Source organism: Rousettus aegyptiacus, unplaced genomic scaffold (genome assembly GCF_014176215.1).
Source record: "Rousettus aegyptiacus isolate mRouAeg1 unplaced genomic scaffold, mRouAeg1.p scaffold_m13_p_4, whole genome shotgun sequence".
Lineage (NCBI taxonomy): Eukaryota > Metazoa > Chordata > Mammalia > Chiroptera > Pteropodidae > Rousettus > Rousettus aegyptiacus.
This window is the reverse complement of record NW_023416307.1, coordinates 84699205-84771293: the sequence shown is the minus strand read 5'-3', so window position 1 is coordinate 84771293 and position 72089 is coordinate 84699205. Positions and strand designations below refer to the sequence as shown.

The following is a 72089-nucleotide window of genomic DNA, read 5'->3' as shown; positions in this document are numbered from 1 at the left end:
AATATCTCTTTGGAAATAGGTGCTAATGAACTCTGTGTATAGAAGGTAAGAAATCCAAAAGACTCCTAGGTGTTTGGCTTGAGCTACTGTGTGGATACTGCTATCATCTGCTGATAAATGGATTAGATGGATAAGGTAGTAAAATCAACAGCTCCATTGTGAACATTCTAAATTTGAAATATCAAACATTTATTGAAGACATCAAGTAACATGACATCTGTAGCTCTAAAGAGAGATAAGAGTGATAAAGATGGCTGAGAGTTTAAAGAGAAGTGACACTAACCATTCAACGTGTAAAGATAGAATATGAAATAAAGAGCCATGGGAATGAAGGTAGACATGAAGTAAACTAGGCAGAAAGTGGAGACCATGATGGCATAAAAAAAAATGAAGTTTGTTTTTGTTTTTGTTCCCTTCCCTCCCAGGAGAGGATGATCAATTGTATCAAACATTGCTGAGAGATTAATAATAATAAAGACAACACATGAAAATCACTGCTGACCTAGAAGGTTTAGTGGAGTTTTAGGAAGGTGAGTCAGATTTGAAGAATGCAAAAATAAATTATTGGTTATAAAGTGGGCAATAAAAGTAAAAAAAAAAAAAAAAGATTATTTAAGTTTTATTGTGAGAGTTGCAAAAAGTACAGCATTAATCAGAGGTGATACAAAACAAGTAATTTTTTTTTTTTAAGATCAGAGGTATTAAAGCATAATAATAGGCATGTAATGAAAATATGAGGGAAACCCTGATATCTTTCAGTTGTTTTATGATGTAAAATATAGCATCAGATAGTGTGAATTCAGCTGTAGCTAACAGAAAAAGAAATGGATGCCTCTTCCAACCTGAGCCTATCGGTGTCACTTCCAAAAGTTGGAAGTAGGAAACTAAAATACCTACACATGAAATCTCTGTGAGACATGAGTGTTAGAGTGATGGCAGTCTTGTTCCAAATGCCTCTTTTTTGTTTAAATAAATTTGAGTGGACTTCTCTATAACATTCAAAGGTCACTAGGAAAGAACACGAAGTTAATGTTAAACTCTCCTGAAATACTCCCAATCTGTAATATGCTTTTTTACATTGTGAATCTTCAATGAACAGACAAAACTACAGTGTTTCCCAATATTTTGACCATGAAATTATTTCTTAAGAATATTTCAGGGGACTGGTGATAATAACACAAACAAACAAACAAACAAAAACCTTTCAATATTACCTAGTTCTTGCTTTCATCTCAAATTACCTGTATGGTCATCTTCATATTTTACTTCTGGATTTACTTCATTCTGTCCTTACTTCGGCTCTCATCTCTTTACCTTCTACTTATTTCACTCAAATTTCATATATCAAACCTATACTCTCCACATTAATTTTACTCTGGAACCCTCTAAAAATTTAATAACTCCAAAATCATTGAGATTTGTCATTTGAGATGAGAATTTTATTGTTTCCCACAAGTCCTCTTATTTATGCTCTGGGAAGTATCTTCTCAAAATACTTATACTGATTTTTGAACGTAAGTAATTATAAAATTTATATTTTCTTTAATTTGAAAAACATAATAACAGTTAACGAAACTATATTAACCTTCCAAATTAATACTACCATTTTCAATTATCTTGAAAGAGAGACTGCACATTCCTTGTTATGGAAGTTCAAAATGCTCTATTTTCACACCTTCAAAAGCTTGGAATGCTCATAAATATAGTACATACAAAAACACAGATTGCTGTTAACTGTGAGATGGTGTTTAGCTTTGTACTGCTAGTTATGTTTCCATCTTAATGATGCTTGAATTTAGCATTGCAATTGAATTCTCTTTGATATCCACTACATTGAAATTCCACCTGCTTATCCACACCTCTTACTAAAAATTAAACTCTTAATGCTTACGGTGAGAGAAAAAAACAATTAAGAACTTCCTAAAATGTACTTTTCAGTACTTATATTTATATCAAACACGTGTTGCAATGACACATGTTTTGCATTTCAAACCATAAAACCTGGCTTATATACACTTCCATACATTTATAGCCTTAATCAGGATAGAAACCATTTGCTTTTCACATAGTAATAAAAGCACAGAAACAATTCAAGATCTTGCTAAATAGGCCCCTAAACTTCATTACAGTTTATTTTGTGTTTTCATGAGAAGGAACTATTATTTCTGATCCGAGCTCTTGATCTCTTCAGGGAGTGGAAATAAGCATCTATTGAGGAACAGAATGGAAAGTGAAGTTCGGGGGAGTGGGAATGTAGAGAGAAGGAAAATGGGAAACCCACTCTTGGCGCAGCAGAAAAGCTTTCATGCAGAAAGTCCTGCGCCCTAATCAACCCTAGCTATCATGAAAGGCTTCAAGAGCCAGTCAATTGATTAGAAGTTAGTACATTCAGTCTCTGCAGAAAAGGGAAAAAGGTGATGAGCAAGGCAAAGGAAATACAAAGAATTTAAGAGAATAAAGAGTGAAGCAGGAAATGGAGAGGGGAGACGAGAGTAAGAAAAGAGGAGAAAAAGAAGCAGAAAAAAAAAATGAATGAGAAAGAATCAAGAGATTTCACAGCTAAATATCAACATGGGACAACTAGGAAAAATATCTGATCACAGTCTTAATGGACTTTTCGTGGCCAGATGGGTTAACTGTCTGGACTAGACTGAGTCATTTTAGGAGTATCATATATTATTGATCCATCTAAGATTATGTTAAATTGATGATTTACTTACTTTAGGAATAATGGAAAATGTGTTCACTTGTTTTACAAAATTATAAGTGTATTAAGAGAAATAAAGATATGTTTTACAATTGCATATATACACATGCATATAGACTCACATGCATACACACAAGGGTCTCTGTAAGAGCAGTACCATATGCATATAACATTATTTCCCCTTCAATAAACAGTTAACTACATTAAAACAATATTGACAAGTATTCTGACACTTGGATTTTTATTCATGCAATTCTTATACAAATTCTTTGAAGTTAATATTTGGTCTCTTTTAATCTAAAACAGACTGTTTTTACGAAAGCTTTGTCTGCCTCCCTCCCTTAATATCTAATTCAGTAAGAAAAGAGCTGACTTTGATTTATAAAGACAATTTTGAAAGTATTTTAAGGTTTCAAAATTAAAATATTTTCTTAATTTTTAAATTATGCTTCATGGAGAAAATAAAGAATTAAAATCAAAAGATAAGACTACTTTGATCTTCAAAGCCAAGCTACATGCTTATTGCACAAAGCTTCCAGGAAAATATACACACCTCATATCCACATGGTATCCAAATAGCTCTTAATAGCCTTGCAGACTGCTGTTTGTAACACATATCAGGCTTTTGGATAAATTGATTGGTTGGAATTAAAATGCATAACTTATTAGTAAAGTTTCAGCTAGGTGAATAAATTGATATGACAAAATTTGTAAAATCTAAAGATTAAAATTGGAAGATAGGACACGGTTTTTGCAAGCTGTGTTTATACCTTTCATATTATCTACCCTCACATGCTCACATATACATATATATATACACACACACAATATAATCATAACATTTATGAATCATTTTCCTCTTTGAATATGAGATTCACTTAACATTTCCCAATATGTCTATTCATCTGACCTAATTCCTCACTGACATAGCCAGGACTTGTTTAATTTCAACAGTCAGAAACTCAATGCAAGCAGTTAGAGCAAAATAGGAAAATGTTTGTAGGTCATGTAATTAGAGAAGTCAAGAGTGAAGCTAGTATAAAAAAATATCTGGAATTATTGACTTGATAAATATGAAGAATGTCTTTTTCTCTCATATTCTCACACCTTTGATTTTCTCTACACTTAGCTAAATTCTTTCTTGTTGCTGATGGGATTTTTTTTTTTTTTTTAATGAAGTAGATAGTGGTTTCTAGCAGCTGATTATTTGCACATTATTACGTATATAGGTATATAGATTTTCTCTATACCTACCCCACTCCCCTAAATCCCTGGTTAGTCATTTGATTGGCCACCTGGTTCATGTGCATGTGCCTATTTCTGGACCAATCTCAGTAGTGATGATCTTGGGGTGCTGTGAGCCACGTCATGAGCCACGCTGAGGTAGATCCCTGTTCTTGTAGTCAGAGCATGATATTACCTGCAGAAAGGTGAGAAGCAAAGGTGATATAGGACAGACATACATTCATGGCCGAAGTTATCATTTCTCTTTTTATGAAATGATGTGTTTCTCCAATGACTCTTACATCTGTGTGATTAATTCAGAAACAAATTCTTATTGAATAATAACTATGAATCACCACAACCACCAGCATCACGCACACACAAAATAACATTTAATTCTTATTTCAGGGCAATCGTACAAGGTTTTTTTCACATTACCTCACAGGATTCTCCCCAAAATATTATGAAATAGACTATTTCTGTTTTACATATGAGAAAACTAAAATTGTATGTAAGCATCTCAAACAAGCTAACCAAAAAATATAAAGTGTATTCAATTTTAGAATCTGTGTAGCTCAATCGAATATCTCAAATATAATAGTAGGAGACATGTTAATAGTATAGCATAGATTTTAGGACTCTGAGGGATTCAATGGTGATGGCATGTATGACAAGACCAAAAAACTCAGTGATAATTATGATGCAGCTATCATTATGTATAAGATTAGGTACATTTGAATTTAATTGAATATGAAATAATAGTGATTTACCAAAACAGTCTTATATTTTTCTCCCATAAACAAAGTCTAGGGGAAAGGGCACAATCCATTGTTGGAACAATGACTTTACAATCATCAGAGATCCACCCATAATATTTTGCTTTATATTCCAACAGGACTATTCAGGAAGCAGATGTAACATGTCAGTCATCACATAGAGAGCATGAGAGGTATGTTTCTCTCCCTTTAAAAATATTTTCCAAAAGTTGCACACAGCACTTTTAGCTGGCACATTATCATATTGCCACACCTAGCTACAAGAGAGTCTTGTAAATTGTCTTTATTTCATTCAGTCGTGTGTGCCACTGAAAATCTGGGATTTTCTAACAGAAGAAGGGGAAAATGGATATTGGAGAAGGGAACTAGGAGTCTCTGCCAAGAACTCTTTTACTTTCTCCTGCAACATATCACTGACATCAGTTGCTTTTGGAGCACAACTTCTGTTGCTCTGGCCATGTTTCTTTATTTAGTCAAAGGGTAAAATCCTTACCTATTATATTAAACATAAGATGTTTCTTTGTGATTTACTTCAGTTATATTATGTTTCACAGTTCAGGGTGACTTATCTCGAAACAACTTTCTTAAGTCTAAACAATCATTTAGCATAGTGTTCGCAAAAGTCATTTCCAGATATTCTAACTCTTCTTATGTATAATGTTTTATCTTTATATATCTCAAATATAATTTAAAATTTTGTTACATCAGGTTTTTACTGCTAAATACAAACCATAGCTCAGTAATTATCAACACTGACTGATGATACAATCAGCTGTGACTCCCTGGAATCATAAAATTCTTTTGTATCACTACGGGCCTATTGAATAAAAATCTGGGTGCATGCTTGCTTATGTGGATGTAACTATATACCAATTCAACATGTAGTTCTAATTAACAGACACTGTTGAGATTTATTGATATGTATCATGTTCACTGGAGGAATGCTTCTTTATAACAGAACATTACAGGTAAAAAAATATCATATACATTCAACTCTGGATAAGTCCTCAGACTACATTGCTTTTATTTATATAAAACAACAAAATAATAAAAACAGTGGTTTGTATTGGATTAAAAAAAAAGAGTTGTTCTATCACATAATCACTTTCTATATTATATTTTCCTAAGATTCTTATATGACTTAGTCCTTGACTGGCCAGGAACTATGCTTAGCAATGAAATTTCAAAAATGAAAAAGACCTGTCAGTTTAATGAAAAAGAGTTTTCAGAAATTTGTCCATTTCAGGTTGCGATATAGCTATAGTAGTACATACAGGCTGCCACAGGATCACAGAACAAAGGCCCTTATTCCCACATAGAAGCACTCAGAAAATTCATAAAGGAGACATAAATGTTATCTAGACAAAGTTGGAGTTTTTATTTAAGAGGGAGAGAGTATAGCATATGGTCAAGGGCCATATCTACCCTACTACCTATTTTTGTGACTATAATTTATTTAAACATAATCATGCCACATTGTTACAGTAGAGTTTAATAATCACAGACTATTAAAACTAAAGATATTTACTCTCTGGGCCTTCATTAAAGTTTTCCTGACTTCTGTATAGAGTGGAGAATAGTACCTAAAGCAGCACAATGTATTCAAGAAATTACAAAAGTTTAATATATCAAAGAATAAAAATTAAAGCAGAGGAAAGGATTTTGAATTTGGAATTAGAAGTAGGAGACTTGACGAACTGTCTATGTTAGGTTAAGATACTTGTGTTTTATTCTTTGTGTCATGGAGAATAAATTATGAGTTTTAAGAAGCAAAGTTATATGGCCAGATTTTAAAAAGTTTGCTCTGGTTGCATTGTGGAGGTACTTAATAAATTCAAGATAGCAAGTAAAGGGCCAGTTAATAAATGAGATGTCTCAAGATTCTAAAATAGTGCCAAAAAAAAAAAAAAAGCGATGAATTGGAAAGAATCTACAGAGGCTCTTTCTAAAGTAAAATTAGTAAGTTTTACTGAACTCATCTGTCCTCATTTTTGAAATATGCCTGCAAATTTTTGACACTCCTCCTAATTACTCTTCTCTTGCATGTAGGCCAGTCCTAAGGACTCCTTTCTAACCAATATAATGTGACGGAAGTGATGGCATATAGCTGGCCAGGCAGGGTTATAAAGAATATAACTTCCTTATGATTCTCTTTGCTCTAGAGAAAGCAAGCCACCATGCCATTAGGATACTCAAGCTGCCCCAGGACAGTTTCACGGGAAGAGAAACTGACATCTCTCCCAAACCAATTTGCAAGAAATGTGAGCGAGCTACCTTGGAATTAAATTCATCAACACTACTGAAGGCTTTAATTGACTATAGCCCTGGTCAACATTTTGACTACAAACTAATGAGAGATCCTGAACCAGAATTCTTTTGCCAAGCTGCTTTCAGATTGAAGACCCCAAGAAACTGTGATAGAAATACACGTTTTTGTTGTTGTTGTTGTTGTTGTGCTATCAGCTATTGATTATGAGGATAATTTATTATGTAACAATAGATAGTTAATAGATCAGCACTGACAGAAATGGAAAACACAGAAAAAGAAAAAAAATTAGGGGAAAAGTGCTATGTTCAGTATGAGCCATGCTGAGTTCGAAGGTAATTGGGGAGAGCCAAATGAACTTGAAGAGTAGAATTGAAATACTCTCCCCTAGTCTGACACTTGGGGAGAGGCCAGAGATTAAACCAACATTTTTTGGTGTAACTATCTGTTCTAATATACAATTTCCAAACTCTACTCAATTCCATTTTTATTTTAGTGAGTATATCTTCATTTGCAGCAAGTTGTTTGTCTTTACTCTTTGCTTCTATGTCTGTTAGTATGTAACATTTCCTAGTTTAGCAAATAACAGTTACAAAACAAATTTTTTCTAAAAGAAGAGAACTTGCAAAGATAAGACTTACAGTTTTTTGGCTTATATTCAAACTCCCTGGTAGAGAAGCAAGGCTCTGAACCAACAACCAATGTACCTGGAAGCTAGAAAAGGTTTTGAGAGCCAAACTACAGACAGTATCAGTGATTCATGAATTCAAACCCCAGGGTTTGATAATATTTTTCTTAGATATTCTAAACATATTCAAATGCAATGTACTCAAGCTGAAATCTGCTTTGATATGTGCAAAAGATAAGAGCAGTGAGGTTTGTGAAATCTCCAAATGTTCGCATACCACATACAGGAAATGCCTGTATGCTGTTATATTCCTGAGCTCGCAGTCTAGCTTCCAGCATAAAAAGTCTCTAGCACCATACTTTGAAAATCAGCAGATTCACTCTCTGCCACGGCTGAGCGCATTGGGATAAGAAATACATAGTTAAATATTTATATATCAACAAGGAAAATCTAATGAAAATATATTCACTCTAGTTCATAGGAGATTGTATTTGGAACTCGAAAGCAAGAAAAACATGTTTCTAAAATGCCATCATAAATTCAAGAATATATAAATGTCAAATAATAGTTTTTAAATTAAGATTTACCTTTTTAAGTTTTTTTTTTTTCTAATGGACATTTGTAGCTCTTTGTGTTTAAATGTTCAATAAACATTTTATAAGTTCTCACTATTTGTGAAGTATTGTGTAGACATCGAGGACCTGAAGTTGATAACACAAAATACTTTAACTGACTAGCTGATGATCTCAACAAATTGAAATGTGTCACCTTTTTCTATTATGAAAACTAAACTTTTTATGTCCACAAAATTATACACACATACACACAAACACACAATTTCAAAGAAAAACTGAATCACTCCTGTCTATGTCAGAAATAGTGGGTTCTGGTGCTCCCTTTAACACCCACAAACTATTCTGCCAAGTTTAGAATAACCATATGCAGCTTCGCATGTCTTTAAACTTTCTTACATGAGATTCTCTCCTTGCACCGGTATAATTTCTCCTTTCTTCATTCTGATTTCTTCTTCTAAAAATTCAAAAAAATCATTAATGAACTTTTGAAAGACCCTTTCATCTTAGATACAAAGTTAAGCCTACTCTGTGATTTTGAAGGGCGTAGATGGTAAACAGGATTTCACTTAGTAGACCCAAAAGTCAGTATACTTTTTTAATATTGAATACAGAATGGAAACTAATTTCTCTTCATAATGGATGACCAATGTGGTCAATAAGGGGAACATTAGCCTGACTTCAATTAGTTGTGTCCAAAAAAAGAAAAAAATAGATCTTACTATTCAAAATTATATGATGCTAATAGAGCCCACTTTATCCTAAGAACTGAGAATTAATTAAAATATAATCATTCCATCTGACTTTAATTTTTCTATGAAAATAACAACAAAATGTCCCTGAGGTCCTTGTGAAGCTCTGAAAGACAGTACCCTAAGCAGCTAAGTGGGGGGGCTTACAGAATTGTCCAAGACGGGTAGAATTGATAGCTCATTAATTTGTTCAGACATAACTCCTATGAGAGTGAATTATTAAAAGGACATACACAATATCCACAGCACATAGTCACTAGAGCATCTCTCCCTTACAAGCCACCCTCTCTTCACCCAATACACAAGTATATGCACATAGAACTACATAGAATTTGGGCTAGATTGCAAAATAATTTAAACTCCAAAACCACAGATAGCAAAGAGTAAAGGTAATCATCCCTGATAGCTCTCAAATATGCCAAATGGAAAGTTCTTTCAGAGACATCCACACAAGAGTGATTTTTTTAAAATGTTATGTTCTGACAGAATTGTTTTTATGATTGTATACCCAATTTCCTCTAAAAGACTCTCCTGAGGTACTTTTGAAGAATGGAGGAAAATAAACAAAGGGTTCTTATGGTTGATTAGAGGAAACATTTACAGAATCTCAAAGGGAAGAGGAAGTTATTATGTTTGAAGGATAATAAAGATTTAAAAATAAAACCTCTATGATATTCATAAACTGTCCAAGGACTTTTTTTTGTTTTATTCCCAGGAAAAGATAAAATTTAAGATACACAATCAAGATGGGGGGGGGCATTATAAATAAAAAGTTTATTATATTCCTATTTTGTTTTTGCTTTCCAAATTTGTGTTATACATATGCACCTCATATCTATACATTATATAGATACATACATACATGCATACATTCATACACATTTTTTCAGAAAATAGAAGCTATCTTGAAACAGCTGGTTATTTTGAAAAGTACGTCATGTTCCAAAGAGGTGCTATGACTTGTCCTCAGTCCGTGTGAAGAAAAAATAAGTGCGTGAAAAAATATTTGCTCTCTGTTTTTTGAATAAGTTTTTAGGCACTACATGTTGAAACTTCTGACAGGGACAAAAGGCTGAAGAAGACTTGCAAGGACTTAGCTCATAATACAAGTAGGTGCCATTGCTTTATGACACCGTGAGACTGTAAGCTTATGGAAGAATCTCATGAGCAATTGTATTTGCTGTCATAAATGAATAAATAATGCTTTTATTAATTATTTGTTGAGTCTTGCTTTTGGTTTTGCACAGAACTTTATCTTTGAAATGATTTTGAGACAGAAATAGCACCACACCCTCATTATGTCATAACTGCTATCTCAATAGATCTCTGGAACATTATTTACATAAGTAGACTTTACTTGTTAGCCTCATTAGCAATGAAGTAATCATATTTGTTATCCAAAGTTAACATTATGTACTTTTGGCTTATTGTCAATTTTAGATGAGATAAAATTCTGGCATATATCTAAAAGATTTTACATGACATAAGATACTATAGTTTTCTTTCTGCTACACTGTTAGTGTCACATGCACAACAGATAAATGGATTCTTGTGGAATAAAATATATAAAAGTTGAATATAGGGTAGAGTAAGGGATTATCAAAGAGAATAGAACAAGATGGATTGAGTGGGTTGATATACCACTTTAATATTTTAATTTTATTTCTGAAAGTCTTAGGTGTGATAAGATTAATCGGCATGTTTAACAAAGCCTTGACAGGGAAAGTCTACTATGGAATGACCAGATAAATAAGACTTGGTTATTGAAGGAAGTGAAAAAAAACTGAATGGAAGAAGTAGCACTACACTATACTAGAAAGAGTTTCATTGATTTGATTAGTCAAGAACATTTGTGAAACACCAACCATTTGCAAAGCACTGTATTGTGTGCTTTATACCTTAGAGTATGGGATATCAGGAGGAATTTAAAAATGAGCAGATATTAAACACTTTTATTTACATATGTAGTTTTACAGCAACCATTTAAGGTAAATACGGTTATTCCCTTGTTCCATGGGTTCAGAGACATAGATAACCTGCTCTATGCTAAACTCTGACATAAAAACTAAATTTTAGAACTGTGAATTGAACACGTTCTTCTCCAAAAATCCACGGAGTTAATCAATGAGTTTATCAATGAGGAAAGTTCACAAATACTGTAGAAAGTAACTTTTATTTCCAAAATTATTTGATAGCACCTAGATTATTTTTCAAACATGATACATTTGTGTACCTAATAATGCAAAGATAAAAATTTTATGTAATGTTGAATATTTTCACTGTTTAGTATTTCAATTCCTTTTACAGAATATATAAAATTCATGGCAATAATAACAGATACGTGAATTTATGTTTTTTAAAAATTTATTCTAAGAAGAAATTTAATATCTAATTTAAGCCTAATTTTATCCAGGGACTACTAAGGAAATTAAGGAATTTTCAGATATCTAAGTTATCTTAGCTATAAAACCTGAACTTTCTCAAGACTTACTCTGGGGTTGATTTTAAATTGTTAAGTTTTGAGTAGGGGAGGTAGAAGGTATATGCAAATAGTACTGAGTCATCGGTAGAAGAGAGATATCTACCTCTCGGTCATGAACTAACTCTGGTTAATGAGCCTAATACTAGCCCTTCCTCTGGATATAACTCATCTCATTTGGTATTTGGTCATGTCCCAATCCTTGTTGACAATTAGTCGAGAGTGAACCAGTCCCTGGCCTGACTGTTGCACCTAGAAACATGAGCATAACTTCAAAGGACATGCTGGACAATGAGAAACTCTTTGGCCCTCTTGTGCCTAGATATGCCATGACACTTGTCTGTGTTCAGACTGCTATAACAAAATACTACAAACTGGGTGGCTTATAAATGACAGAAATTTATTTCTCACAGTTCTGGAGGCTAGAAATCCAAGGTCAGGGTGCCAACATGATTGCTTAAGGGCCCTCTTTCGGGTTTCAGACTGCTGACTTTTGGCTGTGTCTTCACATGGTGGAAGGGACTGGGAAGCTTTCTCAGGCTGCTTTTATAAGAGCACTAATTCCATTTATGAGGTCTCTGTCCTCATGACCAAATGCTCCAACTACTAATGCCATCACCTTGGGGGTTAGATGTCAACATGTAAATTGGGAATGGGGCACAAACATTCAGACCATAGCAACACCTTTTCTATTCTGTGGCTAATATATCATGACAAAATCTCAGACTTTCCTTTGTTATATCCTTAATTTCTATCTAGCAAAAAGGACACATATTCTCTTAGGTTTCTGATATCCAAATTTAAGGAGGGTACTATATAATTTTATCCTCCTCTTCAGATTTAATATGTGAGTGAATGTGGCTGTTGGGGAGAGGAGACGAGACATCTCTAATTCTTCTCTCTTTCCCAAAGCAAAAGTTCTTTTATATCATGTGAAGAGGGAGAAAGGCATGCTGATCCTTGCTGACCCAGGTCATTTGAGCTTAAAGAAAAGACGTTTGCCACTTTTGTATATTCTTTATCCCCTAGCCTCACAGTAATGGTGGCTCTAAGAGGAAAATCTGCAAGGGAAAAGCCACAAGGTAAAAGAGGATATATAAGAGAAAAATAAATACTTGGGATCAAATGGTGTTTCTACCATCATTTGTCTCTGGAAAAAACAATGCTTATCCTCAATTAGTAATAATGAATTTTAAATACAATCAAATTTAAACTGAAACTACTAAATATCCCAGGCATATATTTGGTTAGTCACTGGATGTTTTCAGATATTTACTATTGTATAGTCAATAAAAATGCTGAATCTGTTTCCATTCTGGGGACTATTTGAAAACTATGTATAACAATAATATAGAACAGATTATTTTTCATTTTAAAGCTAGTGTAAAAAATAAACATTATTGAAAGAAACTGGAAGAGTAGGAAAAAATAACATAATCTGTGTGATACACACACATACACACACTCACACACAGAGGCTTATTTTCCTCTTGCACTATTTATTTTACCTTAAGAGATGACTAGCTGTATTTTTAATTTTGCTGCGATATTTCATATACTATAATAATCTTATAGAGAAACAAATATGATGCTGGGGCTTTTCCTATGAATAAGAACTGTTTCTATTTGCCACATTCTTGTGATTATTTTAGATGGCAGAATCAGAAAATGTTCAAAAATATCCTTATTTTCTAATCACATGCTGCATTTTTATTAAATTGTATTCTTTAAAAAGACCAATTCTTCATGAGCCTCAAATAGGTCATGCATGAGAGAAAGTAAAAATGTCTTGATGATATATAATAATTTACATTCTACAATTCTGTAAACTTGCTTGATATTTGACACATTTTTGTTTTGTTTTATTTTATGAGAAATGCAATATTTTAAAGGGATATAGAATATGTTTTTAGGCAAAAAGTGGTTTATGCCATAATCAATTACTCAGCTACAGCTTTAAAATGGTTATTTATAAATTGCTTAATATGGTTGCCTTGTTTAATGCTTATTTTCATTATTTATTAGATTAATGGTGTAAACACAGTATTGATTCAAAGGGCAATACTTTTCATAAAATATACCTAACCATAAAATTGAGCAATAAAAGTTGAAATATAAAAAACTCCTAGATCGGTTTCATCATCCCTTTAGAAACACATGTGAACTTTTGTGCTTCTGATGTATAGACACGGGGGACAATATAAATATTAGATGCATTTATTGTTAAACATCATCATGATTAGGGGCAATTATCTTATTGATGTATTTTGATTCTGAACTTTTTAGAAAACTATTTTAATTTAGAATATTTTGCTTAATAAAAATCATTTCACATATGCAAAGCATAAATCGAATTACATTTGAAATTATTATGCCCAATGCTCTTAATTCTGAAACTCAGTGAGATTGAAAACTTGTCCAAGAAATCATAATGTATAATTAACCAATTTAATATTTTTTTCACTTTACACACATCCTGTTACCATTACCTATACAGTCGATTTCAGGCAGCTTTTTTAATTTTAAGTTTGTTCTGTGTATCAAATCACCATAAAAGTATTATAATAAACACATCTATTTGTTTGGCCTATGAGGTATTCTAAATACTTTTAGAATTCTAATCACCTTCAAAATGTCTCTTGTATAGATCTCCCTCTTTCTGTTAACTATTAACTTAGTTATCCTCTTAACTTCTTGTACATACTGCAATAGTCACCTAACTAGTCTCTGTTTCCAATCAATACTACACTCTATGGCCAGAGTTATTGCCATTCCCCTGTTGTAAAACATTGATGTCCTATTGCTTGGAATAAATAACCAATTACTTAGCCTTGCATTTAAAACTCCCCATTATATGACCCCAACCCATTTTTCAACCTTCTCCCTCCACCTCCATTCTCATGTGCAAGTGTTTATTTGCCATTACTCGTGTTTACCCGGAATGTTCTTGGTCAAGTTTTCTCCATGTGAAATGATCAAATAAGATTCATGATTCAGACTAAATCTCACTTTTCTACAAGCTAGTCACAGATGTCACTATTCAGAACTCATTGTCATCTCTTTCATATTGTCATAAGATTGTTTAAATGTTGATAATGACACACATTATAGTCTCCTTTTAAATTTGTTTATGTATAGCTGTCTTCCTCTCTAGAATAACAGTACATGTAAACAAGAGAAAATTTCCACTTTATTTCTCTTAGTATACAATGTCTTCAGCAACAAACATGTGATGATTGATCTGACTGGAAACTCGAGTGATCTTTAAATGTTACATTATGCATATCCTTGCCTCCTTAAAATGTTATATCATATAATTTATTATTTATTGATGATTCAGGGCAAAATTTACTAACATTTTGTACTGGGTTATAATGTCCTCAGGTACTACTACGGCATATTAATTTCTTTGTCTCTAGGGTAAATGGCTACAAATTGCAGAAATTTGATTCAAGAAGTTTTATATCCTCAGACTCTTTATGCCAGCAGCTTCATTTTAATCAGTTGCTTGGGGGTGGGTATGAAATCTTACTTCCTACAGAATGAACATCAACGCCTTGTAGCAGCAGTTTGCTTCTGAGACAGTTCTCAGTTGCTGAACATCCCTGAAATGCTACATAGTATTTACTCCAAAGAATGTTTTCTCCATGAAAAAATAAGAGATGGCTTCTTTAAAAATGGGCAAGAAAAGTTAGAATTTGACTTTTAATGGACCCACTTCTCGTTGGGATGGATGCTTTTTGTTTTCAGAGAACAAGGAAGACTTGGACTGAAGACTAGTGTTCTCAGATGTGAGGATTAATTATATCACAGTGCGGCCATTCCCTCGCCTTTCCTTTTTACTTACAAAAATAAAGTGAAACTTCTTTCTGGTCAGGGATACTCTTAGTCCAGTAGCCTATCTATTATTGCTGCCTTCTCAATAGAAAAAGAAATTGTTTCAGCACTGTCTGTTGGTTGGAAGGTCAAGGGGCACTAGGTCGCTGGAGCCCTTAAGGGAGGTAAAATATAGCAAGGACAAAAATCCAATGCTAGTTGAGGGAATAGAGATTTGATTTCCTTCCTCTCCCTGCCCTCCCCAAAGTTATAACTTTCTGGTTTCAATAATAGCCATTGTAGTTTTCCAAGAAGCTTCTGTTTTTCCAAGTGTCTTTTTCTCTCTCGAAAATTAATATATGTATTGATTTAATCTGATCAATCAGAGTAGTAAAATCATATTTTTGCTTTAATTTTTTAAAACAAATTTGTATTTAAAACCTTTATTTCACAGTTTTTCTCAAAAGCAAAAATTATTTCATGAGGCATTTGAGAGTACATGAAGCATATTCACAGAGAGAAAGAGGGGAGTTGATTTGTCTTTATACATTTTCTCCCAGATCTCGGTTTATGTTTGGCTTCCAGAGGAACAAAGCAACCTTAAATAAGTTGTTGCATGAAGCGACACCTGACGGAGGAAATTGGACACTCAGACAACTTTGTTAGAGGAAGGAGAATTTAATGCCGGCGGAGAGCATGGGGCATTCAACAGACCCAAAGCATGATCTCCCCCCACCCTTGGTTAGATTTCTTACAGCTTATATACCCTTGCAGTGTCCATGCAAGGGGTGCATGATTCCGTTGTCTGGGGTTTTACACATTCCTCCTTACTCAGAGTGGGGAGGGGCAGCTTCGGGTGGAAGGATGCAAGGGGGGAGGAATTTCCAGACCATTGGTCTTATAGGCTGTTTTGTAGAACCGGCAACCTTGGCATTATCAGCACCATTATAAGATTCTTGAACAGAAAGAGACAGGACATTGAGGCTAGCAGGAAGCAACACTTATTAATGCCAGCACCTGCTCAGCAGATTCCTTTTTAAAGGCTGAGCTCTAATTGTAACATAACAAGTAGTTTTTACACAGTCTTATTATTCCTACACAGCTATGGAGGTAAGAACATTAGTTAGAACCCAAGCTCTGAATCAACATATGTGAGCTGGAGAGTCTCTGAGGTGGGGGAGGTAACTATGGGAAAACATGTTAGCTGGAGAGTCCTAGACAGGGAAAGAGGGTAGTCAGGAATGGCCTTAAATGGCTGAGTCAATTGTTTCTGCAGGCCCTTTCCTTTGCATTTTTTTTAGATGCCTCCTCTCCTCTCTCAAAGTCACTAATGTTTGAGCTTCTATTTTCTTCTTTGTCAAATGAAGATAATAATCTCTGCCCTCATACCTCATGGCATTGATGTAAATATCAAGTAAAATTGTTTTAAAAAACGTAAAAATATCTAAAACATAAAATGTAATAATGAGATCATTTATATGACTGTACTTTGTAAATTCTAAAGAGATATATAAGAGCAATTATGCTTTTTGATTATAATTGCTCTCTAAGTACACTGACAACATTGGCTAATCTGCAAGGGCAGGCAGAGCAATACTGAACACTTAGTTGCTACTTTTTTGTCCTTGCTATATTATGCTTACCTCCAGCATGCCCTTTCAGAAGGCTTTCTACTCACGATGACTCAGCCAGTTTCTTGTCTGCAGCTATAAAATAAAGCCATTTATACCTCAAAAAGTAAACTGTGTTTATTACTTAATCATGGTGATGGTTAGATAGGTGTATGCAATGCCTAAACTCACCAAATAGTATATATTAAGTATCTGCCGTTTTTGTATATCAACTATATCTCATTAAAATGATTTTAAAAAGAACATTAGTATGTTCCAGACCCTATGATAAAGTAAAAAGAAAAGTGGATGAAATATAACCCAAGTTTTGTGAAATTCCAATGTCTAGTGAAAGAGGCACACTTATAAGCTCAACTGTAAACTCTCCAACTTTAGAGACTAGGTCTGCTTTTGCACACCATTGATACTCAATGCTGATCATAGTGATTGAAACGTAATTGCTAGTAGAAAAAAGCAAGAAAGAATGGGAAGAAAGAAGGGGAAGTTAGAAGAGAAAAAAAAGAGGGGAAGGGATTATAATCCCAAATATGGTATACAGATTGATTGGTAGGGCAGGTAACGGAATGATCCTTTTGACTCCTTGCCTTAGAAAGACAAATTTATCTTGACATCAATGAAGCTTAAACTTGAGTTTCCCATCTCTTACAAGGCCCTGTACTTCATTTTTTATTAACAATTTGTGTTCTTTTCCTTTAGGAGGTCCTCCTGGGTTATCTCAAAAAAAGAAAAAAAAAAAAAAAGGCCTGACTCTACCACCCCTTATCAAGGTGTATATGGTTTGTACTTAAAATAAGAATGGAGTGCATGTACTAAAAAAGGCTGTTGCTTCTTGGTATTATGTAGGCCCACTGAGAAACTGCTGTAAGGAGTGGCAGTGTGAACTGTAGTAATATTTTTTGCTTAGAATATGAAACAAAAAAAAATTTTTAAAAATTAAGTTAACAGGAAAAGGAGATAGTCCTAAAATATTTCTAATGTAATAATATTTGCTGTTTCTTTTAAAATAGAAATCCAGGATATACGATGTTTTTTATTTAATATACTACATCAGCTCCACATAGCATTGCTCATTTTTTTCTTATAAAATCCACTCTTACTCAGAATCACCTTCAGCTGACACCTAAGCATCTGCAACCTTAAAACATTTTTATGAAGACCTATTTAAAAATTTTATTTACCATTAAGTGAACCTTAGCATGCATATCTGAGAAACTATAAATAAATATAAAGCTTTTCATAATTAACAATAAAATAGGTTGTAAGTTGTAGCCATCTTCACTGAAAATAAAGCTTTAAATCTGTATCTATTCAATTAGATGTTTCTCTATTAATATCTCTTTATATATTTATTTGGTTGTACAGTATAAATTCAGTTCTCTCTCAAACCACCAAGCTTTGAATTTAAAAAAAAAAAAAATGAATGTCTGACACTCAAGTCAATAATCATAGTCATTTCTTTCTTCAGTTCCATTAAGAAGAAAAAAAAGAAAAAGAAATGTTATCAAGCAGAATATACATGCCCTACACATTGCTTGCTATTTCTAGACTAATTTACTTTTTAATTATAAATTTTATCAGTTAATCATATTGAAATAATTTTTAGCCCAAGTTAAATACTTATCATTAATTCTGATAAATCAAATAAGTAACTTTGGAAACATTATTATGTTTATTTACTCGATTTTATTCTAAAATATTCCTAAATACATATTAGTCAAGACAGAAAACACACTCAAGGTAATTAAAAAATATATAATTATACCAACTTTTGCAAATTTAACTTAAATGTTTTTATGTAGTCTCTTAAAGTATAAGGAACATTTTCACCTAAAAAAAATTGTTTACACCCAGATCTTTGTTTCTAATATCTTTCTCTAGTTAAAGAAGAAATGACTGATTCTAGGATGGGACTGGAAATATACGGATGAGCCTGGAACATTTTATAAGGTCAGAAAGCAAGAAAGTGCTGAAAACACAGACACACACACACACACACACAATGGTATTATGTCAAAGGAAAAGAGGAACAACTGAAAAGATCTCCCAAGGACCAAAGCAGAAATAATTTCAGCAATATACAAGTAGTATTAGATTATAACTTAAAGCCTTAAATGTTCCATATTGATATAAATACATGATTAAATGAATATATAAGTAAATGGGAAAGAATAGACAAATGTCTCATATAGGACAACCTCAAATTATTTATGTAAGTACTCTACCCTAAAAGAGGTAGACTAACACTCCACTCCTGTAGAGTGGGCTGCACACGGTGACTTCTTGTTAAACAGAATAGCATAAAAAAGGAAGGAGGGAAAAGTAACTTTACAGTGGATAATAACCCTGATAAAGAATACCTCAGCCAATTGATCAAAGTTAACATTAACAGTGATAATTTGTGTTGATAGCATGTACCTTTGATATGCTGCAATGAGATTGGCACTTTACCTTTGTGGTATTTCTCCCAGAGGTAGCTCTTTAATAAATAGTTCATGGAATTCTATTTTAAATAAAACTGTTGCTTTTTATTTCTCTTCTTTGCATTTCCTTATTATTATGTACTTTGCAGTTTACTTCACTGCAACGTATGTTTAAGTCACAAAAAAGATAATTTATATAAACTAACAAGGTAAATAGAAAAAGAGATTAGAATAATTGTGGGTGGGAAAATATAGCTTCTGAAAAAAATAAATATTGGATAAAAGAAATCTTAAAGGGATGAAAGATAAAGCAAGTTAAAGACAAAATGACTTGTACATTGTTACCTATGACTTGTACATTTGTTATCCTATGTTCATTATAAGGTATTACAATTCATGATCAATATATAGTGGTCAAATGGCCAATAAATGAATACAAAATTATTCGGTTCCACTAAATACCATGTAATTGCCAACAACAACAAAAAAAGTGATAACAATATTCGCCCAATCAAACAGCAAAATAAGTCAGACAAAATCAACTCAGTAAGGTCGTGAAACAACTGAGACTCTCCTACACAGCTATTGGGGTGGGGTGTAATAAATGGCTACAATCATTTGCAAAACTCTTTGCCAATGTCTACTAAAGGAGGGTATGTGCATACCCTCTGACTGAGTTATTTCACTCCTAGGAAAACACTCATCAGAAATGTGCACACGGACTCACTAAAATACATGTTCTAAAGTGTTCATAGCTGTACTATTTGCAATAAACAAAATCTGGAAACTACCCAAGTAAAGAATAACTAAATATATTGTGGTATATTCACACAATGGAATATTGTGCAGCAATGATAATAGCTATCAGTACACAAAATACAGGTGTACTTCACAGACACATTGAACAAAAGAGACACACAAGATTATATAGCATCTGATTCCTTTTACAGAAAGTGCAAAAACAATGAAACTAATTTATACTGTTAAAGTCAGGAGTGTAGTTAGAATCTACAATCTTTTTTTTTTATTTTTGGTAGATTAAGAGAATAAGGTTTACAAAGATAAAGTTACTGATTTGATGTTTAAACATATATTTGCTCATAAAACCTGGGTCCTTAATCATCAAATTAGTAAGAGATAGGATGAGGAGCAGTTTCTGAGAACAGGTTACAAGAATATATTCATATGTAAACATTCATGATGTATCTACCTTTCTTTCAATGTGTTACTTTTCTTTTAATGTGTCTATAATTTAACAACTACCACATAAGCTGTTATCAAGCCATCTGGCTTGAGGTAATATTCTTCTGTCTCACAATATGACTACATTTACACTTAGATTGTCTTCCCAACTTTCATTTATTTTTACTCCTCTTCATAAATTTGTTAAGTTAATCTATAAGAAACTATGTGTGAAGAGAACTATTTTATAATAATAAATAATAAAGGTAATAATGATGATAATGAAAATCTGTATATTTACTCTTTTCCAAATCTCTCATTCCATAACTTGTTCTCCAACATTTCTACCATTTACCCACTTAGAATGATATTTTAAGAGGACATAAACTCAAAAATAAGATATTTTTCAGATCTTTTTTTTTTAGATCTTTAAAACATAAGATAGGTTCTTATCTGAAAGTCAAAGATCTATCTTACAAGCCTGTAACCAAGTCCTTTCTAATAATAACCCTAGAGAAACAACATTATAAGAAATTGAATATAGTGGTAGCACTGAAGAAGATGATGAGCAATACTTAAAAACACTTGTATATTTCAGCTAAAGGTTACAGAACAACTTGAATTCTATTTTCTAGACTCAACAATTATGGGCATTTGATAGCAATAAAGCTTGCCAAATACCAAAATTAATAAGCACTAAAATTAGAAACACCATAAGACTTCTTTGGTATACATAGCAATTAAAAACTTATTAATGAATCTTAAGTAACTGAACATTAATAATAATTTATTTCATGCTTAGGTAACAGATACTGTGCTAAATATGCTTTATCTTCTTTAAATCTTACAAATCCTTTGTGATAATATATTACCACTTTTTTTTTTGGTTTGTTTTTTAGATGAAGACAATGTCTTACAAAATAAGGTGGCTGACCTCTGACCTCATATTTAAACATTTATTTGCTTTAAAACCTAAATCCTAAACACCAACATATTTATTAATAATATTCATTTTTTAAAAAACTAGTGATCAATAGAAAGAAAATAGAAATGTTTCATGTCTTCAGGAAACTTAAATTATAATAGGATTATTTGTTTTGGATACCTAGTAAGTTTATAATAAACTCCATATAGACAGTGTTCATTAGTTTAATTTCTTGATACAAGCAAATTAATATTATTAACCTAAAAATATTCTTGTCTTATACTTGTTCTGATTAAATATACTAAAATTAGACTGATAATAAAAAAAAAGTGATATATTTCATGTTGTTGTTCATTAAAAGTAAACAAGCCACTCCAAAGCTCACCTTCAGTTATACCTATTGTGAATATTTGGTAGACTTCCTTCCAGACACATCCCAAGGAATCTAACACACTGTTCTATGTTTGCACTGGCTGGTGAATGGTCTATTAGACTGACATCAAAATTTATTCAACTAGCTCCCTAGTGACAGACATTAGGTCATTCTTTTTTATTTTTTATTTTTGGGGAGGGGAGGGCTTCTAAAAACCATTCTGCAATGCAAATATCTCTTGTGAGGTTTTATACAATCATCTCTTTAGTGTCACATTTTATTATGTTTGGCACAGTACCTAGAAAACAGTAGGATCTGTAGCTCCAATGAAAATGCAGTAACCACTTCTCACCTCTCCAAGCTGACTATAGACCTCTTAGGGGTGTTGTTCTGGCAGCCTGTGGGGCCCTGCAAAACTGGTCTTGATAGCTCTAGTCAGGAATTCCACAGACAGGTCTCAGTAAGTGCAACCACATAGGTTGGCCTAGGTTTTGAAACATGCTTGGGGTTAAAAAAAAAAAAAAAAAAAAAAAAAAAAAAAAGCTCTTTTCAAGAATACTCATGAGCGATTCTTTTAAACTGTATATTTAAAAAAAAAAAAAGAAAAGAAATGAAAAAACACCACACTTTTATATTCCAAACATAGTGGCCTAGGGTCATCTGTTGTTTTATAGTTAAGTTGAACGGCTGGTTTTTAATGTAAACTTATAGAATTTATGTAACTTATGGGACAGTGTAGTGACAAAGGGAAAAAGTCTAACAGAGTTGCTCATGAAAGAGGATCTCAGAATCCCCAAAAAACACATTTTCCCAGAATCTCTACCAAAACATCTACTGTGTAGGTTGCTGTGATGATGAAATGTTATAAAAGTCTTAGTTCTATGTCAATTATACTAAGAGACCAATAAATGTTAGCTGTTATTATTACATTTCCTCCACATCTTTTCTATATATTTTCTTTGCCAATTTTCTCCAACTGAAAACTGTGTTCTCAGGAATTTTCTTGGCTGTGTGTGTGTGTGTGTGTGTGTGTGTGTGTGTGTGTTTCTTCCCATAAAGTCTTATCGGTTCTACTGCCAGAAAAATATTGTGAGTTTATCTACTTCTTACCAAATTCCTCCCAACATCAGTTCAAACATCTAACATCTCACCTGTGAATTACTCTAAGTACTCCTCGATGATCTCCCTACATCTGCTCAAACTCCTTTCTTTCTCCTTCTCTGTAGAGATAAAGAATGATGTTTTCAAATGCAAATGTGATCATATATTTTACTTACTTAATATTGTTCAGTGACTTCTTTATGCTATGGGATGACTTGACCCCACTCTTGTAATCTCTACTCCAGCCACACTGGACTTCTGGTAGGTCCCCTTCCTTAATGCACCAGGGAGCTCCTCTCGATAGCCTAGAAAATGTTGTTCTTTCTGAAAGCCTCATCTCTTGATTCAATATCTGTCTGCATAGTGCCTTTTATGTTTCAAATTCAAGTTTAAAAGGTCTTTTTGGTCTCCTTTCCAACCTTCTAGTTAGGGCAAAATTCTCTTAACAATTATCATCACTACATTTCTTATATATTTGTTTCGCCTTTTACCAACTTTCCATTCTCCTGAGTTCTATCAGTTTCAGACCCATATGTCCCTTCTCACTGTGTCTCCTTACCTAATACAGTTCAGGGCAAATGGCAAATGCTCAAAACTACCTGATGAATGAGTGAACGTTGAAAAAGTTAGTTTAAAAGTCAAAGGAGCTTATTTATATATTGGTATGACATCAGTTCATTCAGAATGGTCTATGATGAAAATAATACTTGCTTACTCACAATATCTAAAATAACTTTATACTAAAACAACTTATCAATTATATAAACACATATCACTATTAGTTCATTAGAGATAGAAGAAAGATTTTAAAATATCATATATTCATTTTGACATAAGTAGGATATAATATTTACTAGTGTCTTTATAACACAATAAAATATCTATGTGAAGATAAAGGTAAATTAAATCAAATATGTGTGAGTGTGTGTCTATGTGTTTGCATGCATGTGCGTTTTTTGAGGTTGTATTAGATTACTAGGTTTCCATAACAAAAAATTGTAGATTGGGTAATTTAAACAACATAAATTTAATTTCTCACAGTCCAAGATCAAGGTGTTGACAAGTTGGGTCACTCCTGAGGCTTCTCTTCTTGGCTCGCAGATAGCTGCCTTCTCATTGTGTCCTCACATGTGTTTTTGTTTTTTTTTTTCTCTCTGTGTGTATACATCTCTGGTGTTTCTTCCTCTACTTACAAGGACACCAGTCATTAGATTAGGGTCTTATCCTTACAATCTCATTTAACCTTAATTATCTCTTTAAAGATCCTATTTCTAATTATAGTCATATTGGTGATTAGGGCTTCAACACAAGAATTTGGGGAAAACAATTCAGTCTATAACAAACTTCCAAATTTTCTTATCTCACAGATTATCACCACAAATACAAAAAAAAAAAATCACCTGAGTAGCAAAACAATGCTATCAGTTACAACGTGTATATGCTATTGACTCTTACGTGTTTATATAGCCCAGCAGAATTCATTTTTTGTGGTTGTGCAATAATGACAAACTTCCCTTTTTATTATTATACCTGGGTTTCTGTTAACATTTTTTAAAGGAATCCAGCAGATCAATGTTGTAAATAATTATTACTATTCCTGCGTGCGGACTAACCTCTAGGGCCGTGTGAACTGCATGTGTCATTTTTTTTTCTTCTTGTCACCCTCTTTTGACCCTTGAAGCTTCTCTTGGGTATACAATGTGAAAGCTGACAAAGTAACAAATGTTAGAGTTAAGTTTAACATTGTGGTTGCCATTCATCTCCTGTATAACACCGGCATTTCTAGTTAACATTAAAGGCACATTTTTATGTAAAATTTTCACAGCGATTTCACATTCTTAAAAATTAAACATATTTCTTTATTAACGGCTGCTTTCAAGTCTCCTGATAACTAGACTATACATCACATCAAAATTTAATGGTTATTTATTTACTTAATGGAATATTACTGTTTAGAATAACAGATTTTTATCCCCATACTCATATTTTATATTCCTTTAGTGTTTTCCAATCTTCACTCTTAGACATCTTAACCTTAATCATATTCATTTCAGTTCTGTGCTCTGAATACAAATAGCTCATTTTGCAACACAAGCATGTAAATAATTTTATCTTTTCTTTTTCTAACCAAGTTTTTTATTTTGTAAATCCACCTTCCACCTATCACCCTAGTTCAAGTTCCTTTTCTATGTAGTTTTTAAGTAGTTATGGATATATGTTTTATGCTTTAGCCTCTGTAACAACCCCACTTTCATACCATTGAAGAAAGAATACCCTAACTTGGGAATTATTATTTGACCATTAGGATTTGAGAATCACTCTAGCTCAAATTCTATATCTCTTTATATGTCATTTTTTTTGTCTTTGCCTTTGTAGAAGAAAGTCCATTAATCTATTCCTCTAGGTATAAGAAGGCAGCCATCCATCCAAAAACCAGTAAGACTGTTCTAATCGCTTGTTCCCTTTTCTCGGGTACAATTATTCTACTACTCTCAGGAGCCAGAATGATTCTTGTACCTCATCTCTGCCACAGAAGATTTTTTTAGAAGTTTAAGATGTCCTCTCTCCTTCCTACTACCTGCTTTTCAAGGGTTGAGAAAGGGATGAGGAGGGAAATCCACAGACAACAATTTCCAGAGACAGGGTCTCAGTTTGGGAATGTCTTTGTGACACTGCAGATTTCAAGCAATACACAGATATTTCTGGGAAGCATGAAGTTATAGTGCTGGGTGCCCAACTATTTAATACATGAGTACATTCTTATAATAGAAAACCAAATATATATATATATATATATATGTACACATACATATAAATATATGTATATATATATATTTACATATTTATATGTTAAAGATTCATTTATAAAGAACTACATATTAAACATTATTACATTTATTATTTTTAAATAAAATTGAATTTTATCAGATAATATCATAGATGCACTTTTGAACATTTGTACACATGTGAGAAGGATATATTATATACTCAATCAACAGGTTATATACTGTTTATATATTTGGAGTCTTATAACCTCTTCAATATACAATATGGTGTTGCCCTTCTCTCATTCACACCTTCAGATCTGAAGGCCACAACTTGGAAACTGGTGAGAGAGATAAGAAAACTAAACTATATGACTCCGTTAGGCTGTGTAATTTGGGGCAAATTACTTAGCTTTTTAGGTCCTTGAGCTTTGTGAGGCTTTCAATTCAATAAGAAAATATGCATGAAAACACTCTATGAACTGTCAAACAGGATATAAATTTTAAAAATGTAATTATCCCAAAGGACAAGAGGTAAAGGCCTGTGTGAGAATAGCATGTGACATGGTCAGGAGGGCTCCGAATGCCTGGCAGCTCCTTTGGAGAAACACCACTGTGGAAGTATTTTATGGACGGCAGCATCACATAGGTTTGGATTTCCTCCTCCCTGAGCCAAAGTCTTTCGGGGCAAGCCTCTCTCAACTTACCACAGTCTTTCCTTTCCATGTTTAATAACATGCCTCTGCAAAAGAGAAAAAAGTGTCTCTTATACTTCGCCCTAAGTTATTTGCTGGAACTCTTGTAGACAGATTTCTACAAATTTATTTAATATAAGTTGTGTGATACGGGATCCTTCCTGAGAAAATGAAGACCCAAACAGATGATTAAACCTGAGTGTTTTTATACTTGGACTCATAACAAATGGAAAGTTGTGGAAATATGTGATAGGACAAAGGATATGAGGTAAGTGCAGTAAACCAGGAAAATTTTCTCATCTGCAATCCGTAGTCTTAAGAGGTAAGAATTTTTTTTTTTTTTTCTTCTGGGTCTAAGTATGGCTTTGCTCACATGAAAGTTTTAAACCTGCTTCAAGATAAGACTGAAATATTCAATAAGCCAAGTATCCTATTTTGAGATAGATGTTATTCTAAATACCATCACTTCCAAAAATCGATTACCCTGGTTTTCCACTGAAAATCATTATACGTACATAAAAACATAACACAGTTCTCAATGGTATGTTTTCTTTGGAATGTCATTTGAAGAATGAGTAAAAGAGTTTGAAACAATTTAATTTCCTTTCTTGTTCTAGTTGGAATTTTTTTTTTAAAGGGCAGTTTTATAACTTCTAGGATTATGTCATGCATTGGAATGAATCTATAAAGTAATATAAACACCTCAGTGTTTAAAATATTATATGTCTGAAATATTCCAAGCTCTTTTTTTAATATACTGTGTGAAATATGAAATTTAGATCACTTAGTATCATGATTCTAAGTGTACTCACTCAAATAAAAATATTTATACTGTTAGTTTAAACAAAATCAGACTATATATTAATGGATATAATTTGAGAAGTTATTGTGGCTTTATGGTAATATTAAGCCAACTTAATAAAATAACCAATAAGAGTGTCATTTAGTGCCAGCATGACCAAAGGTGTCTCATACATGGCATGACATGAATTGTCACTTGGGTACCTGTCTACCAACAGATTGCAACCAAATCCACTGACTCATTTGTGAGAACATTATGAAACCATCCACTGGTAACAATTTTCAGTCACGGCTGATCTAGGCCATATTTGAACTGCTGACCTGGAGGTGTAAGATCCCATATCCGGCTTCTCATTACTTGTGGTCAAATTCTTTGGTTGTAAATAGTCTTGCTAAAGAAACTGTTTAGAAAGAGAACATATATTGCTGTAGTGTCATCAAAGAACTTTCTTAATATGCTGTTTCAAAAAATGTCTGTTTCACTATTTTTCTTCAATGATTTGCTTCTATTATTAATATTCGGAATTCTAAAAGAAAGTAAGATATGTTTTATGCAAGGAAAGGATTAGGAGATGGAATCAACCAATCCTGCTGTGAAATATAATCAGTATTTCTTTATGATTTAAATTTTCCTTAAGAATAATGGGAAAAAAGCAATTTACAAAAATAAGCCTTTCTACTCATCACCTTATTTACAGTTTATTTAAAAAGGCTACCATACCTTTCCTAAATTCAGCAAACTAGTAACCAACTAAACCAAAAAAGAACAATGCCTCGCAAATTTCATGACATTGACAAACAAAACATTAAATATCTCACAAAAACAATTAAAAACAAAGGGTATGAACAAATAGATGAAAAATACATTTATAGCTTTTGCCTATTCTGTATATGTCTCCTCCACAGCAGATTCTCATAACTTGGAAAGGGAATATACCTCACCCTGAAGCAGTGATTAATTATATGCAACTTTTAAAGAAAGCTGAATAGTTGAACACCTTTGAGAAACGGTTTTCATAAACTTACTATTAACATCACCGCACTAAATTGTGAAATTCTTTTCCCATATGTAAAGATCTTTTCTCACACTTTGTAAATTATTTCCCGACCACCCTCTTTAGATATGTTATTACTTTTCTTACTACTGGCATGACTTTCTGAGAAACCCTGTAGACTCAAATTCCTATCCTAAAAGTTTTTGCAGAGTGAGAGATCTTTCTCTCAAATATTCAGTTACAGATAATGTATTTCTTGTAAGTCTGTATCCTACATGGTTTAGTGTAAAAAAATCACATTTAAGTGGTTCAGTTCAAAAAAGAAATTATTTATAGATATTGCTTTGAAACTTTAAGGGAGTCTAAGTACATGCTCCATGGCAATTCTTAGTTATTTATTTTTCCAATTGCATAGCACCAAAGCTCTCAAATCATGGGAATGTGACAAGTCACATAACCTTCACTTCTGTGCACCATCCTAGAAAAGCAGTTAGTTCATCTGCTTCCATTATTTTCTTAAGGAAAAAAAAAGTAGAGGAAGTAGCTTTTGTAGGGTTTTCTTGACCATTTTCAGAAACTGAGAAAGTATGTGTTGGAAGATGTGCAATGTTGGGTTATGGGTTATGCGGAAGGCAGGAGATTAACCCATACAGTGCTTTTTTTGTATGTATTGAAACTCAACTCAAATTAAAAGATATTATTATTTTTTGGTCCAATAACAAGTCTAAAACATCTACAATGGCTTATAACTTTGTAAGTAAACTTGTGTTTTATGTGTTTGCTTATATTATTTCTATGATAAACTTATTAAAACACAAATTTTGGTAACACTCAAATAATTGTTAAACACATAATTATTCAAATATAAACAATTATATCTTGTTTAATGTGGTAAGTGCTTTACAGGTAAAGCTCAGTTTATTCACAAAAGAACTCTGTCAAGTGATTAATAGCTTATCTTAAATTTTATGAATGATGAAACTGGGGCTTATTATTATTATTATTAATTATTAGTTAATAATTACCCCATGGTTAATGAGAAAACAAAATACTAGATTTAAAACCAAGCTTGTATCTAGTGCCTAAAATCTTTAAACACTGTCTTATTCTCCATGACCTCATAGAGGAAGAAACTGAAGGAAAACTGAATTTGGCACCCCACAAAAATTATTTTGGAATATTGACTATTTTAAGTTGGTACTTTTAAGATACAAAAGACTAAGAAAGAAACTTTAACCCTTTCTCTCACCTGCTTAAAGAAATTCAGATAGAAAAACATGCTCAAAGGAAGGGTGCTGTTCACTTTACCATATTCGCCTTAGCATGTATGGATTAAGTGTGGTACACAGGGAGGATCCAAGAGAATGTCTGTTTTTTAGGCTTTCCTCTGTTTCCCACTGTTTCTGAGTGGCCAAGCAAGAATTTGTTTACTGCATGTTTGCTCCTTCTCATCTACCTGTTAATTGCCTACTCTCCTTTTACAGTCCCAGACCACTGCCTCCCATTCCTTAGTCCAGAATGGCATGTAAACCTCAATAGCCTATGTGCCTTCTGCTCTCATATTCTCATTGAAATCTTGCTCATGATCTCTGGATAAACTAATAAAAAGTTACTGATTTTCTTGGTCACCAAGAATAATCAGAGATTAATCAATAAAAATTTGAAGACTCCAAAAGAAAATGTTTCAGTTAATGTTCAAACTGAAGTTTCCCAATATTCATCTCAATGTAATCTCTTAGAAATTTTAACTTATCTTTCAATGTTATCTCTTTCCTATCTGGCATCTACAAGAGAATATATAGTGCTAGGGTGAACGTAAGATTTACGTACCTTTCTTTAGAAATTTGGAATCTTTGAAATAAACCAAAATATGTGTATATATTTATAAAACCAGAAATTATCTCTCTCCTTTTTCATGTCCATACCTCTCTCTATCACAAAAAAATAAATGTTTTTCAAGCTCATTACATTATTTCCATAAACATGTAAATTAGGGATAGAGAAAGCATTAAGCCTGAATTTCCTTGGTTTTAGTTGGGAGGTGATCCAAGCCATTAATGCTGTTTAAATACCTTTCCTTTGGTATTCAAAACTGCAACATGCTGTTTCCAGAGGATGTAATGCTGAAAAACAAGAGTTTAATGATAAAATAGAGGAACAAAGACAAGCTACTCTTGTCAGTGTCAGTAGGTAAATAGCACTAATCTGTCTTCATTATAGCTGTGCATGCTATAATACCAGGTGGGAGGATGTATAATATCTTTTACCATTAAAAAGAGCTAAGTACCAAGCAGAAACTTAAAGGCAAAATTATCTTTGATCAACAAAATGTGGCAATCATTTTAGTTTGAAAATTACTGTCAGAAGGATTTTGACATCTCTATTAAAATGAGAAGACCTCTCACTTTCCTTATTCTCATCATTTCCCTAGGTTGTAAATTTTGTTAAATTTGAATACTTAGCAGAAGCTTTTTTTCAGTCAAAAAAAGAAAACTTCCAAAACAATAAAACACCATGGTTGGTAGGTTCTTTTTTTCTCTTTGTAATTCTTCAAAGAGATAAAAATTAATCTAAAAAGTAAAAGATGAATTGGAAGATTAAAAATGCAACCTACAGTCAGAATTAAATCTATCATTTTGCTATTAAATCCTCTGTTTTGTTTCTGATCTGTATATCCTTGATATTTCTTAAAGATATTACTTTTCTTTCTTTTTGAAATTGTACATACAAAAATTTGTTAAATTTGACTAATTAAAATTGACTACACGCAAAGCTGTTAAACGACATTTGTCTTGGGGTTCTTGCTTTTTAATGTCTCTCCCACTGCCTCCAGGAAATATTCTTTAAATAACTCATTATATCCAAAACTGATCAGTGACTCTTTCCTCACATCCAAGGCCTACCTACTCCTCACTGCTACCACCACCTGCTACTTATCCTGTGTTCCCTGTTAGGAAGTGAACCCATCAGTCACACTGAATTATAAGTGAAAAAAATAGTTATCTTTAATTCAATATTCAATCAATTTTCAAATGTTATTGAATCTATCTTCTAAATATTTTTTGAACTTGTCCACTTTATTCACATATATACTTTTCTAATTAAAATCCCTGTGTTCTCTTGTCACACTCAGTCTGTTTTCCGCCAAGTAATCAATGACCTGGTTAAATAAAATGCGATCATCTCACTTTTCTGTTTAAACACTTCATGTCTTCTTGCTTATTCAAAATAAAAGCCAGATTCTCATGTGGCTTATGAACAACCAAAGTGACTCCATCTTAGGAATAAGACTCGATCTTAAGCACAGGCCAGTTCCCGGAGAAGCTGCAGATAGCAAGACGATCACCCCACCCTAGACTCAGCCAATCAGAGCCACTATGGAAAGTAACTCACCAAATTCCCCGCCTTGTTCCTTGGCGCCATCACCCAGCCAATCCTGCTAAGCGACAAGCTCGTTGTACCAATCCTGTAACGCCAAGACATCACTCCCCATGCTTATGATTTTTCCCTTCAAATACCCATGAAGCCCCATGTTCGGGACCACCTCCTACTCACTGCTGTGTTGGTGTGCGGACTGCGGTCTGGACTCGAGTCTGAAATAAACTCCCTCTTGCTCTTGCATCGGTGTCGGCTTCTTGGTGGTTCATGGAGGTACGAGTCGGGGCATAACAGCTTACAAGACTCCTTCTGATCTAAATCTTTTTATCTTTATTCTCTTTTTCTCAGCTCTCAATTTTCTCAGTTATTTCCAAATATACTCCATGACTAAATATAATTAGTAGTTAACCAAATTAGAAAAATACATAGTAAATCTGATTACCTGTAAGGAGTCAGGTGTAACTTTAACATAAGTAATATGAAAAGATTTAGAGAGATAAATTTGGATGAGTAGATTGTGATTAAGTCAGTTAGATAAATGACACACTAAGGAATAGAGGTTTAATTCTGAAGGAAATGGAAAGTCTTCAAGGTTTTGAGCCGGGGAAGACATGATCAGTGCTATAGTTTAGGAAAATAAAGCTTAGGAAAAGAGGTAAAACCAATTTGGTGTTGTGTGCAAGAATGGATCAGGAAACCAGTAAGGAAGCTATTGAAATAAATTAGAGGAAAAATAATAAGAGCTTCCAATACGGTGTGGCTACGAGAATGGGAAGGAAGGAATAGGTGATAGTTATTATGAAGGAAAATCAATAATTTTCAGCAATTGATCGACTCTGAGAGGTAAAAGAGAGGGAAGAGTCAAAAATGACTGAAGATTTAAGCATAATGACTTGGAGGAAGATAACATATTGAAGAAGCACAATATGTCCAGCCAGCTTCAGTGATATTGGATTTGAGGAATATTGTGATATGCCATTCAAGTAATATTTGGAGTAGAAACTTTTACTTCAGATTATTTGAAACACATATTTCCTGTTGCTAATATATATAAAAAAAAAATTACATAACCTGGACTTTTATAATTCTGTAAGGGAATATTCATATTATATTTGATGAAGCACAGGGCAGGATGAGCTATATAACCTACAGGACTCAGTGCAAAGTTAAAATGTGGGGCTCCTAGTTCAAATATTATTAAAAGTTTCAAGATGGCAACAATAGAGCATTAAACCAAGCCCAGGGTCCTTTTAAGTAGATGTCATACCTACAAGGCCAGTCTTAGTACAAAGATAGAGTATCCTGCCTCCATTACTCTTGTTACTTGGAGAAGAGGTTTCAAGAGTCTGTCTATGTCTTTTTATACATTTCATTATATACTTTTAATTCTACTGGTGTACAATCAGCTTTACTCAGCTTATATGTATCTGATAGAAACATTAGTCCCAATTCATCTTCTTTGATAGAACTCACACATCCAATGTCAAGATAAAAATATTGGAAAAAAACAAGAAAGTTGAGAAAAGTAAAGTTGTTCAAATAATTCTCATTTTTTTCAGTTCCTTCCTGTTATTATGTTAGATATCTGATACTAAGACTAATATTTTTATCAAAAATGCTACAAAAAAGCTGAGACATAGATTGGCATTGGAAAACAATTTGGGAGCAAACATACCACTGGTCTAAAGCCAAACTTGGTATTTTATTTATTTTTTAACAAATAGTCTCTAGTGCATGTTATGTGATAGACACTATTCTAAACTCTTTACAATATTAAGTGATTATTCATAAAAAAAAAAAAAAGCAACTATGAGGTAGGGCTATTATTCCCATTGTACAGGTAAAAAAGTTAATTCTTTGCCCAAGATTATATAGCAATAAGTGGCAGAGCCAAACCTTGAACCATAGCCTTCTAGCTCCAGAATTCATGTTCTTACATAATACACTCCTATTTCCTCAATGTGCTACCATTTCTTCACAAACATAAGAAGAAGTGGAATGAAATGTTATATAATTAGAAAATTTCATGGAAATATGAGTTTTATAAAATAGTTTTAAATAAAATAAACGATATTGAGAATAATTCGTGGAAGTACCCAAAAGAGAAAGAGTAAAACTTTGGGTTTTTTGAAGTCATTTACTATTACAAAATGTACTATTTCACATCTACAATGTGAAATTTAAGTCAGTAAATTGTAATCTAACATGTAAATTCTGATTTTACGTTTTTTTTTTTTTGGAAGGGAGGGGAATAAGGTTTTTTTGAAATTTTTAATTGACTGCTTGGTTTCTTGTCTCCTCCCGGTCTTATGTCTAATACACTGAAAAGTTAAGGAACCCTTATTTTATTACTCAGTATTCAGTACCATACTGTAATACCTTTAAACCAGAGGTATTTTTACAGTTTGCATTTTTCAAGAGGTTGGAAGTATCTGAGGAAGAGTGAGAGAGTGTTGATGGAAGTCATTGATTGGGAGGAGATTTAAACTGGTTAGCAGTCAGACTCCTAGACAACAATTTAATATTAGCTTTTGGAAAACTCAGTTTGATATTCATATCATTTTCTAACACATATGAATGAAAAAGCAATAACTTACAATTAATACGTATTTTAATTCACTCTTTACCTATTTTCAAAATTTTCTGAGACTAAGGTGATCATAAAATTTTTCTTCCAAAACATGGAGCACTTTTGAAAATGAAAAGGAACATTACTAAAAATTATGCTTGGATAACAGTACTGTCCCAGGCAAACCAAGGTATATGATCACTCAATTTACAACCGAGCTCATGAATTTTGATTCATTTCCTGTGACTCAAACACATGTGTGCACAAATGTTTTTCAGCTCACATACTCTCACTTCCGAGAAATAGATATATAGAAAATAGAAGTTTAGAAAAATAAAACTTCAATTGTATTATTATACCAATTTTGAAAGATTTGAGAAGGAAAGAAGAGGGAGGAAGAAAAAGTGTAGGAAGAAAGAGAGTAGGGAGGAACAGGAAAGAGAGGGAGAGAGATGTCTACTGAATACTTGAGTAGAGGAGGAGGGTGATAATAAATTGTAGCATAAATACTTGTGAATACCTGGGTCAGTAATTTAATTTTATAAACATATTCAGATTTGATGAGGCTGAGTTATTAAGAATCACTAATTAATTTTAAAGTAATACTATATATCAGACAGATAGCAATGCATACTCTAGAATCTGATATTTATAGATTTAACATTTATGTTTTCAACTAAGTGTATGAGAACCAAGAGTCCACGGCATGTATTCATTTGTGACAGTCCTAGGTCACAGATTTTATTTATAATCTGAGCATGGGATGAAACTTATATCCACCAAGTGATCCTAGTTTATTATGGTCACATATTCACCTTTTAAAATTGGGTCTACTGTTCTTCACTCACTATTATCATGTATTTTATGGGAGGATTATATTCTATAATAATTCAATAGCTCGGTATTCCCTATACTGAAAAAATTTCCTTTCCCAAGAATCACAGTCAATTGTGTACACTGGAAGCAACTTAATTCTAATAGGAAAGTTTATTTAAACCTGAAAGTTAAGTCATAAGACTGTTTAGAGAAACTGAAATTTGGAGAGGGGAAGTTGGATATTCTCATAGGATAGCACAAAGCTATGTAAATTGATGGATAATCCTTCTCTACTCTAGCAATTCTTCTATCTAAATAACTTTGGCCTCTTGAATCAGAACGCTGCTTTTCTGCATGGCGTTGGATAAACAGTGAGAATTCAAGTTCTACAGTGTCTTTTTTCTCTTTCAGTCTCCACAAGCATCATTATGTTAAGTCAAGCAAGGTACAACATGATTGAATAGTCTGCAATTTTCTTTTTCATATTTGATCATGTCTGATCACATTTCAGACATATCTACTTGAGGCATACCCTGGTCACCGCCAAACCATTAATAAATTATCTCTTAAAGTATGATCTGCTAATGTCTGCTCTTCCCAACTCATATTACTATAAGTTGCTTCATATTTTTTTAATTGTTTCATTCTCAGAGAGAAACTTTATTTCAAAATTCTAAGGTCTACATTAATAAAACACTATTACAAATGCAGTTTTAGGAAAAATTTGCTTTAATATTTAGATGTATTCTAAATATTGTAATTTAAGCCTCTCACAGAAAAATCAATTTTACTAATCTACTAGCCATGATATACATTGTTAATCCTAAGGAAAAAAAATTGAGTTTAATATAAATAAATAGAGGCAAAGAGAATGACATAACAATAATAGATATTTTATCTGTAAAACTTAAGAATCTTTAAGTCTTTGCTTTTAAAAAATCTTTGTGTCTATTTTTTGATAGGGAGATTTAGTTATGAAAACAGGGATTGGCATTACTAAATACTTGTTACTTTGGTTATCTATTATTTTGTAACTAAACAAAACTTGGCTTAAAAACAGCGTTTTTGCTTTTTTTCTTCATGATTCTGTGTTCGATTGGGCACAGCTACATGATTTTTCTCTCTATGTTATTGGCTAGAGTTATTAGTGTGGTTACCTTCATCTGCATATGTGGTAGCACAGCTGAGGCTGGATGTCTCAGAGGGCCTCACTCCCATAGTTAGCAATTGATGTTGATTGTTAGCTGGGCACTTGGTTGGGCTTCATTTGGCCTCCCTTTCTTCAGTAGTCTGGACTTGCATCCTCACAGCATGGTAACTGGATTTTAACAAAATGAGAGTGGAAAATAATTGGCCTCTTAAAGCCTAGATTCAGAACTGGCACAGTATCACTTATACTACGTTCTTTTGGTCAAAGCAAGTTATAGAACCAACCCAGACTCCAGGTGAATGGAAATTGTCTTCAACATTTAGTGGGTAAAGAGATAAATGCATGTAGGAATGGGTATAATTTTTGACAGCTGTCTGTGGAGGTAATCTATCATTCAGGTGATACCTTCTTCTGACATGAATTGTCATTGAAAAAGTCAAAGCTATATGAATGTGTATATTATTAAATCAAGGAAGCAAAAAACATATTGAATGCTTAACACATCTTTCTTGTTATCTTGATATAAGTTGTTTAATAAAAGTTAATATAAATCGTCCGAAGTTTAGTTTTGTGTTGTAGGTATTTCCTCAGCTTCCCGTTTCTTAAAATGTCTGTTCTAGAGGAAAGAGTTTCCTGATAAGATGCAAAAGCAAGAAAACTTTTAAATTTTCTTCATTTTGGAGAGATGTAACTAAGAAAACCAGGTATAATATATTTTAATTAAAATTTAGTAATTAGTTAAAATATCATTGAGTTTAATCTATATGGGTTCATTTCTCCCAATCAAAAATTATATACAGCAAATAATCATTTAGTATAGATTATGATGATTTATTATCACTCCTATCTTACGCAAAAATCTAATTAAATAAGTTTTTTGTTTTGTTAATGAAAACATTTAATATCTCAAAAAATATTCTACTTTTAAAAATAAAATTTAAAAAACTCATAAAGATGTTTTTTCTCCAATACTATATTATTTTAAAAAGAATGTTTTCTTTTTTGTTTTCTCCAGAAAAGTATAACAAGCCTGGAATCACTCAGAGCTACAAATTCCAAAGATAGTCTATCTGAGAAGAGAAAGGAGAAAATTCCTGTGTCTCCAAATGATGAGGTATACTCACACAATGGAGTGTGATACATCATCATCTGCTGGGATGTTCTGATTGGCCTGATCTGACCTGGCAGAGGTGATTTATAGTTTGTTTTATTTGAGTCAACCCCTTTTCACAATAATATATCTACTTTGGTTTATTTGGGCAACAATGGAATTTTAGACTTCTTATGCAGACATTCTTGGAAGATATATACACACATATTTAAACTTTAAAAAATAAAACCAACCTTTATATGTATCTAGTATATTCACAGGGGGGAAGAATTTTCTCTTCAAAAGTTATATGCAAAAAAAGAAAAAAAGTTATATCTTAATAAAAGTTTTTTGAAAATCGACCATGGGATATTTCAAATTTTAAAGACAAACTAGTAAAGTACACTTTTAAAATTATCTCAGAATGCAACGGTGAATAATTTTCATTAAACTTAGAAAAAGATTAGCAATGGTAGTGGGCAAAAAGCGCCCTGTGCCTCCAAAGATGTTTATGCCTTAATCCCTAAAACATGTGAACATGATACTTTACACAGTAAAAGAGACTTTGCAAAGGTTATTAAAGTTAAAGGTCATAAAATAGGGAAGACTATCCAGAATTATCTGGGTGGGTCCAGCCTAATCACAAGTCCTTAAAATAGTGAACCATATCAAGCTGTTGTGAGAGAGGGAGATGTGATATGAAAATGACTCTACATGGCATTGCTAGCTTTGACCATGGAGGACGAAGGATACTGGTCAAGTAATGCAAATAGCCTTTAGAAACTGAGGAGAACAGAGAAATGGACTCTTTTCTAGAACTTCTACAATGAAACACAGCCCTGTCAACATCTTGATTTTAACCCAGTGGGACCTATGTTGGACTTATGATCTATAAAACCAAAAGGTAATAAACTTATAATACTTAGACCACTAAATTTTAGGCATTTTAATTTTAATTATTTATACACAATACTATAAACCAATTGTACCTTAAGATACAAAAAATATCTAGGAAATGATAACATTCAGACTATTTTTATGTATTTATATATTCTAATAATTTAATAATGGTGAAATCAAACTATTGGTAAGTTAATATGGCTAACATAAATTCAACCTATAATAATTTAAACTGCATGTGTTTGTAGATGTGTTGTCTGTTTCAATTGTATTGTTTCAAAGAACAGTTAATATAATGTGGTAAACTTTTTACCATAAGTACTAATTTTTTCTTCCAGTGGTAAAAGATGACTTTCATTTCCATGAAAAGAGTTTTGCATATTACCTTTTTGCCTTTGCTTGAAATTTTGATGTCATGAGCTACAGCAGACATCTTGCTGCTATAAGTGGATAAATATGCATAAATACAGAAGGTATTCACGACAAAAAGAGTGGAGTAGAAAGATAAAATAATCTCCCTTTGAACTGTCTATCTCAATCTTAGGTAATAAGTAGTTAAATGTTTGTTTTAAATAACTTAAAAGATTTTTATTACATAAACTACCATTATCTGGTTTTCTGCTACTTACCTTCAACCACATGTTAACTGGTATAGATGAGAAGATATTTCTTTAGACACCAAAGTAGGTTGAGTCTGTTCGGTGCCCTTTGCCCACCTCTCCTTTTTGGATTTAGTCATACCTTCATTTTTTTTTTTTTTAACTCCAATTTCTTGTCCTCATCTTCCGACTTTTGACACTGTATTTTTTCTGCCAAAGATTCCAATAACTCTCTTTCCCTTCCCCCAAATGCTCATTAGTCCCCTCATTTCTGCAACTGATATCAGCTAAGAAGAAAATAATTTAAATCCATTCACATTAAAGAATGGCTAGCTGATAGGCTCAGTTACCCCCATAATTATTTTTATTTTAAAACAAGGAGATTATTAACCTAAATTGCACTCATTAGAGAAGCAGCTGGCATATAGGACTGTGTTTCCTTCTATGCTCTGTCTCTGTGAAACTGACCACATCATTCATTCTCACCAGGATTCACTTTTATCATTTTTTAAAAGACAAGTTTGGATTAGAAAATTGTTGTTGCTTCAAAAAATGTCAATATCTTACTATTATGTACCTATGGGAAGAGGATAATTTTGAGTCAGGGAATTTACGTATTATACCTTTTGTGGAACATGTCTATGAATGATCTGGCTAACTGGTTCTACAAATTTCCTCAACTTTGACCAAAAAGATGGTAATACTAAAAAACAAATATAATCAGTAATTGTTAAGCAAGAAAGAAAATTCTCACAACCAAGTTTTTTTTTTTTTTTTCCTGCTTGGTAATTAACAAAGAGTTTTTCAGTTATTACCACATTAAGAATGAATAAACAAAGATTTATATGGGGGATAACATTTGATTATTGTGTTCATTTATTCTTTAAGGACAAACTCCAACACAGTCAGAGACAACAGCTGTAGAAACATACTGCTACAGGAAGCCCTACACCTGCACATAGAAGCCATTAGCTCACGTAGAAAGCTTAGAAATTTCACTATAATCTATGATTTTCCTTTGAAATTTTACTTACTACCATGTTGTAAGTAAACAGTGAGAGTAATTAAGGTTAGCATGCCTCCTTCAAGCAAATTCAACTCTAGTTATAAAAAGGTAAAAAAAATATTGTCTGGATTTTAATTGGCTGGATTTGCCATCCATCTTATGTATGTGATGAAAGGTTACCACATGAAGAAAAGCAGCAGTAAATTCTAATTATTGCTCAGGAAATTGCCATAGCACTTTGTTTTAAATTCAGTTCAAAGTGAAATACTATTAATAAAAATGCTCATGAGATGAAGTTTATTTTAGAGTGGTATAATGCAATTTAGGGTGATGCTGGAATTTCAGGGTGGAATGTTAGACTGTCTACGGAGCAAGAAGTAGCTTGCATTAAAGAAAGCTAAAATGTAATTGAAGTTAGGAAGTATAGACAACAAGGATTCTAGGATTTTTAAAATATTATTTGCATCATGATAGGTAGCTTAGAAGTATATGAGATTTAAATTTAATCTGAAACCAGTAAATGGCATAATCTTAGTACTGTGTTGATAAATTTTTACAGAATAATATAGAAGTTTGGAACCACATTAGTTCCTGACTAAAATGGAACAACTGACCCTTAACTTCACAAAGTTTTCCAGTGTGTGTTCCAAATTCTTCAAACACCCTTTGGACATATCCTGTAGCATATCTTCATGTAATATATTTTTATGCTAGGTTTTTACACATTTTCCTAAGATGTCATTTGCATGAAGAAAACATGAACACAGCCAAAATCTCAATCCAACTCATATGGCACACAGGATCCTGATCCAATTCTTGGTAGAGTAAGATTTAAGATTACTCATTCATTTCAACATGCAAAATTAGAATATATTTATGTTAGATGATGGATACTTAATGCCCACATGGAGATATAAATGGAAAAGCAAAACAAAATACAAAACAGGATCATTCTGTGTGTGTATACAAAATGATTTATTTGATTTGGACCATTGGCATCTATTTATAAAACATAGCTTTATTTGTGACGTACTGCCCCCATAATATTACAGCCATTTTGAAAACAAAATAATGTGCATAAAAATGAGGGGCTTTGTCTTTTAGATGCACTCAGTAGATCACATAATGAAGCTCTCTTAAATTTCTAATGAGTTCATCAGTCTCTTTGGCCATGCCAGTAGGTACTGTTTTTCTTGTTAAAAAAAAAGAAAAAGGATCTATCGTCATTGGATTCCCATGAGACTCATCTGCATTGTTGCCACGTCTCTCACCATGCTGTAATTTTTCTCCTGGGTTTTGACATGTCCACCACCATTCTGCTTACTCTCACAAAGAACATACACAGAGTAGATTGCCTAGAGTAACTTCAATCTTCCTTTCTTTATTCACCATAATCTGGCTGTGTTTCAGGATGTTAATTCATTGTAACTATAGCCAATAATGTAGCATTAGAAATACATACGTGCATACATACTTATGAAACAAAGTAGCTACTATAAGTCAAAAATACAGGTATTTACATTAGACTAATGTTGGTACATTGAAGGTTCAGGCCTTCATCTCCCTGCCTGTGGGTAGATACGTCAACATTTTTGATTTTCTAAATTATTTTTACCCATCAAAGTTACAGTGTCTTCTGTTTAAGAGTAGAATTCTATAGCAACTTTCATCTCTGCATTACTAAATAATTACATTAAGGAAATGTAAACGTTATTAAATGCAAACTAGACAGTTTATAGCAACCCATCCTTTTCAAAGTTTTATACAAAGCATGTTTCAATACTTTTATCTCATTTAATCTTCAAAACAACTATTTTTAGCTCTACTTCCTGATCTGAAAAGTGAAATGCAGTGAAAAAAGAAGACTTGCCTGTGGTTACAAAACTAGTAGGTGTCAAAGACAGGCAAACATAGGTCTTCTCTATCCTGGTAAAATATTCTTTGAAGCATGTGATACTGCCAATCAAAGCTATTCATAACATCTTCAGAGGATATTAAATGCATAGCATTATTTGAACACATTAGTTCATAACCTTATGCACATCTTCCTCAGCACCTTTTAAGAAAGAAGTTACTTGCCAGCACACAGTGATTTCTGGCTTCTTTTCACACAGGCTTCCAAACACAGTTGTAGCCTAATGACTCAAGCAATTTCCCAGAGCTTATAATCTCTTCTGAAATAAGTTACCCAGATCCTTTTGTATGCATGGATGAATGAAATGAAAATGGAAATATGGATCACCATATTTAATTCTCTTGCTCAGATTTAGATCTGCAAGAATTTTTTGATAGCCCAATATACATCAGATATTGGGTTCTATGTTCTTAGATATAACTATTAAAGAAAATACTTGATACTCTATCAGTTCTGGCTGGCCTCAAAGCACCCGTCTGACCTAGTCTTGGGGTTTTACTATCTTTTTCCAAAGAGGAAACTTGCTTTACATTTTCTGGAGCTCAGGTTTACTGATGTTGAATGCATTGTAAATTTAATTGATGCAGTTCAGAAGTTAAGATATTGAGCTTTCCATTCTTCTCTTATCTGCCAAGCTTCAGAGATTATAAACAATCTAGAATGAGGAATTGAGAAACATATCATCTTCCAGTATCCATGTGGTTAAGGATGATTTTTGCAATACAGAAAAAAAAATTGATTCAAGTGTTGCCAGTAAAATAAAGATATAGGAGTCTTATGCCATGAGAGCTTTTGGCTTGTTTCTCTAGATAAACTTGATTAAAAAATAAATAAAGGATGTGACTACATTATTATGTGTTAAGGAAACAATGTGCAATCTCTGAGTAGTGCCTTTAGAAATCGTAATGGGTTTTTTTTTTTTTTTTTTTTTTGGTGTTTTAAGAAGACAACTCTAATAATAACGTGGACAATAAAGTGGGTAAAATAGAAACAAAGAGATAAGTTAGGACACTTTTACCACAATCTAAACAAAAGAGAAATAGGACCTGAAAGATTATAGAGGCAAGGAGAATACTGAGTAGCAAAAAATTCGGTAAAATTTTTAGATATTATAAAGAATATGGGAGGATATTTTAAGGTTTCTAGTTGAGAGACTTAATGTGAAATGGAGTTCATAGTAGATAATAAATACATGAAAATTGGTTCAGAAAGAATATAAGTTTAGCTTCCAGAAAGGTTAATCTGAGATCACTTTGAAAAACCTATATTAGGTGGTTGGGAAGGAGAAACTAGTGCTCAAGAAAGGTCAAGGGTGATGATTTGAGGGTCAACAATGTTTAGACTAGCGTCAAAGTCATGGACATGTGGAGTAATAAGAGAGGTCTATAGACCAAGAATGGAAACCTGAAGAAATACAACTCTTAAAGAGGAAAGGAAGAGCCAAGAAAAGATCTAAAGAAACATTCTGTTAGATATGAAAACAGAGAGAGTAATAGTAAAGAAAACCGAAAAGAAGTTTTTTGAAGTGTCAAATGCTGCCAAATTCAATTAAGGAAATAACTTTTAAAATTAAGAACATTTAGAGTGATGGAAAAAAGTCAGGTTGCAAGGCACTGAGGAATGAATAGAGAAAGAAAGTGAAGACAGCTCATAGCAAACTAATCTTTCAAAAATTGAATCCAAAAGGCAACAAAAGAATGAACATTTATTGCTATGAAATAAAAAAATAAAACCATTCAAAATGAAGAAAAACATTAAAATACAAAAATAAAAACCATTGTAATTATCAAATCATTCTCTATAAGTAATACATTTACATTTTACATTTTCTATAAGTAATATTTTGAAATCAGTGGAAGGTAGGTTCATAAAGAAACACACTGTGTAGAGAAAAACAATCTATACTTTACTAAGTATAGATATTTAGCTTGCCGGTTTGAAAAGTAAATTTACAGAGTTATTCAGGACAGGTGAGCAAATTCTAAATCATTGCAATTATTTTCATAGTCTTTGTAAAAGTAGCAAAAATCAGAATACAGACACTACAAAGTATATGAAGGTAGATATATCTATTAAAATAGTAATAATCAAAAAAGTCAAAATAACCCCAAAATTTAAGTAGATGTTCTAGCAAGATCTCCAGGGCTTTGGTGGTTAGCTTAAAAGGAATTTCTATTTTTTGATTTAAATACATCAGTGTAAAATGTCATGGTCAGCATATCAAATGTTTTTTTTAAAATAAAATAAATTTGTATAGATTTCTCAGAACAAATTACATTTGTGGCTTTAACAGTCACTATTATTTTAACATATAAAGTCCTCTTACATATTATTTTTCTACAGACATTTATTACATTTGTAGGTGTTCAACTACTCTTTTCTCTGCTTTTTTCCAAAATAATAAATTTCTCTTTGGACATATGGTCTTGAGCTAGAGAAAACTCTTCACACTTCCTTGTGGCTAGGTAGGGTCCTTTTTAACTCTATTTCCCCCAATTAAAGTGGAAACATTTTAAATATTTTCTCTTCCATTGCATTCTTTTTCATTGACACAGATAGAACAGTGATGTGCTTGTAACTCAGCTTTAGGTAAGTATTTTACATAGTGTGAGATGCGTAGATTTTAAGTGGATAATTTTGGCAAAACATAGACATCTACCACTCAAGTCAAGATGTAGAATATTTCCGTTATTCTGAAAGTTTTCTATTGCCACTTTTCCATCCATGTTGTTGCTTATATCAATAGTCATTTTCTTTTTATTGCTATGTAGTATTCCCTTGTGTGAGTATACCATAATATATTTATCTATAATATTTTTATTCATTCTCCTATTGATGGGAATGTAAGTTATTTCCAGTTTGTGGTTATTATGAAGACAGCTACTATAAACATTCTTGTTAAAATTTTTTGTGTGAAGATATGTGTTCATTTTTCTCAAGTTAATATCTTGAATGGAATTACTGGGCTATAAGGAAAGTATATGTTTAACTTGTATTATAGAAACTGTCAGAACAATTTCACCATTTCCCCACAATGTTTTAATAAATATTTGAATATGAAGGTTTCTTTCTCTATGAGTAAAACATTAGTCATTGAGTACATTTCTTAATTTGTCATTATTTCATTCTACAATTCCAGCCTGCTCATGGGCTATAGGACAAAAGGAATAAAAGAAAAGGTGAAAGATGAAAATGTCCTAAGTTTGAAAGCAGAGACTTTGATGGATTCTCTAGAGCAGTTTGATAGGAAATGCAAGACCACAGACTTCTCTAAGTGCTGAGCTGATAGACTTGATATTAGTTACATTCGCAAAAGCAATAGAAGCAGCACCATTCTTCATTGTAAGCATTTCCATAGTAGTATAAATCATGGCCTAGGCACTCAGCTAAGAGTTTTATATACGCTGTCCTATTTCATTCTTACAATAGTCCTATAGGATTGGTTTTGTCATTGCTATTTTTTGTTGAACAATATGGAGGGACAAAGATATTTTTTTAATTTCCTTTGTTTCATCACTTTTAAATGGCAGAAGCGAGATTTAAGGCTATTTCCAAAGTTCATAATTTTTTAAGCAAGCACTATTTTCTTTCGAGATCCAGGAAGAAAAATGAAATATGTGCTTTCTAACAATTCATTTATTTTAAGATTTGATACTGTTTTCACTCTTATTTTCAAAGCTCCTTTTGAAAAGCTGTAACCATGCTTCAGCTAAATAAAAAATTTCTTTCTCAATAAAGGCAGTGGACTGTTACTTGTTTTAACAGTCATTTCTGCTGCTAATATGATGTGTGACTTTTGCAAAATGTGTCTTTCGAGGCCCCAGATTCCTCATGTGTATATTGATGAGGTTGACCTGGAGATCTTGGAAGTCTGTGATGTTTCATATACGGATTTTCTGATAGTGTTCTATCTCAGGATCCTGAGAAGTCAAGGAAACAGGGACTAAAAGAAAGGTGAAAACTCAGTGGGGAGATTGAGGAAAACATAAATGTGATCTCTTCCTGACTTCAGTTTTATTTCACAGTTGGTATTCACTTGGTCCAACTCCCATATCCCAAAGGACAGAGCATTCCACAAACATAATCAATGACCATTCCGGCCTGCACCTCAGGAGGAGCTGCAGGGGGTGGTTACGATATAAATAAATAATGTAACAGTGGAATTAGACATTTTTATGGCCTTTGGGAACCACTAGAAATTGCTGCTTTGGATCACAGAAGGCTCCTGGGATTATAAAACAGCAAACCACAACATGGTGTCCACTTGAAGCCTTTCACCACAGCGCCGTTGGCCAGACACTGACAAGTCAGAACTCCTACACAGCGTAGTACAGCCAGCACACACTCATCTCTTGAAATCCTAACCACACTCTACACTCCAGGGTGGGCTCATGAGTCTTCTGGGTATGTGTTTCTCAAAGGCCTATCTGAGGAGTTATGTCCATCAGTGTCAAAGTTTCATAAGTCTGCTGCAAGACACACTCACACAAAACTAGAAAAAGGGAAAGCAGAGTGTGTTTTCCCTAAAGTTAAATGTGTTCATTTAGGGGGCTGTTCTTTATTCTGCTTTTTCTATTTTTTAAAATTAAAATATCTTTTCTCTAACGAAATTAGAGTGATAATAAGTAGTAGATTGTATATGTTGTTTATGTTTGTTTGGCAGACTTATATCAGGTTCCAGACTTATCTTTGAAATTTAACTGATCCATGAAATCGAATACGGCACACTGTTGTTTTAAGGTGTGCAGGAGGGATGAAACCTCTGGGATCTTCTCCTACACAAGTAGGCTGCAATGCTTCAACGTGAAGGAGGGAAACCCCTGAACCTTCTATAAGAGTTGAAGATGTGAGCCATTTGTCCTAGTTTCATGTTTTTAGATCTCATTTTGTCTCAACTTTTCCATTCTTATTCAACAGGCTTAGAGAAAAGCTTAGTTTGCAGTACTACACAAAATTAAAAAATAAAAAGTCTAAGATTTATTTAGAGATACTCAGATTTAACTTTTAAGACTTTATAAAATAGAATGCTGCTTTTTTAAAATCTATTTTCACTTCGAAGAATGTTCTTGATATTCACCTTGATATGCATCTTGATTTTACTGGATACTAATTATGATATGTGTGGGAATAGGAAGTCAATAACCAAGCTACTAATTTCTGAGCATACATTATGTGTTAAATTATATATTTTGCCCCAACCTCACAAACTTTACAGTTTGAGAAAAAACAACTTAAAGTGATAGTATAAAATAATAGAAATAGCAAGGATTTTGGCATCCAATAAATCTGACTGTGAATCTTAGCTCAATGGCCTTGAACAACTAATTAAAGTTTTTCCTCACTTGTAAAATCAAGCCAACAGTAATAGTCTATGGAGTTATTATGAGAAATACATAGTATAACAGCTGTAAAGTATTCCATTTACTGCCTACTATATAGGAGGAACTCAATATTTTACTAGATAACTTTATCAAGTTTATGATTATTTTAAATAGCAGAGCTTAATGCTCCAATCTCTAGCTCACAGTCTATGATTCTTGCAATACAGCAAGAGTAACTGGTTCATTGAACAGGCTAAGCTCAGTGGGGCATAAACCTGACATCGTTGTGGTTTCCACTATTCACTACCTTTAAACATTTTGTCAAACTATCCTCTCTCCTTCCTTAATGGTATCTCAGGGAGGTTCCACAGTATTAGACGCACAGATAAAGAAATGTCCAGTGAATTTAGTCTAACTAGTTTAAAGTCCCAATATATTTCTTTCACACTCTGACCTTGCAGTCCCTCTATTTTCACATCAATATTTATAAGACTCACTTTTATAGCCCAATTGTGAAATACCCTCCCTGCTTTGATCAGCCTGCCGTCCAAGTGTGGAGACGTTTGGACAATGCTCTGAGGGTGAAGAGGAGGTAGAGGACAAGTTTGGACTGTGCTGTATTCCTGCCGACATGGCACAGTTCCTATTCAAATTTAGTTTTCATTTTCTCTAATACTAAAGAACAGGCCTGCATTAGTTATCTATTGCTGCACAACAAATTACCACAACCTTGACATTTAAAACAAACATTATCTCACAATCTCTATAAGTCTGGAATCCAGCCATGACTTAGTTGAATTCTCTGACAGGGACTCTAAAGTGTGTGTTCAGTGTGTCAGCTGGGTCTACAACCTCATCTGAGGCTCAGATGGGAAAGCAGAATTTACTTCTGTGGCTTTATAATTTAGGACTTAGTTTCTTGCTGCCCATGAAAGCAGAAGCTGCCTTCCTCTCCTAGAGGGTGTCTGTAGTTCTTTGCTACACGGGCCTCCCAATATAGGTGGCCCACAAAAAAAATTGTTTATTTCTTCAAAGCCAGAAAGGGAGTAATAGACTCCAGCAAGATGGGTGCCAGAATCACGTGTAACATATAATGTAATTATACACATGTAATCACAAGTATTCTACAAACTTTGCTGTATTCTATTATTTATAGACAAGCTACAGAATTGAAGTAAGTCATTGTCAGTGCCCAGCCGATCAAGAAGGGAAGGTTTCAGTGGTGAGACGCCCATTTGGAAGACATGAGAATGAAATGGCAAGCACCAACTTTATTGTGGGGAGCACACTTCTGTGCTAGGGGACCGCATGGGCTTTATATATGTCAGAGAATAAAAGTGGCATTCTGCCACACATGTGTGATACAATAAGCTGAATCATACTTCCATAAGTTAGGAACAGGTGCCCTACTACATTAATGCAACATTCTAAATCCAGAGTCCTGTCCCCAGCCACAAGCCTGGATCACGACCAGACCTGGGACCCACATTCCACCCCTACAGGGCAGCACTATAAGATCTGGCCCAGAGGGTGCTACCTTGGGCCCATAATCCACAACAACGATATAAAGAACAATGAAATACTACCAAGCTACAGGCTGCAAAGGCTAAGATGGCTACTGTCCACTGCTAGGAGGACCCCAAGGAATTCCAACAAGTTGTCAAGGGGTCTTCCTCCAGGGCATGGATGACTTGAACTTTAGCATCCAGTTCCTGGAGGGTTGCTTGTGCTTGTTCAGCATGATCAGAATGTAGACACAACATTCTACATGGAGTAGGGCACAGTTGCCACCTTGGGCAGCAGTTAGAAGGTCGAGGGCCATGCAGTTTTGCAGAACTACTTTCCACATTTGCATGGTTTCCTTCATTAAAAAGGGTTATAGCCTTAATATGCAGCATTCAACGCCTGTGTGGTGTGCTGGGCTAAAGCTTTTACCTGTAATTCTACATCTGTGGATCCCATCTCTGGAATGAATCACGGCAGGGAGTAGAACCATCATGCTTCTCATTTCTGCCAGTGCCAGTGGTGATATACTGGATCCCAATTATAAGGTCGTTGGGGCAAAGTGAATAATATGCATCCAGCTAAATAGGGACATCCCCAGATACAACAGCCAGTCCAATCAGCTGGCAAGTAGGACTAGTCCATAGTGTCCACAGATCCAGAGATACCTTGCAGGTAGCGACATAACATTGCCCATTCAACCAGATGTTGGAAATATTAGCAAGTGTGATGTTAGCACACATTTTGGGGGATAGCCACCCCATGATACGACTGGGCACAGATCTTACTTGCTCTACGCAGTGAGGGGTCTGCTCCCACAATTCCACATATTCTCCGGCCAGCCATCCCTACTCACTGGAAATGGCATAGCCTATAAGAGGTGGAGAGTTGCGATGATCACGATGGAGCAGTGCTTCCACGGCCTGCCATCACTAGTCCCATTCAGGTATAGTGTTCCAGGTGTGCAGCCACATCCACTTCTCAGCCATGGCTGCAGTAATGTGCCACAGCAGTCCCTCAGCTGCTTCCACTGGTAGTTCAGTACACACCCAGCAGCAGGAAGCATTGTGGACAGCAGCAAATACATGAGCCCAGGACATGACATTGTCCCCTGTTGTCAGCCTGGGCGATAGGATAGAGCAGACAAAGGAACTATTAGGGATAAGTCCTGTTTTTCTGGGAAGACACAGGCCACCTGCTCGTCTTGAGATAGAAGTGTGGCTAGGAGAGGAGTGGCCCCTGGCCCGTGGTACCAGGCAGTTTTGTCAAGGTAGCAGGCCAGAGGGTCGCCACCGATGTTACAGTGCAGAAAGGAATGGGCCAGAGGCTAAGGACAAAACTCCCCATTAACAGTGAACCCTCCACTGTCGTTGGGAGTGATCCTTGCAAGAGTATGGGCTAAATGCAAATCCAGGGTTCTACCCACAACCTGTTGCATAAGCCCTGTCCCCAGGGCTCCACCAGGGCTACACATGGCTCTTGTGGTACCTGTATAGTCCAGGGCCATGACCAGGTGGTCTGTGTACCTGCTGCCAAAGTTCTGGGGCCAGCAAGAGCAAAACTTACTGGTAGGCCCAGAGCAAGAGCTGTTTAGCAGTGGTGCCTGGGCATACTTTGATAGTCCGTGGTAAGCCTACTACCACCCTGTCAAGGGGAGACAACCCTGTTCACCAGGGCTGCTCATTCACAAGGTGTATAGCCTGTGTGAGTTGAGTATACCAATGGTGCCAGCCCAGGCCCAAGGCACGCAGTTTATCCTTCAGCAAGCCGTTGAACTGTTCTATCATTCTAGCTGTCCATGGATGATAAGGAACATGTAACTGCCACCACACATCACTGGTGCGGGCCCAGGTCTGCACCTCCTGTCCAGTAAAATAAGTGCCTCTATCACTGGAGATAAATAAGGGCCAGCCATATGCAGCTGCGAGGTGCTTCAAAGCAGTCATAGTATGTCATCAATCAGCAGCTACCACCAGCTATGCAAACCCTAGACCAGCGGCATGTCCAGACCTGTGAACACATAGCGGCATCCCCGGTCTGTGGGCAAAGGCCCTATGTAGTCCACTTGCCATTCCTGGAGTGGCTTAGCCCCGCAGGGGAACACCCCCAGGGTACTCTTTACTTGGCATCTCTCTGGGTGCTGCTCAGCATACCAGGGACATTGTGACTCTGTAACTTATGTTTGTGCCCAAATCAACTAGAGCCCCCATCTCTTTGCTACCAGTTCCACGGTATGAGCCTCTACATGCCCAAGATTTTGGTGGAGCCAGGGGCCAATGTCTGCTGGAACTGGAGATAAACAGATGGAGTGGACTTGTGCCAGAGCATCAGCTACATCATTGCCCAGGGCCTGTAATGGCTAATGGCTGAGGACATGGTATATAGTGGCCCCCTGCTGAAGAGCCCACTTCCACCGGTCTTATCACAACCCCTAGCCCCATAGCGGGTGGTAGCCTATCATCCACTCCTGGGCAGCCCATCAGGGCAGCCACAGAGTTAGACCTCAATACACAGCCCAACTGTCAGTGCAGATGTGCACTGGGCCAGTTTTATTCATGAGGACCAGCCATGCAGTACAAAGCTCCACCCATTGGCTGGATTGCCCAGCACCAGTCCATACCAGAAGGTTTCTGTAGATGGCTATAATGTTACAGCAGCCCATGTCAGGGGCTACCTATGCCATGAGCCGTCTGTGTAACAGGCATCCTCAGGGATGAGAGTCCAACCTTCTATATAGAGACGATACATCTCCCATCTCAGCAGGCTGTGCAAGGAGCTCTACTTGAAACTGCATTGATCCCAACAGGGAGTGCAATGGACCTGAGAGAGGGTTCACAGAGAACAGCATCCGCTGCTCCAGGTACACCCCCCACTTGGTCAATGTAGGGGTTTGTGCAATTCCCTTATGGGGTGTCTTCACCCAAGACCAGGTGGACTGCACAGGGTACATGGACTACACGGTTACAGGATTAGGACCGGTGACGGCCTCATGGCCAGAGGGCTGCATATATGGCAACCAGTTGCTTCTCTATCAGAGAATACTGCACTTCTGCACTTTTCCATAACTAGGACCAGAAGCCTATCAGCACCTTTGGGGAACCATGCACTGTAAGCAGGGACGGGAGGGCTGGATCTACTACGTGTAGTGTTTGGGCTTGTGCTACAGCTTGCTTTATAGCCTTAAAGGCCTCTTCTATCTCAGGGGTCCAATCCCAGAGTACCCTAGCTCACTAGACGGTGCAGGGGTCTCATTAAGGAGGTAAAATGAGAAATGAACACTGTAAAACCCCAGCAGTCCCAAATAGGTTTGGAGCTGCTTCACAGTTTTTGGTCAGGGATATGTCTCTATCTTATCCATTACCACCTCCAGCATTACTTTTGTCTTACCTGACCAGACAATTCCCAAGAATTTTACAGAGAACCCAGGTCCCTAGACCTTGTCCTTGACTGCCCAAACCCAGTCAGTGAGAGCTTCTCACAGGCTGGTTGCTGCCGCTTCGAGTTCTGTAAGAGAATCAGAGATTAGCATTATATTATCAATATAATGATACAAATGCAGGTGGTCATCTCCACATGGCTAAATCTTGAGCCAGGAAGGAAACCATGGCACAGTGTAGGGCTATGTAGATAGCCCTGGGGAAGGATGAGGAATGTCCATTGTCATCCTTCCTAGGTGAAGGAAAACTGTTCTTGACTTTTTGGGGCTATGGCAATAGAGAAAAAGGAGTTTGCCAAGTGCCACAAAATGGTATCATCCAAGTTCTTATGATAATCGGTCCATAATGTCCATGACATTTAGTACAGCGGCATGCTGGGGTGGCTAACATTATTCAGCTCCTTATAGTCAACCATCATGTGCCATGAGCCATCAGGCTTCTACATTGGTCACACAGGGGAGTTGTACAGGCTATGAGTAGGACAAATGACACTGGCTTCTTCCAGCTTCAGAATGGTGTGTCCTATTTCCTTATGGCCACCCAGCAGGTGATACAGTTTTGTGTTCACTACTTGGGTAGCCTGGGGCAGCACCAATTTGGCATGGTGTGGATGTCCACGGATAATAGTTTTCACCACCCAAATATGAAGGCAAAATTTACCAGCAGTGGTATTTACAGTCAAGCCTTGCAAAACATTGAACTCCAACATGTACTCCTGTATGGGGAATATATACATTTGGTATGTCCAAGAAGGCAATCCGGCAATAGCCAATGTCACAGAGACCTGCCGCATACAAATGATTTGACCCCCATATCCTTCTATACTTGCAGTGGGCCTGGGAAACTCGTCCGGATTCCCATAAAGCAGGGTGCTGTCAGCACCTATGTCCATGAGGACTAATACCCTTTGCACTTTGCAGGGGAACCAATGTATAGTCAGTTCTACACGCAACCTCAGGTCAACTGGTTCCCCCGCCAGTCAGGTGTCCCTGCCCAATCCCTAATCAGGGAGACAATTGGCTAGCTGCATCTCACAAGTTGTAGCTTTCCCGGGAATAAGAGTTAATTTCTGGTCAGTGCACAGCTGATTCCATAGGGTCAGCAGCACTTCATTAGGTTGCTGCTCAGTCATTTCTGCAGCGACCCCTGCTGCAAGGATATCTAATTGCATTTGCCTGCAGCTCACTTTCACAGCCAAGGGCCTGGGCACTGCTCCGACCCTCCCCCTTTTGGCCACACCTCCTCTATCTGTGCACTGGCGGGTTTGAGAGTATGGCTGGCTACACAGTGTACACTTCAGTGGAACGCTCCTTGCGTTTCGCTTCCACATTCCCCAACCTAGCCATGGCGGACATCACCTCGAAGATCCACCTATCCACATAAGGGGCTAGAAGTGCTGCCATGGTGCCAAAAGTAGCAGCTGGGCCAGAGGTCTAGATCAAGTCCTTCATTCAGGTTGTTAATACCTCCTCATGGGGCTAGTATACTGGGCGCAAAACATCATCGGTCTCATGCCCATTTTCCGAATTATCTGGACCAGGAATAAGTATGTGTTCCATATGTTTGCTGTCTCTGGCAGCTCCCGAGGGTCGGCCCACACTGTGCAGCAGACGTGAGCCAATTAATCAGGGATTAATTGCTTGCATTCCATGCCGTTTGTGCCACGTTCTAGAGGCACTGCCTCAGGGACGGTATCACTGTTATGGAGGCCAGCTGAGCCATCTCTTCCAGAGATAATTCAGTCCCTTCGGCTCCATGATCCCACAGCTACAGCAACCACCCTGGAACCATCTCCCTAGTTTGCTGCCATACTTGTTTCGTCAGGTCCCAGAGATCTGCTGGTGTGTATTGTTCAAGGTGGTTTGCTTTTTGTCCTGGGGACGTCTCCAGTTTGCCTCCCAAGGGCCAACGGTTGTTTCACTTCAACCTGCTGCCCTATTACCAGCCACGCCTAGCCAGCGGACTCCCAGACCAAGACAATGGCAGTAACCTATCAGGGCCCTTCAGCATGCATTCTGTTGCTGCTAGCCACATTTCCAGCACTTCTTCCTGATGTTACAGTTGTCACACCTGCTGAGCCAGGTCCTGAACCTCCAGGCTGGCCTGCCACAGTACCGCCAGAAACATCCAGGCCACCCAAACTGCTGCCTCCTGGTGAGCAGTCGCGACATTCCGCTCCAGTATCTTCAGGGTTTTTGGATGTCCTCTTGATGTGGTTTCACTCCATCCCAATCCTCCCGGGTGTCCGCGTAGCCAGATACACGGCCATGGGATACCACTGGGAGGCAGAGGGACACATGTCCTCCACCTGTGTCTCCCCCACCCAGCGACCATCTAGAGTGCTGTGGGCCATACAACTCATCCTGCCAGCTACTCCACTTGTCAGTACCATGCTGATCAAGAAGGGAAGGTTTCGGTGGTGAGATGCCCAGTTGAAAGAATGCATGAGGAGTCAACATGAGGATGACACGGCAGGCACCAACTTTATTGCCCGAGCGCACTTCTCTGCTAGGGAACCACATGGACTTTTTACATGTCAGAGAACAACAGTGGCATCCTGCCACACATGCGTGATACAATAAGCTGAATCATACTTACATAAGTTAGATGCAGATGCCCTACTACATTAATGTAACATTCTAAATCCAGAGTCCTGTCCCTAGCTGCTAGCCTGGATCATGGCCAGACCTGGGACCCATATTCACACACAAAGGAAGAAAACTAAAAGGGAATGAATATCAAGAGGTGGAGCCCCTAGGAGGTCTGCCTAGCCTCTGTAAGCCACAAGGGTATATCATTGAAATGTGAGAATCCATTAATTCCTGGTGAAAGTTGCAAGCTGAAAACAAAAACAAAAACAAACAAACAAAAAATCTCATAGTTCCACAATATACCCACTAATTACAAAGAACAATTTTGGGGAAATTCTGAATCATAGAGAAGCAACTAGTGGAGTTATAAAAGGTGTTAAGTAAGTCTATGTTCATATTAAACCTTGCTTCTGAGCCCATTGAGGTTTTACAGGAAGGGACTTTCTATTTTAAAGGTATTTTGAATTCTTTTCTACTGTTCATGGGTTGGCAGAATTTCTCAAAATATGATAGTTTCGAGAAATTGAGTCCCAGGGGATATCCATGAAAGTTTTATACTTTCATCTTATTCCTCAAAGTGAATGTATTGTAAATATAGAATTAGGAATGAAGATAGATTTAAGAACATTATAAGAAAGTACCAAATTCTTAATCATATAAAAGTCATGATCATAAACCAAGAAGCATATATCAGTTATGTGTATATATGTAGGAGTGTAGGAATGTTCACTCTTTTTTGAAAAATTAGTATTTTCTATATTGGGATTTTTTTTTTCCTTTGGCCTCTGATAAGGTAACCATTCTCTTATTTCATCTTAAGACTTTTTCTACCTACCCTCACCTCTTTCTCCCAATCTTATAAAGGCCTGGTTTTCTTTGGGTTCACTTCTACTGCTAAGACAATATACTTTCTCTAAGGTTATTTGAATGCCTAAAGCTTATCTGGGTTCAGGGAAGATGTGTTTCTACCTCTTAAAAGTTTCTTAAAGAGTCCTTTAGATAAGTACAATTTTTAATAGATATTGTTACTTAAATGAAAACTTAAAATGATATTTGTTTATGTAAAGCCTTTTTCCATAAATAAAACCACAAATCAAAAAAAAAATAAAGTTACTTTGATGGAATAATACAGCAATTCTTGGTTCAAAAAATGTGATCTCTATATTTTATGATGATTTGACTTATCTAATTTCAAATAAATTTATAATTATTTTTCAATTCCCATTTTATATATTCCTATCTAGATCTTTAAGTCATATTTTAAAAAGAATGGGCTCTTAATACTAAATTCAAACTGTCTTCTTCACCCACCAATTTATATAAAATAATATACATAAAATACTATGCAAATGTTATTAGTTTAACGGCTACAACTCTTTTCAGAATGAGGGAATTCTTTGAAATATCTGAAATCTTAAGAAAATAATACTTATGAAATGTAAAAGCTCAATATGGGAGAATCAAAAAATCAGAGTACTTTGCATTTTTAGCATTTATTTTTTTGTTTGCCTAAAGCAAAGATTTTGATGTGATGTGTTTTTAATTTGTGTTACTTCAGATTCTTCTTTTAGTAGCTCAACCCTGACTTCTATGTTAAATCCAAATATTTTATTTGATTGTTCAGTGATAAAAGGACCTAGGAAATAACCACTTGAAAGAAGACAGAAGCTACATGGACATCTGGTTTAATTTATAGCTCTTCTTCATTATTCTCATATAAAATTCTCAGTACATATGTGGCAAAGGCTTCTGAGGAGAAACCTTTAACTTGAACCTGAATTCAATATTCCGAAGTTATGAACTAAAGTTATTTAAAGTTAACAATAACTTTCTGCAACTATATTTTTAATACAATAGAATACTTTGGACACTGAATAATAAAGAATAATCATCCAGATACCCAGAAAACCTTATGATTTTTACTTGTTCCACTTTCCACCCAAAGTCATTTTCTCCCTGAATTGTACGTCACAATATAGAGATTAAAGCACAAAGTCAATCCTGAGTCACTAAGTTTAAGAAAAGAATTAAGTAAAGATAAAAAGAATGATACTTATCCCAAATTTCTAGCTACCTCCAAGCAGAGTGAAGGCAAAATGCCAGTGATGTGGGTGACCAAGAGTGCTCCTATCTAGGTGCTCAATGCATTTGGCTTTGGGGCATGTTGTACATTCCCAAACAATCTGATTTTCTATAATGAAAACCTACATCCTTCAAAATCCAGTACTCAATCTCCAATCCAGCTAACAAGTTGTGTAGAAATCTATTAAGTAGGTATATAGATAGATGATAGATGGATCAACAGATAGATAGATGATAAAAAGGAAAGACAGACATATACACATACATATAGGTATACATACATATGTATGTATGTTAATTTTTCAGTTGCTGAATGGCAGCCTACAAAGAGTTATATTTTTAAAAATGGCCAATAAATCAACAGAACAAAAACTTCCCTGCTATAGTTTACCATTATATCTTAAATTCATTATCAGCAAATAAGCTCTATTATTATACTTATATCTTTAGATATCTATCTTAACATATATATTTCCATATATCTGTGTGTTTATCTAATAAGATAGATATTTATTTAGAATAAACTAAATAAAAGAAATTTTACATATTGAAAGAGAAAGTACTATCCTATTTAATCATTTGTATATGTATTGGGAGTGAAATAGTAAATACAACCAGTTAGATTTGAAATATTATCAGAAAGCTGTTCATAATTGAAATGCTGAATCATAGCATGTATGGTTCTTCCATGTCATGACTATTTCCCTAAGCAACCACAGCTCCTCTCAACTCACCAAAACATGGTTACTACAGAGATTTTAAAATTCTCACTCGATTCCACCATTCTAGACAGTTTATTCATTTAGGAATGGGAACCAGGCACAGGTTGAACCAATTAATCTATCTCCAGATTTTAGAACTTTATATTTGTAGAGTCAACATCAAGTGGGCTTTTTACTGCCATTTGAAATAAAAGTAGATTTGCAGTGACAGAGAATAAAACCAATTTATGAAGAAAAGAAAGAAGAAAAAGGATTATTCCCGAGTCCCAATTCCATAGTCTCGGCTGCCGCCCTGCATGTTCTCCTTTAGTTGTTTAACCCTTTCTTGAATTTCATCACAAAATAAGTTCTTCCTTTACCAAAATACATTCAAGATGCCTTTCTGTAATTTGAAATCAAAGAATCATAAAAATTAATGATAGTCTCTACTGTTGCTTTCTCAATGTATAGCACATTGCTCGGGACATAAAGACCAATAAATAATTGTTAAATAAAAGAAACAATAAAGGAAATAATGAGAAAAGGTATTTGAATTCATATTGATTTCCTCTAATTTGTAATTTTTTAAAAATTTGTCAATTAAAATTTTAACTGAAAGCACTGGCTGCCAGACAACTGATATGATTAATATTACTGCTACAAATAAAACCAATTTTTCAAATAGAAATAAATGAGACGTTAATTTTACATGTAGTTGTTTTTTTAAATATTACATTTTTTAAATAAATGGTGAAATTAAAAATGCTAATAGAGCTCTACAGTACAATCTTAGTTTCTATTTTTAAATACCTGCCCCCATCAACTCTCTCATAGCAACAATAATACCTATGTGGCAAAAATTCTAATTTTCTTTGTCTGACATTTTATTTGTCTGAAAACCAAAACATAATTTTTGCCTCCTACTTGTTGAGGGGAACTCAAAAAAAGTTGTATGCTTTGTTTTCCAAGAAAAACAATACTTTTTTAATGAATTGAACAAAGCACATTCAGTTCACATGACACACAGGAGGAACTGCCCTTTTTGTGAACAGTTTGTCTTGATCTGAAGCCAAGGAAAACACCTATACTTAAAAACTTTTGCCTGGAATGTTTCTTATTTTTAGAACTTTTGGGGAGTCTTTCTATAGCATTTTTGGTATACTACTTGAGTATTTATGGTGATTCATAGAAAACATCTTTTTAACAGAGGGTTGTAAAGAATGCTTCTCAGTTGTATAATCTAATAAAATGTCCTGAATTTCATTGTATGTTTAATATTGCCTAAATTTCTACATAGCTTAGTGTACATAGCAATTTAATTTTAGCCTTCTTTTGTTCACTATTAATTATTCATAAAGTGTAATTAGACATTCATGTTCAAGTGAAGAATAATAACCTGTTATGATTTTTCAAATGTAATATTCTGCATTAAACAAACCTTGTGTGAGTTGAAATTTAGACAACCTAAATTTGCTCATACTAATGTAAATAGTAAGCCTCTCACTTAGTTACCTTGGCACAAGTTCATATACATATACATTACTTGTCTCGGGCCAATTTCCATGGGGATACTATAAACATGTTAATTCAGTCTACAAATCACAGTAGTATGTTTAGAAAAATTGAAGTGTGAATGTCAATGTAATGTAGGCCTATGTGGCCTATTTGCACAGTATGGATTTAAGATATAATGCTAAAACTATATCAGGAAGGAGTTTTTATTCGACTTATTTATTTGTTTATTTGTTTTAATATAGTATTCTGGCAGCTCACTATTCAGCAACTGACAAAAGAAGACTATTATGCCTGAGCAAACCCTTTTTTTTGTTTTTAAAGAATTTTGACTAAGACCAGTACTTGGCAAAACTCCATGCTTCCATCAGAGGAGATGAGTAGGAGCCCCGGGTCCCTTGTGCTACTGATCAGACATGCCTGTACCCCTTTTTCTCTTACTCACAGCCTCTCCATCATCCCCTGCCAGAGACCATAGCTCATCTCACTCAGCCCTCATCTGTGTCTGTGACAGTCACCACATATAGACCAAGTCTCCCAGGACAACTCTAATTCACTGGATTCTAATCCACATATGATTCTGTTCATCTCTTTTTCTGAGTCCATCTCCCACTTCTTCCTAGTTACTAAAATTTTCTCAATGGACTGAAACTCAATATCAAATCTCAGTAAAATCTTCTCTAAATTCAAATGTTTCTCCAAACCATCTCTTTTCCTTCATGTTCTAGGGACAATATTATTCCCACTGAGGACACTGATTCTTTTGTAGTCCTCTCAAATGGTGGCTACTTTTTGTCAATGCCCTTTGTACCTCTAGGCACAGGATTGGTAAGGTATGCTTTTTACAACCCTTTACAGTCCCAGTATTTAAATGTCATGTCATTAAATTGTACCGTTCAGCATCCCACTTTGTTGTATGATTTACTGCATGAACATTCATAATTCAGCTTTATACTTTGAAAGTTGTAGATCCTTGGCCCATTGCCATTCATTCCATTGTTACCCTTCTCCTAATTCTTAATGAATTCAAATTCATGGAACGGTCCTTTCAATATCCTGAACTCTCAGTTCCTTGATGCTTTGCCTCTAGTCTTCTCTATCCTGTCTTAGCCACTCAAATCACAATCATGTGGTAATTTCTTTGAATCTGTCATTACTAATAACTGTAATTATTCTATAACACACTCAAACTTTTCAACTCATCATTTCATATCAAACTACCACCTCCATCCTTTTTTTACCCTACCAGGACCTCAGTCTTAGTACCACTAACATTTTATCATCTTCATCTCTAGCTTGTCTTCGCTTTACCAGCTTTAATTAAATGGACAACCATTGCAATTACTCCTTTGGATATGCTTGCAATCTCCTTTTCCCTATCTTGTTTTTGAGCACTTGTGTGGCTACACCATAGCCCTAGTTAAATTCAACTATTCCATGCATTACATGCCTGAACCCATGCTGGTGAACATAGTAGAGAAATGTAAAACAAACACAAAATCTAAATATATACAAATTGTGCAGAATACTGTTAGTTTAAATATATAGCATCTGAATTCCAGTATTTCCAGGAAAACATAGAACTTGTTTCTTTTCCATTTTCTCACCTTCTCTGCCAGCTAATTATTTCAGATCTTCTTCTCTCAAGGCTCCAATAATCCTGACTCTTCCAAATCAACACTGTATATTAGTCTGAATTTTCCATAGAAACAGAACCAATGACATTTATGTGTGCATATTTATTATAAGAAATTGGTTTACACAATTATGCAGGCAGAGAAGTCTCAAAATCTGAAGTTGGGAAGCTGAAGACCCAGAAAAGCTGATCATATTTTCACCCCAGTCCTGGTTTGAGTTCAAGTCTGAAGGCAGAAGACTGATGGCTCAGCTTGAAGAGAGGCAGAGAGAAAGATTCTTTCTTATGCAGATTTTTATTTTATTCAACCCTTCAATGAATTAGATGAGGCCCACCCACATAAAGGAGTGTAATATGTTCTACTCATTCTACCAATTCAAGTGTTAGTCTCTTCTAGAAACATCTTCACAGGCATATGAAGAAGTAATGTTTAATTAATTTCTGAAAACCCCATGGCCAGTCAAGTTGACACTTTGTTTTCATCTTCATTGAGAAAGCAGAAGCAATCAGAAGAAAATTGCTACAGATTAACTACCACAACATTCACTCAACAATCAGACTTTGCGCCAGAAAACTCTGCCGTTATTCCTGTCTCATTTGGACACTACATATGCTATAAGCTAAGGCAAACCCTTATAATTGTACAATAAATTATATCTATCCTGTTTGTCTTCTGAAAGGCATTGCAAGTACAATTTGCTCTCTTTTACTCTCAGTCAGGTTTTTTTTTTTCCCCTATCTAAAGTGGATCATTTCCATCCTCACTTAAACATACAGTAATGCACCACATAACAATGTTTCAGTCAAAGACTGACCACATATGATGGTGGTCCCATTAGATTATAATGGAGTTGGATTTTCTGTAAGAAATGAAAAGATATGTGGTTCAGGGGAAATTATTTTTTCTCTGGTGGGAGCAGTATCTCTGGGATTTGACAATAGATACCTTCTCACTCACAGCACTTCAATTTTGAGCGCATAGATTACTCTCAATCAGTGAAACAGCTACTGACCATTTTCAGCACATGGGAGCATCCTCCAAGTGCTACATATTTAAAGGGCACTACAGTCTTCCCAGATCTGGCTTGATGGTCTTCAGTGTACATCACTGTAAATTCTTTGTTGAGAATCTAAGATCTTATGCAAGGACACAGATCCGCAGGAGCTACCTTAATAAGTATTAAGTGTCCCTGCCACATTGACAAAACTTTCTGTGGTAGTGTGGAGCCAGCTTGTCTCTGTACTTTGGGAATATTTCAGGTTGCAATGATGTAAAGCATAAACAAGTTTTATTTGTTCTCTTTGACATAAGAATTATTTAAGATAAAGACAATCAAAACCCAGCATATTCAGGAAAAGCTCTTTACTTTCCCTTCAACTGTCTGAATTTATATTGAAAAGGAGGCCTGTACCAGAAAGAGAGTTATTACCAAAGACACTTTTGACCTAAGAAACTCATCTGCATAACAGAGCAACCTTTGTTTCCAAAACATCTCTTCTGCCTTCCTGCGAATGGCTTTCTTCCCTTTTGCGTCCCCAGACCCCAACTCCCTTATTTAGCTCAGGATATTACATAAACCTCCAATTGCTTGACTGCCTTGGGTCTCACATTTAAATGGGGTTCCCATATGTAAAAATTAAATTTGTTCTTCTTCTGTTAACCTGTCTTATGTCCATTTGATTATTAAACCAGCCAAAGAACTTAAAAGAGTAGCAGGAAAAATTTTCCTCCCCAACATTATCTAACATACTCTCTGAATTTACTTACTCACTGTGCTGACATACTCTATATATTTACTCATTCACTGTATTTATTTTCACCACCAAAATTAAAGGCTCCAGGGGGACAGGGATTTTTGTGCATTATGTTGATTGTTATCTTCATCATCTAGAAGCATGCTGGAGGTACTCACTAGCTATTTAGTGAATGACCTATTGAAAGAGAGAGATTAGCAAATATTAAGATAGTACCTGACTTCTGTTTGAAGAAGTCACTGAAAATAAAAGCAAGGGATTCATTTTACCCCATTCAGTCATCCATATAAAAATCTATGGTTCAAATAGCTTGCTTTGGATGCTCCTACAGTTCTAAAAATTTACAGGGCAGTGTTTTTCAAATGTTTATGAATAAAAGAACCGCTGCTTGACAAAAACACAGTGGTTGTCCTGTACCCAAAGACTCCGTTTCAGTAGGTCTGCAAAAGACCCCCTGGAATTTGCATTTTTAACAAGCACCCTATTGATTTTAATACAGTTTTTTAAGAAACTTAAAGATTCGGAAGTGATTCAAATTGAGTGACTTATGCAAATGCAGAGTGGAGAGCAAAGTCTTTATTATAGTTAACATGCTGAGTTAAAGAAAATGGGTCTGGTCTACATTCTGGTATGCATTCTTCTCAGGAGAGAGTTTAAAGTAGAACAGCAATTTGTAAAACATACTACAAAAACTTAGTTTGAATTCATCCTCAGGGAATATGGAGATTTGGCCTTTAAAAGTAAGATCTATGCCAAGCTTTTATAGAAAAGCAATAGTTTCTTTATATTTTTTATTTGTGAACATTGTGGAAAACTTCAACTCATTGGCTACAGAAAAGGTTACTTGGTTCCTGGTGCCTATGAAAAGAAGAGCTAATACTGGTCAGATGTAATGCATTCCATTCATGGAGGATAATTCTTTAACTTTGGGTCAATAAAAAACTGGGCTCATGATAATATGCATCATAATTGTGACGCTCAATTCTTCTAATTGCTACCTGATTTTCCACAGACTTCTGCTTATAGTAAAGATATTTTGTATGTTTTATTCTGAGTTAATTACCTAACTTTGATAGATGTTGTTTTAATAAATGTTGTCTTATCAACATTCAAAACTGTTCTCAGCTTGAAACGAAACAATAAAGACTTCTTAATTGCATTCCACGTTCCCAGTTATTAACTGACCTTTCTTTTAAATAACCATAAGTCAACTAATGTGGTTTACATTGCAGATAAATTAACAAATGCTCATGTGACATAGTATGCCTGTCATAAGAAATTGTCCATTTGTAATCAATTCTGTTTATCACCAGTATATGAGGGTTAGATCTTAGTAATACTACAAAAAGAAAAGAAATTAATTACTTTTAATTTATTTTTTAAAAAAGAAATTTTCTCTACCTCTAAAATTTCAAAGTCAATATCCAGTTCTTCGGTAGTTCTCCTTTCTTGTCTAGATTATTTCAAATACAAACATGAGAGATTAAAGCAAACTAGAAGGGGTCTTGTACTATTTGTTTCTGTAGCTAAAGTAGCTCTGACACTCTGAACTTACTAGCTTCAGATAGGTTTTTGCAAAAATACAAGGTGAAACACAAAACACCTTTTATTTCAAGAGTGAGTTTGGAACTGAGCAAAGGGGATTTGTTTTGAGACTAAGAGTGTTCTAAGGTGCAAAAGTCTACAAATAAAGATTTGTAGTTGGCATAAAATTAACTTTAAAACAAACAAATAAGCACTTTTCTTGTGTCTCAAATTTAATAAAACTCTCAAAGGATAGAGACTGAAGAGGAGAAAGTCAGTGGGCAGAGTAATTGCCTCTAGAGTCCACTTGAGATTCTCCATGTAGGCACCTCTGCACTATGCTTCTTGCCTTGCCCAGGAGAGAGGGGAGAGCTAAAAGTGAAAGGTCATGAATTATGCTTGTTGCATGGAGGAGACAAAAAAACAAAAAAACAAAACAAAACAAAAATCCAGCAGAAACTAACCCCATTTGAACAAATTGACAAATCAGTATATTTGTGTGGCTATTACATACATTTAAATACAGAGTTAATATTGTCATTATAAAATAAATATCCTTATGTTTTTAGACATATATATTAAAATATTTGTTGATGAAATAACATGTTATGATGTTTTTAAACATTTAAGCTAAAAAAGTTTTAGAATGAAATAAAACAAAATGTGCATCATTGTTAATCTAGGTATACAGATTATGTAGTTAGTCAGGCATGAATGACAGGAGCAAGGCCCAGCTCTGTAACCATAAAAACTTCCCTTGAAGAACTTCCTTAAGCATCTCCCAGAAATATCTCCCTTTTTAGGCTTATAAATTATCCCAAATCCTAGAGCAGAAAGGCAATAAAAGCTGCTGGCTAAACCAGCTACAAATGCATACGCAGAAAGTACTGCTCATAACTTCGGCCTCATTATACCATCATTATAATATCATGACTATGCCTAGAAGTTCATGAATCTAATTATAAGAGATTGAATTCTGGGTAAGCACATGTGCAGCAGGCAAAGCATTTTGAGCAGCCAACTGTTAGTCAAGGTGACCTCATATATGGGTCATCAAGGACCTCCCATTACGGCCCAAATATAAACAGACATTCCCATTTCTGCATTGTTACAGTGTTCCTGGCTGGAAACCTGCCCTTACTTTGGGACTTACTATCCTATCTCTTCACCTCCTAAATTCCACAGGGCTGCAGTCTTCCCTAGTGTGACCCGTCTCCTTCTAAAATGTATTTTCAATAAATACATTTTTCAAAATCTCTCTAACTGTAATTCTTTGCTGTATTGATGGGGAAAACCCGAGAAACAACACACAACACCACTGTCCACCTCCTCTATGCCGCTAGGAATTTCACATCACCCCAGTGATGACAATTATACTCTCTTTTTTTACATAGAAAGCCATATTAATAGCATACACACACACACATACACACACACACACACACACTAAGCTAGTGATACTTAGATCACAGTCTCTACCTCTGTAAAAAGTATTTTATTCCCTATAATTTTCTATTTTGTTCCTCTTTTACTTTGAGTAAAATGTTTGGTGCCCTGACAAAGTTCCATGATAAATTTTTATGTTTCCAGGTAATTCTGTCTTTTTCTACATCCTCAGTTCTTAGTCATATCAAGTTTTACTTTTTCTGTGATGTATAAGATCAATTTTTACCATGAAAAACCTATATTAGTACTGAATCTTCACACATTTTCATTTTCTCCCATCTTTAGCTCATTGAATAAATATCTAGTCTATTTCACTAACATATTTACTCTCTTGAACTCAAATATCAATAAATACAAGAAAATCGATCGGCCAGAGGAGACGAAAATGAGGGTGAGATTGAGCCAAAGCGAAGTATAAAACAGGCTTTATTAGGGTCTGTGGGCGAGGTTCACTGGTCCTGAGGAAAGGGGCCAGAGAAGTCACGCGTGCTTGGAGTATAGGCGTGGTTTTTAAAGGTTTTGGCCCAGGATGTCGGTAAGGTTACAGGGCGAAGATTTCTCTGTTTGGCTGATCTTGCCGCTGGGGAAGTCTCTGCTGTAACTTTGGTCATGAGCCGTAGGCCATCTTAAGTATTGAGCCACCTTCCTGCTGGCGTAATGGCACCCATGAGCTACCGAACAAAAATATAAAACCAATTTTATTTAAAATATGCAATGTTTATTTTAGTGCAATAGAAGCAAAATAGTCCTATTTTTATGATAAAAATATACATAGAAGAGCAGAGATAGTACAGGAGGCTGCACTAGTAAGAAAGCTCATTTATATAGTGATACGCTGTTTTTTAAATATGTCCACATTCACATTCATCTAAATTCCTAACTCAATATTATATAATACAATTTCCAGATATTAAAAACATGTACAATTATTTCTCAGAGTTGAAGAATTCAAGAAAAACAAACAAAAAGACTGGTTAAATTAATTATTAAAAAGTCCTGGGTATACCTGCACATATTTCTGTTTATAATGGAGTAATAAGCATTAAAAAAAAAAAGTTGTTCTTTCTCTGTTATTGTGGTATGTGCAGTTGAATCTTACTTGCCATGTCTTCTCACAAAACTTTCAGGATCAAGCGGTTCCTGGCCAAGAAACAAAAGAAGAATCGGCCCATTTCTCAATGAATTTGGATGAAAACTGGCAACAAAATCAGGTGCAACTCTAAGAGGAGACATTAGAGAAGAACTAAGATGAATCTATAAGAAATCACACATAAGATGGCACACACGTTTCTGCTCCATGCAGGCTGCTTGGATCTTACCAAAGTAATGAGAAGATCACTAGTATTGTTAAGGGTGAAAATTTTCAAATGGCCAACTTCTGCTTCCATTGTTTAATATTAAACAGGGTGTAGTTCTAAGAGATATTCTGTGCAAAGATATGCTAAGGTTAAGGGTGTAGTTATCCTGTGTAAAGATGTGTTAATGGCCAGCCTCTGCTTCTGTAAACCTGCTTGCCTGCTAGAGGGGGTTTGGAGGCTTTTTATGCTGTTTCTTCTAGAGGCCTGGGGCTGATTCTCTTGTGGGGAGAGTCAGTTGTGGGCTGGCCAATAAAGGCTCATAATTAATCTCAATTGGCTCCGTGTGTTTCAAATTTGACCGCTCCACTACAGTATCTGGAGAGCTGAGAGTGTTTTATTGAAAATTATTGGAAAAATAATTTTCTTTTTTGTGTAATATGCATTTACACTAGCAAGTTGGTTCAGTAATAAATATGTAAGGCATTAAAAAAAGAAAAAAAGTTGACATTAATGTAGGGAAGAAGCAAGAGAATTAAAATGTTAATCAAGCCACATTCGGAGACTGCAACGTGCTGATCAGTCCTGCAACCAAGCCAGGAGGACACTTTCAGATTAAAGAGAGATTTTTACAGCTAGCAACCCATTCCCTACACCTGTGAAGGGGAAACAGGAACCAAGAGTCATTGCTTATGGCTAAAACCGTGGGGAACTCATAGATTAAAGTCTGGGAATTGTCAGTAGGCCTCTCATTCTACATATTCTTACTTTTTTGTGCATTGTTCTCTTCCCCTTCCTCGCTGTATGTCCATAACAAAGGGAATGAGAACTAAAGAATGACAGAGAAACTGAATTCCCTGAATACTCACTGTACCTCTCAGTGCCTTTACTCTGTCTCTCTCACTGTTCTCATCTCTATTGTTTCTGTCTCTCTGGGTCTCTCTCAGTTTCTGTACTCTGTCTTTCACTGTCTCTCTCAGTGTCCCTCTCACTCTCTGTCTCTGAGAGGAGACTCACTCTGTCTGTGGAGTATTACTCCATTTCTAATAAACTTTTCTTTTGACTCTAACTTTTGGCGTGTTTGTTGTTTTTCTACGTTCTTTGCCAAAGGCCCCTCTTCTTCTCTTGGTGCAAGGCTTGATCTCTCCCCACCAACTTGTGAAAATTTGTCCTGTCCTGCATCAACATTACCTCCTCAATATAAAGTAAATGCTATACATTCTTCTCTCATCTAGACCTTACTCCATCATATATACTTATAGTGAAGTAATAACAAAAACTCATTAGATGTAAGAGCTCTAGGATAATTCACTATTATATTCATCAGATATTTCTAGATTGAAGCTATTTTCCAGGATCCAAAGAGCAAGGTGAGCTTTTTAGCTACATATGCCATTTATAGGGCCAGGAGCAACGACAGTATGTAAGTAGGTTGAAGATAAGGAGCCATTAAAGTCTCCTACATGCCTCTTGAAGGGGGAAGGCGGGGAAACTTACTGAAGTTAAAGGTGGAAAATTTTCAAATGGCCAACTTCTGCTTCCATTGTTTAATGTTAAACAGGGTATAGTTCTAGGAGATATTCTGTGCAAAGATATGCTAATGTTAAAGGTATAGTTATCCTGTGTAAAGATGTGTTAATGACCAGCCTCTGCTTCTGTAAACCTGCTTGCTTGCTGGAGGGGGTTTGGGGGCTTTTTAAAGCTATTCCTTCTAGAGGTTTGGGGCTGATTCTCTAATGGGGAGAATCAGTCGCCCGCAGGCTAATAAAGACTCATAATTAATCTCAATTGGCTCTGTGGGTCTTAAATTTGATTGCACCACAACAACTAATAGTGAATTGATAACCTTAAGTATTTTATGGTTGAATCTAAAGAACAATTAAAAATTAACTAAAAAAAATAAAAACCTAAAGTTTCAAAGGTTTTATTTTGCATAAAATTTTCCTGAAATAGCTTAAAATACTATGAAACTTAATTTTTCCTACATGAAGAAGAAAATACCTGTCAACATAAAGTTTCTAATTCTCTCACAATCTATTTGTCTGAAAAATTTTCCAAAACATAAGTCAATTTCATCCCAAATTTTCAATGGGAAAATGAGTTTTCCTGAAGCAAAATAAGTAGTGTTCATTTTAATGTCACATATGCCAATTCTAATGCATGCTTTAAAAATATTATCATAAATGATTTTAAGAGCAAATAGATAGACTTAAAATTTTTACTCATATTTTGGCAAATATATCTTGCTCATAAGTATAGTTTTATCTATCTAATTTTTCTGTCTCTATGATAAGGCTGCAATTGGGAGATGAAATAAAATGAGAAAATCTTTATTCCAGATGTGTATTATCAAATATTTCTAAGTATTAAGTCCATCACTTATTGCTATAATTGATTATAATGGTGCTACTCACGGTTAACACTTTGCCACCACTTCCATGTTTCAAGAGGTTTATATCTCAGCTATAAACATTTGCCCTGTATTGAACTACATCCTGAAGATATCAGTCTCTGAGAAATCGTTTTTATGAAACTGAAAAAAAGAACAATCATACTGGACTTCTTTCTTACAATATTATATCTTCACAATGTAACCAATAAGTTTGAATAAAACTTTTTTTTTTAATTGCATGAGGACATTTGTAAGCAACTTTGGCTGTGACAGTACTGTATTAGGAAAAAAATATGTAAGTACGGAAATTACTTTATGTTCTCAGGGATTAGTTTTCTATATCACTGTGGTTTAGAATAGGAATATGTATAATTTAAAGTCACAGTATACGTAAAGTCATTTCATTCTTTCAGGTACCTTATATATAATTTGTTAAAAGAGTTTTACTTACTAACAGTATGTTGGCTTTTCATGTATACACTTTCAACAAACATTTAAGAATTTATTTTTCCTCTCCTACATTATGAACATGAGTGTACAGATATCTTTTTAAGACCCTATTCTCAATTCCTTTGAGTATAGAAATGCAATTGTCTAATCATGCTGTAATTCTATTTTGAATTGCTTTGAGGAAACACTATACAATTTTCTTTAGCAGCTACACCATTTTATATTCCCATTAACTTGATATTAAAACAATAAGGGAAGTCCATTATGCCTATATTACAATTGAGAAATTGAGGCCCAACAAAATTAAGAAACATCTTACCTCTCAAATTTGGTAAAGGACAATTCCAGGATATGAAATTGGCTATTAAGAATGAGGACTCTGCAGTCCATTCACACTTGAGTTCAAATACCAGGTTAGCTTCTGAAGGTTAAGAGCGCATGGACACGTTGAAGAGATTTCTGAATTGTTTCCTCATTGGTAAATGAGAATAATTACCTCATATGGTGGTTCTGAGTGGATTAAATGAGACTTCCCATGAAAGTTATTTATATGTAAGAAAGGAAATATTTATTTTCCTCTCTCCTTTTAAGTTCTTGACACATACCCTTGTAACAAAACACAGATTAGCAACAACAACAAGTATACAAAATTCTTTTAATAGAAGTTTTACGTAACAAAGGAATTTTCATAATGAAAGACCCAAAGAAGCAGTTAAACCTGAATATTTAGATTTAATATAGAATTGAAAGTTATGGAAAGACATGGTAGGACAAATGATACAAGGTAAGTATGTTAAAATAGGGTAAACTTAGCAAGGCCTGTTCGTTCAGATTCTTTTTGGTTTCCCTTAGTCTTCAGAGATAAGGATGTTTCTTTCCCCAAGGATAGGAAGGGCCCTGTCACATGCATGTCTCATGACCTGTTTCAAAAAAAAGGTCAGAAAATCCTTCCTATACATGTAATTTCACAATTTCCTTCAACTTTAAATATTCAGTATGACAATGTACCATATTTTAAGGTCACATGTCCCAAACCCTATCATATGCTATCATATATAAACATTTAATAATTAAGTCCTGAGTATATACGTTAGGCTCCCTGATTAGTTTAAGTACAACTGTTTATTCCTATAATGTTTTTCTTTAGTTGGCTATTTTGTTTCTGCCAGTTATTATATTCCAAAATTGACATCATTCCCCAGTTATTTTGTATCTATAATTGGCTTCTGTCATTCTAGTCTGGACTCTAATTGTTCCATGATAGTAATGAGGAAATTCTCAGTCTTTTTTCTAAATGTTAAAAATTGTCCTGTGGATGTTAACTATTGACAGAATTTCTTCTTCCTCATTGTATTTCTGATAATAGCAATCTTATTTTTAAGGTGGTCAGTGCTGTTTCAGTAGGCTTTACATGAATGGTCACTCAGGATTTTATGTTGTACTTTGAACTTTGGTATAGTGCCAATGACTTTGGTATAGTGTCCCCCTAGAGGGTCACGAGTTAGATGGTTAAAACAATGAAGCAGGAGAAACAAAATGTTTCTCTACCTTCCTTCTCAGGTATAATATTTTTCCAGCCAGATCTGAATCAGAAACATGACTGGAAATTGAGGCTGTATGGAGACACACTCCAAAAATGCTACCATGTACTGATTTGCAGACTTTATTTTAATCTATTTATCTATTCTGAGCCAAGATGATTTTAAAACTTGTAAAGTGATAACAGACACTTTTCATAAATAAATAAAAATATTACCACACAGATTTTTTAAGTTTTCTCATAAATGTTTTTAAGGGAACATATATTTATCACTGTATTTTTTGGCTATTAGAACAAAGTATAAATTATGTGAATAGTAAACTCCTCTCCCCCCAAGGAAGGATGTTCGAAAGTGAGATATGGGCAATTTCATCAAGTCAAGTAATTACTACTAAGATAGGCAGAGCTGCTTAGATCTAATATAACCAAGAAACTGCTAAACATAAGTGAAAGTTAGAATGCAAGGCAACCTTTCCTGTTACTGCCTACCATTCAGGGAAGATCAGGAAAGTGTAGGATAAACAGAGATAAACAACTGGTTTTTAGCAGGAGACAGAGATTCCTCAAGAGAGAAAGCAGAAAACTACAGTACTGCCCAAATAAAAATTATAAAGTATTTTCTTGAGATAAAATACACACAAAAAATAAACAACTAATTATTTGCAAAATGTATCTTGGATCTTGTTAAAATATTTGATGGGACTGAAGACATGTTATCTCAAAATATATTAAATATCTTAAACTGAAGGAGTTGTGGAAACAGCAAAAACAAGAAGGTCGTGGTGATCTTGTCCCAACCTCACCATCTTTCCTGAAATAGATCATAAAACTCCATGTGAATTTTACCTTTCCTGCACCAAGATTACCTGAGACTGGAAATTGAGGGTAAAAAAAAAAAAAAAAAAAAAAAAGAAAAGAAAAAGAAAAAGAAAAAAGAAAGCCGTATAAACAAACTTTGTTAAATTAACACTTAACTTCCTAGTTACTTCTTCACCATTTACTAATCTTGACCCAAACCCTTCTTGCTCATCGATTCCTCACAAATGTATTATTTCTGTGTCTAAAAGGTAGAAAAGCTTTTTGCTCTTTGGGGTCTTTATCATCTTGTGAAAAAACTCATCTACATGTAAAAATTCAATAAAATTTATATGGCCCACTTCTGTTAATATCTTTGTTAGTTTAATTTGTAGATTCTGATGGGGACGCCACGAGAATGAAGGAAAAACACTTTTTCTCTCCGACAGTTTGTTGAATCTATATATCTCCCTGGAATAATTCATATTTTTAAATACTTGCCTTTTTACTGAACTTAGTAAACATTTATCATTTTCTCATTCACTACTTACTTTAGGGAAAACCTTCTGGATGTTCTC

General features: G+C 34.7%; 2 long non-coding RNA genes and 1 pseudogene across 2 annotated transcripts; all 3 read left to right on the top strand.

Annotated features, from left to right (window-relative positions):
- Positions 1–31717: 31717 nt before the first annotated feature.
- LOC118601698 lies at positions 31718–48110 on the top strand. Its single transcript, XR_004950529.1, has 3 exons — positions 31718–31759; positions 37037–37211; positions 48009–48110. It is a non-coding gene; the product is annotated as an uncharacterized LOC118601698 (long non-coding RNA).
- Positions 48111–59408: 11298 nt separating this feature from the next.
- LOC118601699 lies at positions 59409–61625 on the top strand. The gene is made up of 2 exons (XR_004950530.1): positions 59409–59511; positions 60452–61625. It is a non-coding gene; the product is annotated as an uncharacterized LOC118601699 (long non-coding RNA).
- A 4518-nt stretch (positions 61626–66143) lies between these two features.
- Positions 66144–66469, top strand: LOC107512232 (annotated as a pseudogene).
- The last annotated feature ends 5620 nt before the right edge of the window (positions 66470–72089 follow it).